Here is a 71,774-nt window from a genome sequence, read left to right on the forward strand (position 1 = left end):
TTAAGCTGAGAACGAAATTACTGGAAAACTACTGGGAGCTCATAGAATTGCTGATAAGACTGCAGAACCAGGCCTAGGAGAAGGTCAGGGTCAGGGATACAAGCCAAAATCATGCTACAGAACCCTTCCCGTGAAGATTCACTTGCTGTTACCACTCTCCTGCTGCCTATGCTGCCAGGGAGGGCTGAGATGAAACCCTTGGTATTGCTGCAGCTACAGTCCCTTCTCTGGTGTGCAGTAATCCCAGCTTCTCCTTTAAAGGAACATGGAGGGTGTGCCTGTTTGGCCACATACCCATGCTTGGCTGCGAATGAGGCTGGGAATTCAAGTAACTAGACTCATTAGCCTCTTTTAGTAGAACATGATTTCTGCCACCCCTTGACTCTCCAAAGGTGGAAAAGACCCCAGTCACTGAAAAGAGCTCAAATGCAGACAGTCTTAACTAAGCAAATGGAAAAATGCCTCATCCAGAGTCTTTGGAGCATTCTTGACTTGATAGCAAGTCATGATTTACAAGAGGGCGGGGCCACCCCTGAGTCATTTCCTAGGGGCTATTTGAAAGGGACACTCTACTCAATACCATCCGATGTTTTTTCTGGGTTGTCATTGTTGTTTTTGTTTAAAAAAATTTTTGTTGCTACCTTACTATTGAAAAAATTGTTCCTTTCAGAAATAGGTAAAATTGAGAACTGTCAAAAAAGTATCGATAATTATTGGATTTGAATTGGGTTACTGGGGAGTGAATCAACCATATTAGTTCTGAAAACTATGAGCTTCCCCCCTCCTCCAGCTTGAGGTCAGGCTGGCTGGATCCTATAAGGCTAAGGCCTTTGAAGGGGGTACCAGACCCAAATCACTGGGAATCCAGAAACACGGGGCACATAGACCTGAGAGGTGAGCAGAAAGAGGGTCCGAAGAAGGTCCTGGATGCCCTTTGTGAAAATCTAGGGGAACCTGGGTTCTTTAGCTATACCCAATAAAAATCTATATCAAATCTAGCCAACTTAGCAAGAAGAAATTTATTGGAAGACTGTCAGGGACTTCCAGACTTGACTGAAAGAACTGGGCTTAGAAAAGAGGGAAACTGAGGCAGTTTGAGATGGTAGGTAGCAGGGCAGGGCTAAGGTCAAGTAGCAGGAATGGCCTGCTCAGGACAACACTGCTAGGAAGAAGTAAAACCCCAACTATTTTTAAGCTAATGTCCCTCCAGCTGTGATTTAAATACCAGAAGGGAATCATGCTATTGGCCTCGCTTTCTTTGCTTGCCTACACCTTGGCAGAGTTACTGCAGGTCCCCTGATCACATTGGACTGAATGACAATAGACAAAAGGTAATATGGATGAAAGAAGTAGGGGGGCTCCAGAAAGGGAAAATTGGTGTGGACGGCTCCCACACCCATACTTGTCTACTCTGGCAATCCTGAGCAAGTACCTGGCACAGCTTCAGTAGTTCTGAGTGGCTGGAGGGATCTGAGAACTCATCTCTTCTCCACTTGCATCTGAGCTTAGCTCCAGGGGAATAGTCAAATGAGCACTGATTTCACCCCTCCTGACTTCAGCCTGTATACGTTACCCTGCCCCTGCTTCAGCTAATGTGGAGTCAAAGTGAAACAGAATTCTATTTAGTTATGTGAAGCTAACCAGTCACCGTGAGGCAGCAGTCACGTATCATCTGTCTACTCATCTGTTAGTCACCTCAAACAACAACTCACTGCTGCCTTTCTTCCCGAAGCTCTCCAGATGCTCTCTGAGATTGCAGATGAATGCCTCCTCACCCAGTGTTTACAGGCCACATGGCCATTCAGCCCTCCCAGTGCCAGATGTTTGCTGACAGGGGTGTCCAGAAATATGAGTCAGAAGGAGAAGAGAAACCTAAGCAAATGTTCCATCCCTGGGTATTCTTTCACAGGCTCCCACTTCCCCATGACTTTTTAGGTTCAGATCACTCCACTCATTCCTTGGGTCTCCCAGGAAGTCATATGACACTGACCAGCTAGTAAATGAACCCTGCTTCTACCCAAAGGCAATGTCCTTCTGAACCTAGACTTCCTGGGGACTGTGGGGCAAGGACAAGACTTGAGGGTGAAAAAAGGGGAAGATAGGCTCCCATCCTCCAGATTTATTGTGTGTAGGGCCTGTTACACAGCAAGAGATGTTATTAGGCTATTCTGGCCAATCTGAGTTACTTTTTTTTATTGTGGTAAAATATATATAACAAAATATTTATTTTAACATTTATAAGTATATGTAAGTTTTGGTATGTTATACTTTTGTTTACATTCACCTCTAGGTATTTTATAATTTCCCTTGTGATTTCTTGTTTGACCCATTGGTTGCTTAAGAATATGTTGTTTAATTTCCACATATTTGTGAATTTTCTGGTATTCTTTCTGTTACTGATTTCTAACTTCATCTCATTGGGGTTGGAAAAGATACTTTGTATGATATCTATCTTTTAAAATATGTTGGGACTTGTTTGTGGCTGAATATCCATGTATTCTAGAACATGTCCATGTGTACTTGGGAAGAATGTGTGTCCTACTGCTGTTGGATAGAGTTTCTACATATATCTTTTTTTTAAAGATTTATTTATTATTAATTTATTTATTTTATTTCTTTTTGGCTGAGTTGGGTCTTAGTTGCAGCACATGGGATCTTCGTTGAGGCATACGGGATCTTTCACTGCAGTGTGGACTCTTCATTGTGGTGCATAAGCTTCTCTCTAGCTGTGGCATGCAGGTTTTCTCTTCTCTAGTTGTGGCATGCAGGCTCCAGTGTACATGGGCTCTGTAGTTGTGACACGTGGGTTCCAGAGTGCATGGGCTCTTTAGTTTGTGGTACATGGGCTCTAGTTGAGGTGCACAAGCTCATTAGTTGTGGTACATGGGCTTAGTTGTCCCATGGCGTGTGGGTTCTTAGTTCCCTTCCCAGGGATCCAACCCACTTTCCCTGCATTGGAAGGTGGATTCTCTACCACTGGACCACCAGGGAAGTCCCTACATATGTCTTTTTGGTCTAATTGATATACTGTGTCGTCCAAGTCCTCTATTTCCTAACTTATCTTCCTTCTATCTGGTCATTCCATCATTGCTGAAAGCGGGGTTTTGAAGTCTCCAACTATTATTGTTGGATGATCTATTTCTCCCTTCAATTCTGTCCGTTTTTGCTTCATATATTTTGAGGGTCTGTTATTATGTCTGCAAGTGTATATTATATATATTCTTGCTGTATTGAACATTTTATTAATATATAATATCCTTCTCTGTCCCTTGTAATCTTTTTTAGACTTAAAGTCTATTTTGTCGATATTAGTATACTCACTTCACTTCTCTTCTGATTGCCATTTATAGGGAATAACTTTTGCCATCCTTTCACTTTCAATCTGTTTTTGTCTTTCAATCTAAAATGAGTCTCTCTTTTATTGTTTGTTTTGTTGTTATCTTTGGTTTTTATTTGCTGTTTGTTTTTCTGTTTGTTTTCATTTATTTTTGTTTTTATTATTTGTCCTGGGTTTTTCTTGTTTGTTTTCTTTTTCTTTTTTTGCCATGCTGCATGGTTTGTGGGGTCTTGGTTCCCTGGTCAGGGGTGAAGCCTGAGCGCCTGTGGTGGAAGCACTGCTGCCAGAGAACTCCCAGCCCCAGGGAATATCAATTAGCATGAGCTCTCCTGGAGGTCCCCATCTCAACATCAAGACTTGGCTCCACCCAATTGCCTGCGAGGTCCAGTGCTGGATGCCTAAGGTCAAACAACCAGCAAGACAGAAACACAGCCCCACCCATCAGGAGACAGGCTGTCTGTAGTCATACTAAGCTCACAGACACCACAAAACACACCCCCTGATGTGGCCCGGCCCATCAAAACAATAGCAAAGACTCGGCTCCACCCCCCAGAGCACAGGCACCAGTCCCTCCCAACAGGAAGCCTATTAAGCCCCTGGACCAACCTCACCCATCAGGGGACAGGCACCAGAAGAAAGAGGAACTACAACCCTGCAGCCTGTGGAAAGGAGACCAGAAACATAGTAAGTTAGACAAAATGAGACAACAGAGAAATATGTTGCAGATGAAGGAGCAAGGTAAGAACCCGCAAGACCAAATAAATAAAGGGGAAATAGACAATCTACCTGAAAAAGAATTCAGAGTAATGATAGTAAAGGTGATCCAAGATCTTGGAAATAGAATGGAGTCACAGATGGAGAAGATATAAGAAATGTTTAACAAGGAACTAGAAGAACTAAAGAAAAAACAGTGATGAACAACACAATAACTGAAATGAAAAATACACTAGAAGGAATCAATACCAGAATAAATGAAGCAGAAGAATGGATAAGGGAGCCTGGAAGATAGAATGGTGGAAATAACTGCCATGGAAGAGAATAAAGAAAAAAGGATGAAAAGAAATGAGGACAGTCTTAGAGACCTCTGGGACAACATTAAATGCACCAACATTTGAATTACAGGGGTCCCAGAAGAAGAAGAAAAAGAGAAAGCATCTGAGAAAATACTTGAAGAGATTATAGGCTAAAACTTCCTTAACATGGGAAAGGGAATGGTCACCCAAGTCCGGGAAGAGCAGAGAGTCCCATACAGGATAAACTGAAGGAGAAACACATTGAGACATTTATTAATCAAACTAACAAAAATTAAACACAAAGAAAAAATATTAAAAACAGCAAGGGGAAAGCAGCAAATAACATACAAGGGAATCCCCATAAGGTTATTAGCTAACTTTTCAGCAGAAATTCTGCAGGTCAGAAGGGAGTGGCATGATATATTTACAGTGATGAAAGGGAAAAACTTACAGCCATGATTACTCTACACAGCAAGGATCTCATTCAGACTCAACAGAGAAATCAAAAGCTTTACAGACAAGCAAAAGTAAAGAGAATTCAGCACCACCAAACCAGCTTTACAACAAATGCTAAAGGAACTTTTCTGGGCAGGAAACACAAGAGAAGAAAAAGACCTATAAAAACAAACCCCAAACAACTAAGAAAATGGCAATAGGAACATACATATCAATAATTACCTTAAATGTAAATGGATTAAATGTTCCAAACAAAAGACACAGGCTCACTGAATGGATACAAAAACAAGACCCATATATATGCTGTCTGCAAGATACCCACTTCAGACCTAGGGACACATACAGACTGAAAGTTAGGCGATGGAAAAAGATATTCCAGGCAAATGGAAATCAAAAGAACGCTGGAGTAGCAATACTCATATGAGACAAAATAGACTTTAAAATAAAGACTGTTACAAGAGACAAGGAAGGACACTACATAATGATCAAGGAATCAATCCAAGAATAAGACATAATAATTGTAAATATATATGCACCCAACATAGGTGCCCCTCAATATATAAAGCAAATGCTAACAGCCATAAAAGGGGAAATCGATAGTAACAGAATAATAGTGGGAACTTGAACACCCCACTTACACCAATGGTAGATCATCCAGACAGAAAATGAATAAGGAAACAAAAGCCTTAAACGACACATTAGAACAGATAGACTTAATTGATGTTTATAAGACATTCCATCCAAAAGCAGCAGAATACATGTTCTTCTCATATGCACATGGAATATTCTCCAGGATAGATCACATCTTTGGTCACAAATCAAGGCTCAGTAAATTTAAGAAAATTGAAATCATATCAAGCACACAATGCTCTGAGTTTAGAAATCAATTACAGAAAAATATAAAAGGTGAAAAACACATGGAGGATAAACAATATGTTACTAAACCATCAATGGATCACTGAAGAAATCAAAGGGGAAATCAAATAATACCTAGAGACAAATGAAAACCTATGGGACGCAGCAAAAGCAGTTCTAAGAGGGAAGTTTATAGAAATACAATCCTACCTCAAGAAACAAGAAAAATCTCAAATAAACAACCTATCCTTACACCTAAAGCAACTAGAGAAAGAAGAACAAAGGAAACCCAAAGTTAGTAGAAGGAAAGAAATCCTAAAGATCAGAGAAGAAATAAATGAAATAGAGGTGAAGAAAACAATAGCAAAGATCGATGAAACTAAAAACTGGTTCTTTGAGAAGATAAACAAAATTGATAAAGCTTTATCTAGGATCATCAAGAAAAAAATGGGAGAGGATTCAAATCAATAAAGTTAGAAATGAACAAAGAGTACTTACAATGGATACCACAGAAATACAAAGGATCATTAGTGATTACAACAAGCAACTATACACCAATAAAATGGACAACCTAGAAGAAATGGATAAATTCTTAGAAAGATACAATCTTCCAAGACTGAATCAGGAAGAAATAGAAAATATGAACAGACCAATCACAAGTATTGAAATTGAAACTGTGATTAAAGATCTTCCAACAAACAAAAGCCCAGGACCAGATGGCTTCACAGGCAAATTCTATCAAACATTTAGAGAAGAGTTAACACCTACTCTTCTGAAACTCTTCCAAAGAATTGCAGAGGAAAGAACACTCCCAAGCTCATTCTACAAAGTCACCATCACCCTGATACCAAAACCTGGCAAAGATAACACACAAAAAAGAAAATTACAGGCCAACATCACTGATGAACATTGATGCAAAAATCCTCAACAAAATACTAACAAACTGAATCCAACAACACATTAAAAGGATCATACACCCTGATGAAGTGGGATTTATCCCAGGGATGCAAGGATTCTTCAATATATGCAAATAAATCAATGTGATACACCACATTAACAAATTGAAGAAAAAAGCCGTATGATCATCTCAATAGATGCAGAAAAAGCTTATGACAAATTCAGCACCATTTATGATAAAGAAAAAGAAAACTCTCCAGAAAGTGGAGTTAGAGGGAACCTATCTCAACATAATAAAAGCCATATATGACAAACCTACAGCAAACATCATACTCAATGGTGAAAAGCTGAAAGCATTTCTTCTAAGATCAGGAACAAGACAAGGATGTCCACTCTCATCACTTTTATTCAATATAGTTTGGGAAGTCCTAGCCATGACTATCAGAGAAGAAAAAGAAATAAAAGGAATCCAAATTGGAAAAGAAGAAGTAAAACTGTCACTGTTTGCAGATGACATGATACTATACATAGAAAATCCTAAAGATGCTACCAGAAAACTACTAGAGCTCATGAATGAATTTGGTAAAGTTGCAGGATACAAAATTAATACACAGAAATCTCTCACATTCCTATACACTAACAATGAAATATCAGAAAGAGAGATTAAGGAAACAATCCCATTTACCACTGTATCAAAAAGAATAAAATACCTAGGAATAAACCTACCTAAGGAGGCCAAAGCACCTATACTCAGAAAACAATAGGATACTGATGAAAGAAATCAAAGATGACACAAACAGTTGGAGAGATATACCATATTCTTGGATTGGAAGAATTAATATTGTGAAAATGACTGTACCACAGAAAGCAATCTACAGATTCAATGCAATCCTTAGAGAAAATCCAGAGATAAACCCATGCACCTATGGCCACCTAAGCTATGATAAAGGAGGCAAGAATATATAATGGAGAAAAGACAGTGTCTTCAATAAGTGGTGCTTGGAAAACTGGATGACTACATGTAAAAGAATGAAATTAGAACACTCCCTAACATACACAAAAATAAACTTAAAATGGATTAAAGACCTAAATGTAAAGCTGGATACTATTAAACTCTTAGAGGAAACTATAGGCAGAACACTCTTTGACATAAATCGCAGCAAGATTTTTTTCAATCCACAACCTAGAGTAAAGAAAATAAAAACAAAGATAAACAAATGGGGCCTAATCAAACTTAAAAGCTTTTGCACAGCAAAGGAAACCATAAACAAAATGAAAAGACAACCCCCAGAATGGGAGAAAATATTTGCAGTCCAAGCAACTGACAAGGGATTAACCTCCAAAATATACAAACAGCGCATGCAGCTCAATATCAAAAAAATAAGCCAATCAAAAAATTGGTGGAAGACCTAAATAGACATTTCTCTGAAGAAGACATACAGATGGCCAATAAACACATGAAAGGTGCTCAACATCACTAATGATTAGAGAAATGCAAATCAAAACTACAATGGGATTTTGATTTGTACCTCACCCTGGTCAGAATGGCCATCATCAAAAAATCTATTGATACAAACAATAAATGCTGGAGAGGGTTTGGAGAAAAGGAACCCTCCTACATTGTTGGTGCTAATGTAATTTGGTACAGCCACTATGGAGAACAGTATGGAGGTTGCTTCAAAAATTAAAGGGCTTCCCTGGTGGCACAGTGGCTGAGAGTCTCCCTGCCGATGCAGGGGACACAGTTTCGTGCCCCGGTCTGGGAAGATCCCACATGCCGCGGAGCGGCTGGGCCTGTGAACCATGGCTGCTGTGAACCATGGCTGCTGTGAACCATGGCTGCTGAGCCTGCGTGTCCGGAGCCTGTGCTCCGCAACAGGAGAGGCCACAACAGTGAGAGGCCCACTTACCGCAAAAAAAAAAAAAAATTAAAAATAGCACTACCATATGACACAGCAATCCCACTCCTAGGCGTATATCCAGAGAAAACCATAATTCGAAAGGATGCATGCACCCCAATATTCATTGCAGCACTCTTACAATAGCCGGGATATGGAAGCAACCTAAATGCCCATTGACAGAGGAATGGATAAAGAAGATGTGGTACATATATACAATGGAATATTAGTTAGCCATAAAAAGGAACAAAATAGTGCCATTTGCAGAGATGTGGACGAACCTAGAGACTGTCATACAGAGTGAAGTAAGTCAGAAAGAGAGAAACAAATATCATATAATATTGCTTATATGTGGAATCTAGCAAAATGGTAGAGATGAATGTATTTGCAAAGCAGAAATAGAGTCACAGATGTAGAGAACAAACTTACGGTTACCAAGGGAGAAGGTGGGGTGGGATGAATTGGGAGATTGGGATTGACATATATACATTACTATGGATAAAATAGATAACTAATGAGAACCTACTGTATAGCACAGGGAACTCTACTCAATGCTCTGTGGTGATCTTAATGGGAAGGAAATCTTAAAAAGAGTAGATATACTTATATGTATGACTGATTCACTTTGCTGCACAGCAGACACTAAGACAACATTGTAAAACAACTATACTCCAATAAAAAAATTATTTGGGCATAGGGCATAAAAATTCATGAAATAAAACATCTCAAGGACAAAAGATAAATTAAAAAATAAAATAAGAGTCTCTTGTAGACAACATATAGTTGAATTATGTTTTTTTTAATCCATTCTTCCAAACTCTGCCTTTTTATTGGAGAGTTTAATCCATTTATATTTAAAATAATTACTGAAAGGAGGAATTTATTTCTGCCATTTTGCCATTTGTTTTCTACATGAACTATAGCTTTTTCCCCTCATTTCCTCCATTACTGCCTTCTTTGTGTTTAGTTGATTTTTTATAGTGAAACATTTTGATTTCTATTGTCATTTTCTTATGTGTAAATTCTATTTTCTTTTAGGTTACCATTACATTCAACATCCTAAAATTATAACATTCTAATTAGAATCTATCCCAACTTAATTTCAACAGCATACAAAAACTCTGCTGCTGTAGTGTTGTGTGCTGTCTCACAGAGATCCTTATTGAGGATTCCTTGAAGTCACTTCTGTCTTGCTGCTTTCAAGGTTCTTTTCACCTTTTGACAATGTGACTATAATGCGCATCACTATGGGTCTCTTTGAGTTTATCCTACATGTTTGTTGAGCTTTTTGGATTTGTAGGTATTAATATATTTCAGCACATTTGGAAAGCTGCCAGCCATTATTTCTTCATATATTCTTTCTGCCATTTCTCTTTTCCTTCTTCCCATAATGTGTATGTTGGTCAGCTTGATGGTGCCCCACAGATCCCTTAAACTCTGTTTACTTCTTCTTCATTCTTTTTTTTTTCTGTTTAGATCCAGTAATCTCAATGATCATATCTTCAAGTTTTCTGATTCTTTCTTCTGCTTGCTCAGATATGTTTTTGAAACCCTCTAGTGTACTTTTCATTTCACTTATTGTACCTTTCAGCTCCAGAATTTCTTTTTGGTCCATCTTTATATTTTCTACCCCTTTGTTGATATTCTCATTTTGTCCATGCATTGTTTTTCTGTCTTTGTCCATGTGTTCCTTTACCTCTTTGAGCATCTGTAAGAGAATTGCTTTAAAGTTTTTGTATAGTCAATCTGATACCTGGGCTTCCTCAAGTATGTTTCTGTCCATTTATTTTGTTCCTTTGAGTGGGCCATACTTTCCTATTTCTTTGTATACCTTGTGATTTTTTTTGGTTGAAAGCTGGGACATTTGAATCTTATAATGTGGTAAATCTGTAAATTAGCATCTTCCTCTGGATTGCTGGCTTTTTTTAATTAAAAATTTTTTTTTGTTGTTTTAGTTTTTCAAAAATTGTTCTAGGGTGTCTCTGTGCTGGGGATCAGCCTACAGTGAAAACCTAAGGTTTTCTCAGCTCTCTTTTGAATCTGCCTCCTTCCCCGGACTTGCTTTCTAAATTCCTCCATATATAGGGTTGTTTTTGAATGCCCAAAACAGCAGGTACTGCTCCTGTAAATCTCCTCGAAGCTGATTCAGCTGGTGAGAGTTGAAACAAGGGCATACAGCCTTCATGCCTTCCCGTTAGTAATCTGAAGGAGCAATCTGTAGTCAGAACACAGAACCCCAATATTTGGAGGACAAGGTCCTTATTGCACACTCTGGCTCTATCAAGTCATGCCAGAAATGTGTGTTGCTGTCCCTACAAATGCCTGCCATGGGGTGAGGGGCAGGTAGGAGATGATTAGCTGCCACCATGCTGATGGCTGAAATCAGTAGAAATGAACTGCAATTTATCAGCCAAGCTGTTTCATTGAAGCTGCAAATATTCAAATAAATTTCAGAGTTACAACATAGTCACTTCACACTGTTTCTGTCAGTATAATTGTTGTTCAGCTGGAGAGATAGATTCCTGCTAGTTTCTGCTCCATCATCTTCCCTGACATCATGTCTGACTTATTTATTATTTTTTTGTGTGTGTGTGGTACGCGGGCCTCTCACTGCTGTGGCCTCTCCTGCCATGGAGCACAGGCTCCGATGCACAAGCCCAGTGGCCATGGCTCACGGGCCCAGCTGCTCTGTGGCACGTGGGATCCTCCCAGACCGGGGCACGAACCTGCGTCCCCTGCATCGGCAGGCGGACTCTCAACCACTGAGCCACCAGGGAAGCCCAGTGTCAGGTCTTTTGATCAAAACAACTGGAGTGATAAATTTGCCATCAACTAAGATGGAGCAAAATCTGGAGCACATAGAGCTTGAGATATCTATGTAACATGTATGTAGATATAGGCATCTGAAGTTCAAGAGTGAAGTCTGATCTAGAAATATAAATTTGTGAATAATGACACATAGGTGGAATTTAAACATGAGACCAGATAACTTCACCAAAGAAGTGAGTATAAATGGAAAAGACGACAAAGGATCAAATCCTGGGGCACCCTAACATAAATAGGTGAAGAAAGAGAACAAATGAGCAAAATTAACCAAGAGTGACCAGTGAGGTAGGAAAACTATCAAGAAAGTGCTATGTCTTAACAACTTATTGACCAGAGACGTCTTAATATGTCTTTTGTTACCCAAACTTTACTGACTAGAGACATTTCACTATTCACTTACATAACAAATCTCTGGCCACAGGCACTAGTTTCTGCAAAAATCCGCCAGTCAATAACGTGTTAAAAGACAACATAAAAGATTATTTCAAGGAGGAGAGCGTGAGGAACCCTATGATGTACTTCTGATAAAAAAAAAGGAGGACTAAAATTTGACCATAGGAGGGCACCATGTAGAATCCATTAGTGATTTAATGAGAGTAGTTTTGGTTAAGCGATGGGGATAAAAGTTCCATTGGAGTGGATTTTAAAAGCATGGAAGGAGAGGAATTACTGACAATGGGTATCAACAACAATTTTGAGGAAGTTTTCCACAAAGGAGAGCAAAAATTTCGGTAGTAGGTTGCATGAAGTAGACCAAGAGTAAATGTTTCAGGATGGAAAACTAATAGTATGTATGTTCAGCAGTTGGGAACAATCCAATGGAGACTGTATCATTGATGTTGTAGAGGAGAGAGAAGGAAGGACTGCTGCTGGGAAAATACCCGAAAGTAGGTGAGAGGTGATGGGATTTAGTGCACAGGTTGAGAGAGTGCTTCTTGACAGGAGCTTGGACAGTTCATCTAAGTCATAAGAAGGCAGGAAGATGGCATCTTGGTAGAGATGCCGGCAGTGGTGGGAGTCTGGTGTTCCACTTCTGGTTGCTTGAATTTTCTTAAGAGGAGGGCAAGGTCATCAGCTGAGAGTGAAGACCAGAGAAGAAGTGAAGATGAAAGAGTTGTTTGGGAGAGTTACTTGAATAAAGAACTATAGCCTTATCGCCAGACGGGATTAAGGTTCGTTTGCAGTTTAGGTCACAAGATTAAAATGAGGCCACCACCATGATCACATCATTTACTCCAGTTACATTCCATTGCACAGAGGGTTGGATCTAACCTCTGCCATGTTTTTTGTCAACTGAGTACAATGAAGCAAAACAGGGGCAAGGGAGTTGAGGGTGTGTACCGGGGGTGATTAAAATGACTGACCATAAATTTAAATGGGAGAAAGGACATGAACTGGGGAATGGACAGTGGAAGAGTGGCAGAATAACAGATCAGAAGTCCTAGAGGCAAAGGACTGTTAGAAATAGCATACTGAAGGAAGAGCTGTAAAGATCTGTGCTGTGGCCAGAAAGTAGAACGGATGAGTGATTATGAAGGATTTACTATGAGTAAAAATGACAAGGTAGGGTATGACCCTGACAGCATGTGACTAATACAGGGGAAGAACCAGATCATCGGAGAGGGTATGAGTCTGTTTTCTTACCAGTGCAGAGCTTGGGACAGAGTAAAAACTCAGTGAACATCTGTTGAATGAATGGGGGATGACTGACAACCACCTCCAGGCAATTCTGACTGATTTCCTATCTTCTCTGTTCCATCCCAGTTGCTCTCAGTCCAGGATTTCTCAGGCAAAATTGTTTCAGATCAATGATAATTAGCACAGGTGACCCTTGGTACAACTTCTAATAGTGACTCTTTTTCTTTTAGTGCATATTTAACATTTTCTTGTGCAGAGGCTTCCAGAATCCAGGGTGGTTCCAACTCTCACCTGCCCCTACTTCTCCTCCAACTCCCAAAACCTTCTCTGGGAAAGGAATAATATTGCTTGTTTATGCGTCAGTATGAATAATCTCCAAGAAAGGGATACATTTAAATTGGGGTAATAAAATGTTTGGCCCCTGTGAAAACACTGTAGGTGTCCGGAAGACAGAGGGTGGCATCTTTGGTCAGGAGAACTTGTGTTTTTTAAATCAGGCCAGGGATGCACAGCTGCCTCGCTGGCCTTTATGCTGGGTGTTCCCTGGATGGGAGTGCTGGGTCAGTGGGAAAGTCCCACCATAGACCAGTCTGCTTCCCTTTTCTTCTCTCTATTCTAAGAACACAGGCTGCAGTCCTGATGCAGCAATCCCGAAACGTGTGTGAGCATCCCTACACAGGGAAGAGAAGGTGTGGTGGCTCAGCGAGGCCTCACACACACTTCACCCCATCTACACCCTCCAATGGCTCTCAAAGGACAAACTTCTGTGAGGTGGGCCAAGGTCCAACAATAATAATTTTGTCATCTTTTTTCTTTAATTTATGTTTTAATTAACTCTACTTAGGTGTAATTTACATACTGTATATATATATATATATATATATATATATATATATATTTCAAGAGTAAAATTTGATGAGTTTTGTAACTAACACCCTCATCAAGGCACAAAACACTGCCATCAACCCATAAATTTCCCCCGTGCTCCTCTGCAGTCAATTCCCCCCTACCTCCACCCCTGGAAACTGTGGCTCTGTTTTCTGACACTGTAGATGAGTGTGGCTTGTTCTGGAAACATATATGACTGAAGTCATACAATATGTTCTCTTGGGGTCTAGCTTATTTCATTCAACATAATGGCTTTTGAGATTCACCCATGTTCCCGCTTCTTTATCACGGATTAGTATCCCATTGAATGGGTATGCCTCAATTTATTTACCTGTTCACCAAATGATGATCATTTGTGTTGTTGATTTTTTTTAATTTTTAAAATGAACCTGCAGTAATTATGCTTCATTAAGTACCATTAATGAAATTATTAAGTAGGTGCTAGGCTAGGCCTGGAAGACACCGACCACTACTGTCACGCACGACTGGCAAGAAAAATAAAGTCAATAGATAGAAATGTTTAATATTTGTCTCCTTTACATTTTCTTCAGCCCAGGTCCCTCTTTCCATTGTCTCCACTGATGAGCTTAAGAAGACGACACAACAAATGGTCAAACTGCCCGTGAGGTGTGACAGGGACTCAAGGACCATTCCAGAGTCTTGGCTTGCCTGTTCGCTGTGAGGTTTTGTTTGCTTGTTTTGAATACTTTGGTTTGAATACTTTGGTTTGATTTTTACATCATGTGTTAACATGGTTGCCCCAGTTTTAAGCAGGAATGGGTTTACTCAGGAGTTCTTGGTGATCTGCCAGGTGGCCTATCGACTATGCTAGTTTACAGAGAGTCAAGCTCTGCAGAGGCTACCATGAGTTGGGTTGTTCTTGCCTAGGACTCCAGCCCCATTACCCCTGTCTAATGAAGCCAGTTTGGAGAACATCAGACCTTGATAGAAGTACACCAGAACCCCTCTGAAAATACATTTAAATTCTCCAATGCAATTATATGCACTCCGAAAGAAAAAGAAAGCCAAGCCCTGCATTTCTTGAACAGCATGGTCCCCAAATGCAAGTCGACCACTTCATCTGGTGCTCAAGGGAAGCAACAGCCAGATCTGTGTTCTGGAGATCAAAGTGTCTGAGTGGGACTTAGGAAGAAACTGTGCAATATTCTCCAAATTGTGTGTTTTGCACTTTATGGGAGACTTAAGGTATTTTTAAGGGTAGCATCGACAATGCAGGAGTTTTTACATTATGTGCCGGCTTGGTATAAGATGTTATTCCCCTGAAAGCCCTTTTGCTTACACTTAGACTTTTACTATTTCGTTTGATCCTCACACCCACCCTATGGACAAACAGGGAAACTGTTGGTATCCCATTTTGCAAATGAGGATGCTGAAACCCCGAGTAAGGAGCAGGGCTGGGGCCAGGTGAGCGGGTGACCAGAGTCATTGCAAAATGCAGCATGGGATCTTTGTGGTTTATTTAAAATGTTGATTTTGTTTTCATGATGGGCTTTTTGCATTCATTTTGATTTTTAAAAATTGTGTTAAAATATTACTTAGCTTGATTACTGAATCTTTCGCACCCCACGCTAGCGCCTCATGTGCCTAGTCTGGCCCTGCTGACTGGATGGATTAGCTTGAATCCTATGAAGTATGTATTTATCAACTATCAAAAGGGGTGAATATCAGTAATTTCCGATTGTTCAACTGCATGGATCCTCCCAGGATGGAGTCCCGAGGGCTCACACAGGTCTCCGTGCTGCCTGTGACTGCTCTACTATTCTGCACAGCAGTCCCCAGCCTGGCTGTGCATTAGAACCAACCATGAGGCTTCTTATTAAAACCAGAATCTCTGGCTGGGGTTAGGGGAATGGCATGTGTGTTTTCAGAAAGCTCATCTGGTATGAACTTCTGGATTATAGCCCTTAGATTAAACTAGATTTAAACCAAGCTGTAGAGGCAGGAAGTCCTGGGTTTTCATTGTAGTGTCATCACTTTCTAACCACAAGATCAGAGGCAAGTTACAAGTTGTTGGGAGTTTTGAGCAATGTATATGTGTTAATCCTTCTACGAGCTATTACTTTGTGCTGAGGTTCAGAGAAGCTAAGGCAATCACCCAAGGTCACACAGCAAGTTAATGAAAGAGTTGGGTTTGGGTCCCAAGTCTCTTTGATCCCAGAGCCAGAGCTAAATGACGAAACCTGACATCCACTAAATGCTCCCTCCGAAGAAGGCAACACTCGGTAATTAACACACAGCATTTTCCAAAGTGCCCCTTCTGCACCCCCATGAGTGAGGACCGCCCTTGGTCAGAGCTGAGCTCACCAGGCGGAGAGAGGAGGCACCCCTTTGTCAGGGGATTTCCTGCCCACAGGGGAGGCCCTTACAGCACCTGCCCTCTTGAGGGGTACCCCCCCCTAAACTTGTGGCTGGAGCTGCCAGCTGCCTTCATTTCCTCACTGCCAATTCTCTCCTTTAACTTTTTCTGTCCTGGCTTCTGCTCCTATAGCCCTCAGCCCGAACCGGTGACCTCCTGAATGTTGAAATGTGGGCACAATGGGGGCCCCTGCCTTGTGGGGCACTGCCAGTAATGCTCTTTCCTGACTTTCTTACCCCTTTACTTTCTGCCATGCCACAGGCCAAAGAAAGCGACTTGACCTAGCTCAACCTCGTCTCCTGCCACCTCACCTCTCATGTCCCAAATAGTCCAGTGGTCCATGGTCCACAAGCATCCGGCCACTGTGAGGCTACACTTGCCATCTTTCCCACTTGCAAGGCCCTCACCTTATTCTGCTCTACAGGTGACCTTCCAAGTCATCCCTTTAAACCCAGATCTGATGGAAAAGCTCCTTGTGGTGTTCCCAGCCCTGCCTTCTCTGCCTCCGGGCCACCTCTGTCCTCCTAGGTGGTCCAATCACCAACAGCGATTTTCTGGAATTCAGTTGTATCCACGATCATCCTGCATACTAGACTGAGCTCCTTTAAGGCAAAGCCTGTTTCCTTCATCTCCCTGGACACAGTGGGTTCACAATGTCTCTAGTGATAGCAGCACCATGGTGTCAGTACTCATCCTGGCCACCTTATACCACTTAAATCATTTAATGCACACAAAAATCATTACCACCTTCCTTATTTTACAAGCAAGGAAAGTGAGGTGTTCAAAGCTAACATGACTTGCCCGTGGTCACACAGCTGCTTGCAGGAGGTGGAATTGGAACTTAGGCATTCAAGATTTTAGAGTCTGTCTCTTAACTACTGTGCTATACAACCTCCCTGGTGGGGAGTGCCTGGTGTAGGGGGCAGAGCAAAGGGGTTTCTCTTAAGTAGCTCAGATCTTACTGGGGCCAGAGCAAGCACACATGTGCACGCACACAGAGAGAACACAGGAAAGCTATGAGAGGAAACATACTTAAACACTAAAATGTATGGGGTAGAGCCAGGCGCTTCCAACTTGAATGTGTACATACACCACCTGGGGACCTTTTTAAACTGTGGATTTGAATTCAGTCTTTGTGGGGTGAGACCTGAGACTCTGCCTTTATAAAAAGTTCCCAAGTGATGTTGACGTTGCTGGTCCGTGGCCCACACTTTGAGTAGCAAGGATGAACTCTAAGGGTTGAAGTAGAGGAGGCAGGTTTCACTGTGGGTTGGAGAGGTCCCACGACAATAAACTGGGTCTGGGATGATGGCAGGGCCTGGACAGATGGAGAAAGTGCGGGGGGTCATCGTCTCTGCTCTCAGGGGCCTGGGAGCAAGGAGTGGGTTCAAGGACCTGTGACTTGTGTCCCAACTCCCCACACCCCCTTTAACAAGCAGCTGCAATAAGCAGGAGCTCCACATGTGAATAGCCCGTGTTTGAGAAATACCTAAGCCTGATCATGTCAGGAAACATTTTGCAAATTCAGAAATCAGAGCCAAGGGAAGTGCTGTGTGCTCCACCAGTAGCAGCAGTAGTTAAAAGGGAACAATCTTTCCCCGAGTGGTTCCTCTTGTGGGGAGCATTTCTGCTGGCTCCAGGACTTTGGCCATCTATAAAACTTAGCAATGGAAAATGAGGAAATTCTCAAGGAGAAAGAGCTCTCAGCTAGCGCCAGAGAAAGAACGACTCTGGACCAAACCATGCTGTCTACAATGGAGACCTTTGAACTTAATGGTAAAGTACTAGTCCCCAGTAATGACATTGCCTGTGATGTAGTCTTTCTCTTGGCGGCATAAGAATAGACAAGTCCATTGAAAGTCTAGGTCTGCACCTTAGAGAATCAATAATACATTTCTGGAATACCTCCATGCTTCCATTGGAAATTTGTATAATGCTAGTAATAGATGCTGTGTCTTTAGCATACAGGGATTTTTTTAGCTTCGTGACTCCTTTAAACTGTATTTAAATATTTTCCCTTCAATTAATGCTAATGTTTATTATATGTCCCTCCTTTTTATTAGTGTCTCATTCTGACACACAGATTATGTTTGTGACGTGTGTGATGAAAGGACAATGCAAAACAAGAGGGATGAAAAAGTTCCACAAAACTGAAGCCAAGTGTCATATTTATTTAATGCAATTCTGTTAAAATTCTTTAAGATGTCTTCTGTGAAAACTCATGTGTTCCTCGGGGAGTGTGTTCTCCATTTGGTATGGGCTAGGGTATGTTACAGCTTCATAATTAGTCTGTCTTAGATTAAACTCAGATTTTAAAAATTCAGTCAACTGTTGTTTTATTTTCTCCTTCAGTGTTACACAGGTGATGCATTTTTTTAAATCTTCTAGAATTTGTAGCATTCAAAGTCACTGGTGAGTGCTTTCCACAGGAGATCTCTGATTTCCCATTTCAGAATATCCTCTTGGAATTTTCTTCCAAGTTGATCAGTCTTTCCCACTCCCACTCTCTTTTCTGGAGACTGTATGTGCAGGAATAACTGCAGCTCTGTCCCCTGACCTGACTGTCCCTCTCGCCCAGGGTCTGTTTGTTCAGGTCAGTGGCTGGAATTATGGGGGTACAAAGATTAAGGGTCCAGCGTTCTGCCTTTAGGTGTTCACAGTGGGGTAACAGAGAAGGCAGGAGTGCAAATGACTTTAATAATTGTTGGTTATTCAGAACTTTGGAGAAGGCAGTGTTCTGGACACATGCCTTCTTAAGATACTAAAAATGTTCAAGCAAAGTCAGGTGATCAAACAGATTTGGCACCTACTCCATGCTGGACACTGCACTCAGCACTGAGAAAATAGACATGGATCAACCCAGCCTCTGGCCCCAGGGAGCCCACAGTCATGTTGGATGGAAGGTGGCAGAGAGAGCCTATTCATAACCCATTTCTATACAGTTCATTACTGGCTGTCACTGAGATTTGCACAGGACTTTATGGACAGATCTAAGCTGATGTGGGACCCTGGAGGGCAGAGCTGAGACCTCTTCTAAAGTTTAATGGGATAGCAAGGATTCGTTAGAGAAAGGAGATGGAGGCTGGAGCCGGGGTAGGGCACAACCTGTTTATGACACCTTCCCAAGGAATATTCAGAAAAAATACAAATAGCTCCATATTGTTGGGTCAAAATCAGGTGGGGGAGCTCAGTGGGGATTGAGACTAGGACCAATTAATTTGGACTTTATCCTGAGAGTGTCTACTGAAGAAAAAAGAAAAAGCACAATGTGAGAGATGTGAGTTAATTTTTATTTGGGACAAAATGAGGACTCTAGCCCAGGAGACAACATTTCAGATAGCTCTGAGAAACTGCTCCAAAGAGGCAGGGGGGAAGGGCAGTGTTATATATGACTTTAGTGAAGGGAGGATGTGCAGTCAAGCACACATGTTGGCAGAGGCTCATTGCTAGTCAAAAGGAGCAGATGTCACTGCTAATGATTTTAGCACTTTTCTAAATACGAGGAGATGCAAGGATTGGGCTCATAAAATCTTCTCCTGGAAATATCTAACTCTCTGAAGACCTGCTCTGCCAGTTTTTCCCAGAGCGCAGAGAGCCTCATTCCTGATCTCCACCCTGAACTCCTTTCAGGGGTTGTTGAAGGTCAGCCGCTGCAGTGGCTCCTGATTTAATCCTTGTAGAGGTAGATGGCAGGTGCCAATTTGTAAGTGGCAAGGGCAGTGGGGAGCTTTGAAGAGACTGAAGTTGAGCTGAGAGGCAGTGATCTGCACTTGAGGTTACTCACCCTCATAGATGGGGGACGAGTTGGAAAGAGTAACCCTGAGGACAGAGACGAGCTTGGCAGCAAGAGATGATGTGAGGCAGTGGGTGTGTGGAAGGAAAATAGAATGCTCTGGAGAAATTTTAGAAGTCAAATCAGGGACCTCCCTGGTGGTCCAGTGGCTAAGATTCCATGCTTCCAATGCAGGGGGCCTGGGTTCAATCCCAGGCCAGGGAACTAGGTCCCACATGCCACAACCAAGATCCCACATGCAGCAACGAAGATCCCACGTGCTGCAACTAAGACCTGGTGCAGCCAAATAAATAAATACATATATTTTTTTAAAAAGTCAAATCAGTAGGACTATAGTGGGGGGACAAGATAAGTGAGGATGATACAAGGGTCAAGGGTGAATCCCAGATTTCTGACTGGGGTTATAGATACCACGAAGTAAAAATCTAACCCCAGACCAAAATCGCTCCAGTTTGGATGGGACACTTTCCTAAATGCATTCACAACTTCTACCTCCTCATACAAAGAACATATGGAACTTACTAGATGAGTGCCATCGTGGACAGCACTCACGGTGAGGCTCTGTAACACAGTTACCCCCTCAGGGCTTTACTGAGATGAAAAAACTACTTACTTTAGCACTAAATGGCTCCAGTCTCATTTACCTGTCTATCTATCTATTCATCTATCTGCCTATCTATCTATCTATCTACCTACCTAGCTCTCTGTAGGCTGAAGATTGCTTTAGTTTTCTGAAGAGGCGCCACAGACTGCTGGCTCTTGCTGCCCTGAAAGTCCAACAAAACCCCAGGTCTTCCCTTATGAACCAGTATCAGCCCCTCTCCCCTTCAACAATGGAGCCTTTGAGCCTGAACGAGAGAATTCACATTTGTCCCTGTGGACCGTATCTTTCTGGGATGCGCTCCTTTCACCTTCTTGAAAATATGAGCATTTGTCTGGCTCAGGTCTTCCTGTCAGTCTCCTGATGTGTCTGGTTTCTCAAGTTCTGTTACCACATTGGCAACCTCTTGCCCGTCTGTGGAATGTAATCTGGCCCTCTCACCCAAAGCCCTCAACTATTTCAGGTCTCACACATTTCTTCATGATATTTCTTCCCATCAATTTCTATCTGAAGAACATCCTTCCTGACAGAGAAGACCCCCAAAAATACAAATTATGAAAGAAAGTTATGGGTTTTTTTGTTGTTTGTTTTAATTAACGCTAAGCATTGGCCCCAACATTGGACCTAGCTGTCCCTTCTTCCTGCTCTGAAGTTAATTTTAAATATTCTCCTAACAAACCTTAACCCTGGAGTCTATGCAGGGTCAGCCTTGCTGATATGACTTCTTTCATTTCATGTCATTGTTCTGACTTTATTTTTTGTCATGTCACTTGTTCTTAGAATTTTTTAAAAATCTGACTTTACCCAGAGGTGTTTTTTCACTTTTTATTGTTAAATAATTGTAAATTGTAAAAATCTGACTTTACCCAGAGGTGTTTCTTCACTTTTTTTGTGTGAAATAATTGTAAAATTTTGCAATCGAAAGTTGCAAAAAACAAATGTACAGTGAAGTCTTTGTGACCTTGACCCATTTTCCCCCAGTGATAACATCTTGCATAGCTCTAGTACAATATGACAACCAGGAAACCGATATTGGTACAACCCCCAGAGCTTATTTAGATTTCTTTAGTTTTACACGCACTCATTCGTGTGTGTGAATGTAGTCCTCTACAATTTTATCAGATGTGTATACTTGTGTAACCACCCCCAAAATCAAGATATGGATCAGTTCCATCACCACAAAAATCTCCCACATGATACTTTTTCATAGACGCACATACCCTCTCTCCCCGCACAGCCATCACTATCCCCCAGCAACCACTAATCAGCTCCTCCTTTCTATAATTTTGCTATTTAAAGAAAGTTATATAAATAGAATTACCCAGCATGTAACTTTTTAAAGACTGGCTTTTTTTCACATAGCATAATTCCCTTGAGATCCATCCAAATTGCTGTATGTATCAGTAGTTGGTTCTTCATTATTAATGAGTATTATTCTATGATATGAATGTACACAGTTGGTTTAACCGTTCACCCATTGAAAGACATTTAGGTTGTTTTTCCAGTTTTGGGCTCTTACAAATAAAGCTGCTATGACCATTTACATAAAAGTTTTTGTGTAAGCACAAGTTTTCATTTCCCTGGGATAAATGCCCGAAAGTACAATGGCTGGACTCTAAATATATGTTTAGTATCACAGGAAGCAGCTGATCTGTTCTTCCAGTGTGGATGCACCGTTTTACATTCCCACCAGCAGTGGACAACTGTTTCACAATCCTTGCCAGCAACTGATATTATGACTATTTTTATTTTAGCCATTTGGATAGACACGTGATAGTGATACATCATTGTAATCTTAATTTGTATTTTCCTAATAGCTAATGACGTTCCTAATAGCTAATATCTTTTCATGTGTTCATTTGCTGTTTGTATACCCTCCTCAGTGAAATGTCTCTTCATGCCTTTTGCCAGCGTTTTAATTGGATTGTTTGTTTTTTGACTAATCTAAACTAAAACTAAACATTTTGAGAATTCTTTATATACTCAAGATACAAGTCCTTTGCCAGATACATAATTTGTAAATATTCTCTCTCAGTCTGTAATTTGTCATTTCATCCTCCTAACAAAGTCTTTTGCAAAGCGAAAGTATTTCATTCTATTGAGGTCCAATTCATTGATTTTTCCTTTTATGGATTGTGCTTTTGGTGTCGAGTCTGAGAACTTTTCACTTAGCACTGGGTCCCAAAGATTTCTCCTATGCTTAATTCTAAGAGTTTTACAGTTTTACATTACAATATCGTGGTTCATTTTGTGTTGATTTTTTAATAAGATGTAAAGTTTAGGTCAAGGTTTGTGTGTTTTGCTTATGGATGTCCAATTGCTTCAACACCATCTGCTGAACAGTCTCTTCTTCCTCCAGTAAATTACTTTTGCATCTTTGTCAAAAATCAGTTGGGCATACTTGTGTGCGTCTATTTCTCTGTTCTTTATTCTGTCCCATTAATCTGCATGTCTATCCCTGCACCAATACCACACTGTCTTGATCATGTAGATTTATTGTAACTCTGAACATCAGGTAACATTATTTCTCACAAGTTATTCTTTTTCAAGATGATTTTAGCTATTCTGGGGCTTGTGCCTTTCCATATAAATTTTGGTATAAATTTATACCATTGAAAACCTTGCTGGGATTTTGTAGGAATTATATTACACCTCTAGATCAGTTTGAAAATTGATATCTTTCCATCTTTATGTTCAGTCTTACAATCTGTGAACATGGTATATTTCTGCATTTATTTAGGTCTTTTTTTTTTTAATGAGGATTTTGTAACTTTCAGTATACAGATCCTGTATACATTTTGTTAAATTTAATATCTAAATATTTCATTTTCTTTGGAGCAATTGTAAATGCCATTTTTTAATATAAATTTATGTATTTGATTTATATATTTTTGGCTGCGTTGGGTCTTCATTGCTGCACGTAGGCTGTCTCTAGTTGCGGTGGGGGGGGCTACTCTTCATTGTGGAGCACGGGTTCTTGGCTCAAGGGCTTCAGCAGTTGTGGCACGCTGGCTCAGTAGTTTTGGCTCGCGGGCTCTAGAGTGCAGGCTCAGTAGTTGCGGTGCACAGGCTTAGTTGCTCCACGGCATGTGAGATCTTCCCAGACCAGGGTTCAAACTCATGTCCCCCTGCATTGGCAGGCAGATTCTTAATCACTGCGCCAATGTGTCCCACCATTGTGTTTTAAATTTCGATTTGCACTTGTTTTCCAGTTGTATACAGAAAAAGAGAGTGAGAACAGACATCCTTGCCTTGTTCCCAACCTAAGGAGGGAAGTTTTCTGTCTCGCCATTAAGACTAACTGTAAGCTTTAGATAGCTTGTTGATTCTCTTTTTTTTTTTTAACTTGAGGATGTTCTCTTCTTTTTTAGTTTGCTGACAGGTTTATTATAAATTTGTTATTATGAGAGTGATAATTATGACAATTTATTATGAATTAGATTTTATTAAGTGCTTTTCCTGCATCAACTATGTGATTATATGATTTTTCTTCTTTAGCCTATTGATATGTGGATTACATTTATTTTCTAATATTGAACCAGTCTTGTATACCTGGAAATCCCATTTAGTCATGGTATGTAAATCCTTTTTTTAAAAAAATAAATTTATTTATTTACGTATTTACTTTTGGCTGTGTTGGGTCTTCGTTTCTGTGTGAGAGCTTTCTCCAGTTGTGGCGAGCGGGGGCCACTCTTCATCGTGTTGCACGGGCCTCTCACTGTCGTGGCTTCTCATTGTGAAGCACGGCTCCAGACGTGCAGGCTCAGTATTTGTGGCTCACAGTTGCTCCGCAGCATGTGGGATCCTCCCAGACCAGGGCTCGAACCTGTGTCCCCTGCATCGGCAGGCAGACTCTCAACCACTGCGCCACCAGGGAAGCCCCTGTAAATCCTTTTGGTGCATTTCTTTATATGGTTTACTGCTATTTTGTTGAGAATTTTTGTATCAAATTTCATGAGAAATATTGATCTTTAGTTTTCTTTTTGTACTGCCTTTGTCTGGTTTCCATATTAGGGTAATACTTATCATATAAAATGAGTTAGGAAGTGTCCTCTACTCTTCTGTTATCCATAAGAGATTGTTTGAATTTGATGCTAATTCTTTTTTTAAAGGTTTGTTAGGATATTTCAATAAAATCATCTGGACGTGGATATTTCTTTTATAGGAGATTTTAAATTATGAATTAAATTTATTTAAGGGGCGTAGATATTTATATTATCTGTTTCATCTTGGTTGAGTGTTTGTAGTATGTGATTTTTGAGGAACTGTTTCGTTTCTTCTAAGTTGTGAGCATAGTTAGTGGTAGTATTTTCTTATTTTGTTTTTAATGGCTGCAGCATCTGTGGTGATATACCCTGTTTTATTATTGATATTGGTGATTTGTGTCTTCTTTCTTTTTATCTTTGTCTTGCTAGAGCTTTATAAATTTTAGTGATTTTATTCAAAGAACTGGATTCTTTTTTACATCTTTATTGGAGTATAATTACTTTACAATGGTGTGTTAGTTTCTGCTTTATAACAAAATAAATCAGTTATACATATACATATGTTCCCATATCTCTTCCCTCTTGCATCTCCCTCCCTCCCACCCTCCCTATCCCACCCCTCTAGGTGGTCACAAAGCACCGAGCTGATCTCCCTGTGCTATGCGGCTGCTTCCCACTAGCTATCTATTTTACGTTTGGTAGTGTATATATGTCCATGCCACTAAAGAACCAGATTTCTGTTTTTTATTTTCTCTTTTGTATCCTTATTTTAAGTCTCATTGATTTCTGCTCTGGTGTTTATTATTTCCTTTTCTTCCTGGTTGTTTAGGGTTATTTTACTCTTCTTTCCTGGTTTCTTGAGGTAAGAACTTAGTTTACTGATTTGAGATCTTTCCTCATTTGTAATGTAAGATTTTAGTGCTGTAAATTTCCCTTCCAGTGCTGCTTTAGATGTAGCCCATAATTTGGTATGTTGTATTTCCACTTTCATTCAGTTCTGTTTAAAATTTTTTTTTTCTTTGAGACTTTCTCTATGACCCATGCATTATTTAGAAGTTTAAAAAAAATTTCCAAGTGTTTGGACATTTTTCTGTCTGTATGTTATTAATTTCTATTTTTATTCCATTATTGTCAGAGAACATCTGTAAAATTTAATTTCTTTTACATTTTGTTGAGGTTTGTTTTATGACCCAGGATATGGTCTTAGTAAATATTCCATGTATGCATGGAAAGAATGTGTATTCTTCTTTTGTTGCATGGAGTATTCTATAAATGTTAATTAGATCCTGTTGGTTGGTGGTGATGTGCAGTTCTTCTATACCTTTGCTGAATTTCTATCAATTGCTGAGAATGGGGTATTAATGTCCCCAGTTATAATTGGGATTTGTCCATTTCTCCTTTCAGTTGTATCAATTCTGTTTCATGTGAATAGAAGCTCTACTGTTTGGTTTCTTATAGACAGCTTATAATTGGGTCATGCTTTTCCATTCACTTTGCCAATTTCTACCCTTTACTTGGTATATTTACACTATTTACATGAAAGTAATTATAGGTATGTTAGGCTTAAATCTGCCATCCTATTTTGTATTTTCTCTGTTTCTTCTGTTTCCCATTCATCTGTTTCTCTTTTCTTACCTTCCTATGGGTTACTTGAGCACATTTTTTGAATTCTATTTTTAATTATTTATAAGATTTTTGTGGTGCATCTCTTTGAATAGTTTATTTAGTGGTTTCTCTGGACATTACAATATACATACATAACATATCACAGTCTACTAGTATCAACATTTTATCACTTTGAGTAAAGTGTAGAAATCTTATTTCCATTTATGTCCTTTTATTATCTTCACTTTTTAAAATGAATTGCCTGAGGTATTTCCTCTGCAAACACTGAGAACCACATCAGACAGCATCATAATTTTTGTTTCAACCATCAAATGTGATTTTTTAAAATCATGAGGAAAAGTATGGTCGAATATATAGCCCTGTATTTTACCCATTCTTCTTTCCTTTTTCTTGTTCTTCCTTTCGGAAGTGCCAAGCCTTCTCTTACTATCATTAACATTCTATTTGAAGAACTTCCTTTAGCCATTCTTTAAATGTAGGTTTACTAGCAATAACTTCTATTAGTTTTCCTTCATCTGAGAATCTCTATTTCCCATACCTTGCTAAAGCATGCATTCATAGTTGACAATTCATTTCTTTCATCACACAAAAAATATTGTGCCACTCCTAGCTGATCTCCATGGTTTCAGATGAAAAATCTGCTGATATTCCAAATTAGTATCACTTTATAGGTAATGTGCCATTTTTCTCTGGCTGCTTTCAAAATTTTTTTCTTTTTCTTCAGATTTTAAATTTTCTTTATATCTAGATTTTTCAGATTTTTGCCTATGTGTCTTGGTATGGATTTCTTTGAATGTACCATGTTTGGGATTTGCCCAACTTCTTGGATCTGTAGGTTTATGTCTTTCCCCAAATTTGAGAAATTTTCAGCTACCATTATTTCTCTGATTATTTTTTCAGCTTCACACTTTTTCTGGGACTTCAATGATATAAGTATTATGTGGTTTTTTTTTCTTTTTTATTGATCCACCTGTCTCATAGGCTCTGTTTATTTGTTGTTGTTTTTGTTGATGATTTTCTCTGTTTTTCAGATTGGGCAATTTCTATTGCTCTATCATTTAGTTCTATCTATCTATCAGTCACTGAAAGAATTAGTGATTCTTTCCTTTATCGTATTTATTACACTATTGAGCCAATGTGGTGACGTTAAAAAATTTTTTTGTGTGTTTTGAAATTATACAATTTCCATTTGGTTCTTTTATATATCTTCTATTTTGTGACATTTTAAAAAAAGTTTTATTTGTAATTATTCATTAAAGCATTTTTGTGATGGCTGCTTTAAAATCCTTATTGAATAATTCCAATATTTGTGTCATCTCAATGATTTTAGGTTTAGGTTTCTTACATAAACTATTTAGATTTATTAGGTAGATTCTGGTTCATTTTGTGGTCTATGGTTCCAATCACAATTTAATTTTCAGAGCCCTGACCATACTACTCTAGTCTGTTTTGTTCCCTGTGCTATTGGTGTTCTTGCCCCTTGCTTGTGCTGCCTGCAGGGGCAGAAGACACTGCTCTACATTGCCCAGTGTTACTAAGGAGAGGGTGGGAGACCTCAAACCCACAGGGCAGAGACCACTTCCCTGGGCCTCACCAGTAGCTCAGTGCTGGGAATGTGGGGAGAGGGGCTCCCACTTGATTTCCACTAGTGTTACAGTAGGAGAGAAGTACACCTACCAAGCCATATTCTGCCACTTGGTGAGGGGTTGGGAGATAGAAGGCCTGGGAACCCTAAAATTTGTGTGCAGCCTTTTTTCTTCACTGAGCTCTTTTATGGAATTGAAATTTTATTTCTCTCTGGAGCCATATTTTCACTGTGAGTCAGACAATAGAGCTGTCAAATTTCTAAAACCTGTTTCCCTAAAATCTCTACCCAGAATAACCATAGTTTACTCCAGGTAAGCTCATTCTTATTCACCTGAAGCTTTTTTTTTTTTTTTTTTTTTTAATTTTCATTCTCTCATCTCAAGCGACTCTTGCTCATTGGTCAACCCCAAACGAGGGTAGGTATTTCCTTGACAGTTTATTCTAACCACTAAGAGATGAAATGATCAACATAAGGGTAAAGAATTTATCAGATCCTCTGCTTTGTATAGAGTGAGTTAGACACAGCTCACAGATTTGAAGTTCCCAGTTTCTAAAATACCTTGCCTCTAGGCCAGGCGATAGCTCTGAATTAAAAAGCATTCTGGGCTTGAACTACTCCCATCACACTACCATGTCTGTTTTTCCTCTCATCATCCTTACTCAAATGCCTTGCACCATGGTCCTACCATGTAATTCGAAAATATCTTTATCTTCCATGCTGGCCTTCACCTCCACCTCTGACCTCTATGGTACCTGTGTCTCTGAAGCATAATTTATCTTTCTATTCCCATCGCATGCTATGTTTCATCATGTTTGGTTGCTGTCTATGAGATAGTATTCACCATCTACCATCTTCTATTAAATGTGAGGCTTCCTCTGTATGTTATCCATCTTCACCATCATGACTATATGGACATCTGAGGTCCTAAGTTGCATCCTGATGCTCTCCCAACACTTCAAAATGTTCAACTCTGTACAAGTTCAGCACCCAAACCACTCATTCATCCATTCATCTAGCCCGTCACCATCTTTCCAGCACACCATGTTGGTGCTGGAACACAGCCTAAGAAACTTCCAGGCCATATGGAGGATACTGAAACATATATACAGTTCAGGTGCTCAGGGCCACAGTGGATAAAAATACAGTGATGTGGGGAAGCAGAGCGAGGTCCCACCCAGCCGAGGGGAGTCTGAGAATCTACCTTGGAGCAGGAAAAGGTCTACTGTGCTCCCAAAGGATGAGTATGAATTAGTTATGCAGAAAGAAGGAAGGGAGGTTGGGTATTCAGAGGAGATACTCTGCCTGAAGTCACAAGGGTGTAACCACAGTGGTCTGGCCTGACCATTGGTCGGTGTCAGCAGGGAGGTGAGGTATGGAGGTGTGGCCATAGGAGAGCTGGCTGGAGGCCAGGCTACGTGAACCAGCAGGGGGAGCTGTTTGTCCTGAGGGCAGTGAGCTGAAGGGCTGAGGGCAAGGGAGTGACTGGAGCAGGTTGTGTGTTGGAGAACTCACTCAGGCTGCTGTGTGGGCCTAGACTCCAGGGGTGCATGGGGGTGGGGGGACCACCCCGTGCTAGACTGAGCATAACCACGTGTCTTCAAGGAATACGAGGCAACTATTAAAGAGAACAGTTAAATCTCTCTCTACTGAGAAAACTAGAGGGAAGTCCATGGAAAACTCCTTCACTGCAGAAAGCGCATGTGCTATAATTGATATGTACTGTAATATGTAATTATAACATGATGTCATTAGAGTAAAATTAAAAGGAAAAAAAAAAACAAGTCTATCTAGGAGGATGTGAGTTTGTAAGTTTCTGAGAGGAAGGGGAGATGGAAGGAAGGCCACAACCCAGAATGCTAACAAAGCTTACCTCAGCGGGTTAGGACCTCAGGGGATTAATTATAAGATTATTAATCCTTGAAATGCTCTCCATATTGTTTGATGAATTATATTAAGCACGTTTTACCTTTGTAATTAAAAAGAAAACAAAGGCCTAGACGTGATTTCCAGCTCTTGTCTTATAACCTAACAGGTTTTCTCGACTGTTCCAAACCCCACTCATTGTTTGTAAAACAGGAACAATCATCCCCCTCCCAGAATTTTGAAATTGAAATATGCTAACTCATCAATTTCTCCGATGTACATCTATTGAGTGACCCCTGTGGCAGGTTCCGTGCTGGGCCTTCGACGGTGAGAAAGGCTGACAGGACTGCGCTCTTCCAGCTAAGGATGTGTGCACAGGGGTTTTTTGCCCGGCCACATAAATGAGGGGCTGACAATGGCACTTCTTGCCTTGTGGCAAGGAGAATCAAGGGGAAGATGATCTAGGGGTCGTGGGCCTTTGTGTCTTTCCCCTCGTGGGACCTCATGGGCAGTGCCCTGCTCATACAGAGGGGATTCGGGCACAGAACGGGGGCCCCTGCTCTCTGCCCTCTGCAGCAGCAGCCGTCTGCCCGGGGTGTGTTTCAGATCCAAAGCCCAAGAAGAGAAATGGGATAAACTGCTTCACCGTCTTGCTGTTCATCTACCTGATTCTGCTCACCGCAGGTGCTGGGCTGCTGGTGGTGCAAGGTAAAGCATCTGGGTCCTGTCTGGTCCCTCCTGGGGTGACAGTGTGGCCCGGCCCTACACAAGGCACAGGAGAGCCCTTGGGGCCACTGCTGCCTATCTGCTGGGAGAGAGTTCTCAGTCCCTGGGTGGTCTGCATGGTGGGGGGAGAAGAGGGGGAAGCAGAAAGGGGACTGTGTGTTGCATGTGTGTGTGTGTGTGTGTGTGTGTGAGAGAGAGAGAGAGAGAGCGCAAGAGGGAGGGAGGGAGGTAGAGAGAGAGGGACCACATGTGTGAGGCTCTTTGTGTCTGAAGCAGTGAAAGATGCAGTGATCTCACAAGGATGTGCCTCGTGCCTCTCACATCGAGGACTCCCTGCCTCTGAATGGGAAGTAGCTTTGTTGGTCAGAGTGTTTCGTTTTAACGTGATTGGACTTTCAGAGTGCTCCCAATCCAAATGCTGAGGTCGTGAAGCAATTCCATCAGCACATAGTGAAGTCCCTCAAGAATGCCGTGTGGCCAGTTGTCATGAACACACGTCACACGCATATGAAAGTTACACACGATTAGGCCAGGTCAGCATATTAGCGGCCACGCTTTCACGTCCAAACATGCACAAAGCTCCTAACTGCATGCAGGTTATTCGTGGGCGCAGTGGTTATACAGGGTGTACGTACGTTCTGTGGACGTGTAACGTCATATCTGAGTGTGGAGCGCACACATGCAAGATACAGACAAAGTTCTGTGTGCTCACTCCAGGTCCTCACGGTACACTAAACACGTGCTTACCTGTTCAGGACGCAGAGTTATGCACGTGTGACACAGAATGTCAGGGTTATGCTCAAGTGCCTAGGACTTTAATGAAGTCCCTAAAAGGATGCTGCAGGCATGGCGGTGGGGTGTCCAGTTCTGAATCTGCAGAAGCGGCTCCGGGCCCTGGAGGTGCCCTACAACAATCAAACACTGGTCCCCGAGCATCTCCTGCAGGCCCAGCTCATCCGCGTCCGCACCAGACAGGAGCACCTGCTACGACTGGTGGACAACTTTACTCGGATCCCAGGTGGGCCCCTCCCCCCTGGGCTGGGACTCCCCAGAGAGGACGGGAAAGGGGGAGCGTCTCGTGTGCAGACCAAGGAGCCTTTGGACCTGAATCCCGTTCTCTGGCCTCGTATGAGAGTGTGGAGGCCAAGACAGGGGGTGAAGGCCGTATGGGGAGGGCATGAAGTTACATGCACCCTGGGTGGCTGCAGACAGCTCTCCAGGAGACAGTGGGGTCAGGGACCTAGGAACCAAGGATGCTGTCCAGACGAGTGTGATCTCCAAGGACCAAGGTCTGCAGCAACCAGCCAAAGGCCGGGTCTGAGTCACGGAGCCCTCAGACTGATCCAGAGTGTGCAGGACAGAGCCCAGGGCGATTTCCAGGACCACTCCCAAGTAGCAAACTAATACTGGTCTGTGGCTGGAGAGAGTAACAGTGGGCACCAAGCCAGTCTGGCCAGTGCCTGGACCTTCGAGGGGAGAGGACAGCGGGCCTGTCCTTATAGAGGAGAGAGCCCTGGCTCCTCCCACCATGTGAGGACATAGCGAGAGGCTGCAGTCTGAAGCACAGAAGACCTTCCCCAGAACCCAGCCAGGCCGTCCCCTGATCTTGGGCTTCCAGCCTCCAGAAGTGGGAGAAGTGAATTTCTGATGTTTAAGGTCCTCCCACCCCGGTCTGTGGTGTGTTGTTATAGCAACCAGAATGGACCAAGGCAAGACAAGGAGCCCTGTCCCAGCCACCCGAGTCTTTGGGAGGCTCTGGTCCACAGAGCAGCCCTGGCAAGGGAGAGATCTGACGTAAGTGGCAGCGGTGATGGGTACCATTTATCAGAGCACGGGTGTGCTTTCCGTGCTGGTCTCCACGTGGCGGCCTCAGGACAGCCCTGCATAACTGGTATATGAACCCCATTTCACTGATGAGAAAGCTGATGCTCCAAACAATGAGAGGATGTGCCCAGGGTCACCCAGCTTAAGTGGCACTGCTGCCGCTCGAACTCAGGTCTGTCTGGCTCAGCCTCCCTCGGGAGTCGTCATCTGCACGGCTGTGTTTTGCTTGTTGGGCCAGGAGCTCCTTGGAGGAAGGAGCTCTGTCTTGTCTTGTGTTCCTTCCACACAGTTTGGCTGGTCCTCGGTGCTCAGTGACACTCGTTAAGTGAATGATGGTGTGAGTGGCATTGTCACGCCCCCTTGTTGGTTGGGGCATTGGTGCCTCTGCCCCTTCTCCTCAAGTCTTCCAGGTCCAAAGGGGCCCTGGCCTCCCCCAGCGGAGAAGGGGGCCCCGGACGAGATGGAGCTGCAGAAACCTGCTTCTGTCTATAGATCCCATAATCCTTTCTCTCCTCCTTTGTGCAGGCTACGTTCTGAATTCCTTCTCCTTTCCAGGCCCCCCAGGACCCCAAGGTCCACCAGGAATCAAGGGAGAGGCAGGTGAGCAGGGGCTGGGTGTGTGCTCCAGCGTGCACAGAAGGCTGTCTCGGAGCAGCTGCAGGGGACCGCAGGCACACATGCCATCCCCAGAGTCTGAACACCCGGTGGGGTCTGTATGTGAGGGAGGTCACCTGAAGTGAGACCCTAGATGGGCTGGGTTACTGGGAAGTACCTGCATCCCGGGGAAGACACCTAGGTGTGGCTGGAGGGGTGTGGACACTCCAAGCCCCTCCTTGGTGCTCAGAGTACAAGCCTGTGAGCCTCACCGGGAAGAGTTAAGCTCTTTGGTCCAGACTCCAGAGTCTGACGCATCTGCCTTCACCATAGGCTGGCTCTGTGACTTCGGAAGCATTCCCTTACCTTTCTGAGTCTCAGTTTCTTTGTCTGTAAAATGGGGACAAGAGTGCCTCAGAGGGTTACTAGGAGGTTAAAATAACGATTCAAAGCACATGATTGTCTCTCCCTTTTAGGTTGTGGCCTTAACCTGCCCAGCTGCCTTACAAATGGCCACGGCATAGCTGGGTCAGAGAATGTGATGGCTTGGCTGCCCCCGGGGGGAGGGGGCCTCCATCACTGTTGCAGTCCGCTCTGCTCTTCACTTAGACTCTCAAACCTCCAATCCCTGGAGGGGTTGAGGCTGCTGAGTTGTAAAGGTGCAAAGACAAACGTTACTGGAGGAAAAAGCAAAATGAGAGGATTTGCAAGAAAGGGGGAAATAAACAAACCAAGAGCCTCTCAGCCTCCAGGTCACTGAGACAGAATGAAAAACACCACCAGTTACAGAAGGGAAACTTGATAAAGGGAAACTCATTTTTGAGTAACTAATTTTTTGGAAGGACTTTAAGAGAAGGGGGAATCCCAAACAACCTAGTGTTCTAGGTCATCAGCAGGGTTTTTCCGGGGAGCTTTTCAGGGGGAGGACGAGTAGAAGGAGAGTTTAGGGACACACACAGGCACTCGAACACCCACGGGCTCACACACACGTGTGCACACACATTTATGCAACACAATCACACATGCACTAGCATACTCGTGCACGTGCTCACATGTGCACATACACTCACATGCATACATGCCCACACACGCACTCACCGCCCAGCCACAAACTCACTCACACACGCTCACTCAACCTTCAGAGCCAGAGTGGGGCAGGGTCACTCAGAGGGTGGTGGGTCACCAGGCATCCCAGGGTCACAGCTGTGGTCCCTTTTGTCCCGGTGAGCAAAGGACAGGAATGGGAAAACTAAGAGCAAAGTGAGAGGGGGAAGAATTTCCTGCCAGGTACAACGTGTGGCCAGTGGGGACGCAGGCAGTGCTGGGAGCTCAGAGGAGAAGGTGAGGGACCGAAATGGGGCCTGAGGTGGGCCTGGGGAAGGAGGGGAGACCACTGGCAGTGAGGGCTAAGGGGCTGATTCCAGAAGGAGGACTTTAAGCATCTAGAATCTTCCCTTGATGGCCAGCGCTCTCTCTAGAGTAGTGCTTCTCAAGCTACGGGTCATGGATAAGAACCATTTGAGGTGCTTGCTTAAAATGCAGGTCTGTGTTTTAGAGATCGTGGAGGGTTCTGACCCTGGACATGTAGGGGACAGGCTCTGAGAAGCACGGCCCGAGCGCTCTGGCTGTGACTGAGCACCTCGTGTGCTCCTGGTCTCTTGGCCTCCCAAGAGACCACCCTCAGGGTGGCTTTGGGCGCAGCAGGGGAATGAGGCTGTGGAACCAGTAGGCTTGGTCGCCATCCCTGCTCACCTGTGTAACTAGACACGTTACTCGGCCTGTTGAGGTCTAACCTCTTCCTTTCAGCAAAGAATGGCAATTACATTAAAATAATAATAATTAAATTATACATGCTTTGCAGGACAGCTATAAGGGTTGGAGATCATGTGTTCAAACTCTGCTATGTGGTAGGTAGTGTTAGTGATCCTGTAAAGTGGAAAGGGAAGGACTTCAGTTCTAAGATCAGACAGATCTGGGTTCTAATACAGCTCTAGCTGTGTAACCTCTCCGAGCCTCAATTTACTCACCTACAAAAGGGGGATAATAATAGCAACCTTCAATGAGGATTGATTACAACAGGAATATAAGACAGAAGATCGTGATGCTGTACCTGGCATGTAGGAAATATTTACATTAGAAGAAACGGAGGGTGCTTGCCATCGGGAAGAGAGAGCCCTTATAGGGATTTGTCAGCCATCCTCCAGTATTAGAGAGGTTCCTGTGGAAGAGAAAATAGACTTGCTCTCAGTGGTACCCCACAGAAGAATGGAAGCCAACGGGCAAAGGTTTCTGGAGAACCAATTATGCTGAGGTAAGGGAGGAACAAATAGTTAAGACTTGGGCTGCCGCACGATGAAACGGGCAGATGGGGGGTGTGGGGAACAGGGGCTGCAGAATTTTCCTTGGTGGGACTGAAGGGGGATCCTTGCACCAGGCAGGTGGTTGGACAGTTGACCTGTGAGGATGATTCCAAAGGTGGCCCTCCGCATTTCTCTATGGCCCAGACTTTCTCAAGGTGACCCTGCCACCCCCAGAGAGGGGATGACAGCCAGGCTTTTGCCTGTGGAGTCTGAGCCACACTGCTTCCCATCCCACTCTCACCCACTGCCACGCCCAGACTCAGGCCTGGAAGCAATGTGGCTGGCCAGGGGAAATGATCAGTTTCACTTCTTCAGAAATCAGGACTCTAACCTACCCCTCCTCTTCCCAAATTTCTTTTCCCAAGGTCACCAGATCTCTCTTACCCACTGCTTGCCCAATCCACTCTCAGCGGACGGGGCTAGCAGACCAAGTGGGACCCGCCCCAGCGGTATTGAGGTTTTCTGCTCTTTGCCCCAGCAGATGGGTAAAGCCACATTGATGAAGTTCCAGGGGACACATCTATTTCCCTCACTCCATCTTTAGCTGTGATGACGGGCAGGTTCTGAAGTCAGACGCAGCTGTGATTCCTCAGGCGCCTCCAGACTCTGGTCCTTTCACCGGTACTACTTTGCTTCCCAAGGTTGTAACTTTTGAGAGAGACACGGAAGTCATAGCAATACAGACTCAGGCCCAGACCAGTCTCAAGAAACCTCATACAGGGAATCCTCTGGCGGTCCAGTGGTTAGGACTCCGTGCTCTCACTGCAGAGGGCCTGCGTTCAGTCCCTGGTCAGGGAACTAAGATCTCGCAAGCCGCGTGGGGCAGCCAAAAAATAAGAAAAAGAAAGAAAGAAACCTCATAGAGCCACACAATTGCCTTAGCGTGATGGCCCTGGCTGGCCCAGAGCCATAGGGCACCAACAAATTCCTCCAGGGAAATAATTCCTAGCCTTGTTTAAGAAGTGCCATTTGTCATGAAAGACCTAGGGGTAAGACAGGAATAGACACAGACCTACTGGAGAACGGACTTGAGGATATGGGGAGGGGGAAGGGGGAGCTGTGACAAAGCGAGAGAGAGGCATGGACATATATACACTACCAAACGTAAAACAGATAGCTAGTGGGAAGCAGCCGCATAGCACAGGGAGATCGGCTCTGTGCTTTGTGACCGCCTGGAGGGGTGGGATAGGAGGGTGGGAGGGAGGGAGACGCAAGAGGGAAGAGATGTGGGAACATATGTATATGTATAACTGATTCACTTTGTTATGAAGCAGAAACTAACACACCATTGTAAAGGAATTATACCCCAATAAAGATGTTGAAAAAAAAAAAGGAGTGCCATTTGGCCCTTCCACTCACGTGGATGCTCTGAATGACCAAAAACTTGTTTGCTGTTTGCACCTGAGTCTGTTGTAAGGGACTTCAATTGTAAACATGTTCTTTATGGCTCTTTTGTCTTCCATCAAGGAATAATTATTCTTCAAGTATCCAAACCGCCTCAAAGAAGCTAATTCCCAAGACGTGCAACTAATGTCACTCAAACCTTAGACCCAGAGAGTTCTGTATGACAGTTGCTTCTTTCCCTCCACTCCAGACCACTTTGTCTACTTTTCCTAAATCACTAGAGAGGAGGCTGGCCCCCTTCTGAGTCCTCTCCAGCTCTGAAATCATGAAAATAATGGAATGGAGCCCTTTAACCAAATTCCATCCCAACAAGCTGGTCCCAGCACCTGAGGGAGGTGCTTGGGGTGGAACTCTGCTGATGGTGGGACCTGGCTGGCTTCCTAAGCCAGTGGATCCGGATGAGCAGGCCCCGTGCGGGGAGGCTGGCAGGTTTGGGCAGGGGTTGCCGAGCCCTGCCTAGGGAGGAGTCTCCCTCGATTGATATGCGCTGAGCAGTGGCAGAAAGGAGAGGGAGACACGGAGAACCAGGAGAGGAGAGACTGGGGCGAGCCCGGAATGCTGATGACAGGTGGGAACTCTGAAACCTTGGCCACCAGGAAAGCCAGGCTCTGAACCGCTAGGGGGATAAGTGCCGCTGCAATGTTTCCCTCTCCAGCAGTGCCTCAAAGCTTCTGTTCTCAGCACTTGGGATCTGCTTTATGGAATATTCAGATTTCAGTTTGGGAAGTTTGAAACAGTAATTCCCCAAATTCACACACTGAAATAAACCAGGCAGTGCTGGATGAGCCTGGGCTGTGGTCCCTCCTCCAGGGACCAGGTCACTAAACAGGGCCCTGAGAGCCCAGCTTCTGGGACCTTCCACTGCGTATCAGCCAGGCCAGGTCACCTCATCCATTTTTCATGAGTTTATGTCTGGCCTCTGGGCAAGGTGGTGTGCTCCTTGCGGGCAGCCATTGTACCTTCCACTTCTGGGCACCCAGTAGGAGTTCAAGGAGTCTGAGTTTGGAATTTGGGTGGGACAGGATGTGTCAGAGATGGACGTGGCAGCTGGGTTTGCCCTCCTCCCATGTCTGGCCACAATCCCTTGGTTTTTCAGGAAGAAAGGGAGACATAGGCATGAAAGGAGACATGGGGGTCATGGGACCCCCTGGAGCCCGGGGGCATAAAGGTGACTCAGGGATGCCCGGTTCCCCAGGTAGGAGTCTGCACAGTCAGGTCTGTTGTCCTGTGGGTATTCCCTTTTTGTCCGGCGGGCTGAGCTAGAGGGGAAAAAAATCCTTAAAAGTCCTTCTGTATTTTAGGCGTGGCTGGAATTCCTGGACTCAAAGGAGATCAAGGTAAGAGTTGTGGGAATCGGCATCATTCCAGCTACCGCCGTCCCTGGGCAAAGTCAAGTTCAGAACCTGACTCTACTATGTCTTATTTCATTGTAGTGTTAACCCAGAGCCTGTGGAGTTTTGTAAAACCTGGCCTGTCCTAAGAGGAACAGAGCAGCTTTGGAGGGCAGGCCTAACTGATATTCTTTTTTAGAGCTTCATTCCACCCTGCCACCCAGGGGTATGAAGCAGGATGCTCACACCCAGAGTTCCTAGTAAGTCCATAAACCTCAAATTCTGCAGCAGTGAATGGAAAAAATTAATAAATTGCTGAGACTGTAATTTTCCTCCCACTAATAGGGCTAGTTCAAGGCTCCTAGAGTTTAAGCTGCCCAGGGAACATATGAGGTGTTAAGAGATGCATGTGCCATGCAGAGAAGAGGTGTGTTGAAGGGGTAGTCAGCCAGGCCCTCTGCCAACCACTCCCAGCCTTTCATTCATGACTTAACTTTCAGGACAACCCGGAGCCAAGGGTCTTCCAGGCTTTCCAGGAGCTGCGGGATCCCCGGGTGCCAAGGGTGAGCCTGGCAGCGCTGGTCCCACTGGGCCAATAGGTGAGGTCCTGGGTCCCGTGGTGGGCGTGGGGAGTGATGTCTGAAGATCCACCCATCCCAGACCTTACACCCTCCATGGTATCTGTTGTCCAGGACCATCAGGGAGGCCCGGGAGTCCAGGAGCCGAAGGTGTGAAAGGAAGCAAGGGGGACACAGGTAACAGAGGGCGTGGGTAGACGGGCAGGTGGAGTTGCTGGGTGTCAAGGATGGACAGAGAGGAAGACTGCATCCCAGCAGGTCCACCCGAAGCAGGCAGAGGGTCTCCTGTGTTCTGGCCCCTGACGCACCTGGATTAAAAAGGGCATTTTCTTCTGCCGGAACCCTTTGAGTCCAAGGCCCTGGGGCTGTTTTTCTCTGCCCAGAGTCCCTGAGAGGCTTTGAATGCCATGACCAAACCTCCACCGTCAAAGAGGAGAGCAGGGGACGCCTCGGCCGCACTGTCTCCTGGCCTGCATTCCAGGGGTCCTCGTAATGCCCTCTCTCTCCCACTGACCTGTGGTGGGGTCCCAAGGGTCAGGGCTCTGGATTTGGACAACAGCTGTCGAGAAACCCTTCTTGCACATTCTCCCAGGGGGGCTCAGGCCGAGAGGAGTGACCCACAGTTACCCAACTCACAGAGACTAGCTCATAAACCATCCTGCCAACCTAGTCAAGGTTATAAACTGTTAAAGCCAATTTAGTCTAGGTTATAAACCATCATACCAGTGTGGTCTACTTTATAAAGAACTGTGTGTTTTCTAGTCACTAAGTAAGTCCAGGCACCTATGATGGTCTAGAAAGTCTGGTCCACTGTGTTAGGCGCTGGACCCCCAAGATGCATAAGACCTGGTTCCTGCCTTCAGATGTGCAGGCTGGTGCAGGAGATAGGTAGATGGACTGTTGCCAGATGGTGTCAGGCACACCGTGCTGTGGGTTTTGCATGGAGAAGTGCCACATGCCATTTAGAAAGCCAGGTGCAGGCCAGGAGGTATTGTGGCCAGTGCAGGGTTGTGAGAAAGGGCTGTGTATCTTCCAAGGATGTCTGTGGACAGTCACTGCCAGAGCAGAAGGTCATACTTGAGTTATACAAACCGGATGCCTTCACCCCAGAACCATGTTAGAGACCTACACCAGGGGCAAGCCCTCTCAGTTTTCATTGAACAAGTGGTCAACGGATTGATTTTTTAAAACAAATGCGACTTGACCCAAATCCTTCAAGTTCACAGTGACCCCTGGTGGGGTTAGCAAAAGGCAGGCAGTGCAGGAGTGATGGAAGAGCTCGAGCTGAGTCTTGGAGGATGAGTAGAGCTTAGCCACGTGGGGAGAGGAAGGCAAGTCCAGAGAGAGGGAACCGAGCAGGTGAAGTCTTGGAGGGCGAGGGAGGGCTCTGTAGGTGCGTGTCCCTGGAGTCCAGGTCTAGGATGTGGTAGAGGCTCAGGAGCTCTGGCCAGAGAGCTGGGCCATGCCACCTCCTGAGCCTTGGACTCTGGACCTTCGACCTTTGGAGTTTCCTTGATGCTTGTCAGCAGCCCTGGCACAAGCAACTCCTATATCCTTGCCCTTCCAATCCATCCAGCCTCGGAGCTGATTTCCTTTTCACAGATGGTGGGTCAGTGCAGGCAGGGGCTCTGCTACCTGATGCCATATAAATGCCACTTGAAGGCCACCAGCAAGTCTGGCCTTCCAGAAAGGTTCCATCTGGGTGTGGTGGTCAGGTGACCCCGATTAATTGGCTGCCTCTTTCTGATTTTATACTTCCATCTTCCCTGACTCCAGATCTTAGGGTGCCTGACTCTGAGGCTGTCTTACCACTGAGTTTTCTGCTTGGCTTCATGGAGATGTTGGCTCTTCTCCCTCAGTTATAAACTGGGAGCCCCGCCACCCGACCCCACCACTGCCAGGCTAGTGATTCTTGACTAAGCGAGAGTACGGGTGACAAAACATGATTTTACCCACAAGGGGCACTGCACCCACTCCCCAGGCCCCTGAGCCTGTGTCTCCCCCTGAAGGTGGAGAATCCTGCCTGCACTCTGCATCCTGGGAGGGTTTGCATAATAAGAGCAGCTCCTGACGTGATCACTTTAACTCCATTCTAGAGTCCCTGTATATCTGGTGAGCACCTTTATGGGAACCTCCATCAATCAGGCCTAGTGGGAAATACCAACCAGGCAGATTCTAAGGGTTATTCCTTAATTCCAGCTGCCCAGGTAAACATGGTGAATTACATTTTCAATTTGGGACGTGTGATGATTACCACAAATTCCAAATTGCATATGTTTCCCGCTCAAACCCAAACGTTTGTCTTGATCAAGTAGCTGATGGTCTACATAGACATCTCAGGAGGGAATTCCCTTAGGACCATAAACTGACTAGCTGTAGCCAGGGCTGTATTTCATCCTGAAGTCATTAATGAACTTTTGGAAAGGTCAGATTCTGCAGTGGGAGAAGGAAGGGTGGGTGGTGAGTGGGAGCCAGACCATCTCCTCCTGGAAGACAATGCATACTTGTCAATGTCAGGATGTTGGTATTCCCCAAACTAGAGGTACTGAGGTGTTGGTTCAATTTTGATCATATCAAGCCAGTTTTTCAAACTGATGTATTTCCCATTTTGTAAATAAAATCATTAATCTCACAGGAGACTATCTAGCAGTATGGGATGAAAACAGAGAAATTCTGGTGCCTTGGCTTAACCTAGGTAACAACTAGATCTCGTTATTGTGCATTAATTACCAAAAGTAAGAGGTCTGTTTAGTACTAATGATGCCTCCAAGCCAGGCACTGTGTTTGGGCCTTTCCTCCCATGACCTTAGTTCATCCACACAGCTGAGTTTCATCATCCCTACCTTACAACTGAGGAAGCAAAGGTAAAACCTTTCCTCAGGGTCTCACAGTTAATATACACTGAGTCCAGGAGTTAATCCCAAAGTCTGATTCCAAATTTGTGCTTTTCTAAATTTTGTTGTGTAGAATAACATAGAGTATAGGACTCAGAGAAATCAGAATTGCCCACACCTCTCACCCCATAGTAGATGGGTAAATCCTAGCTTAGTCACCAAATCTTCTCGCTGCTGTGAACGCTCTCTAATCACACTCCAACCCATTCTGGTGGAAGGTTTCCCCACGTTCACACCCCTTGAGAAAGATTAAAGATAAAGATGGCGAAGAGGAGACTCCTTCCATTCTGTTGGGAAGATAGACTGTATAGTTGATTTAAGCAGGACATTATCACCGAGAAGAACTTTCTGTAATGGTAGTTTCCTTCACTGTTCATAAAACAAGGTTTTATCAAACCCCGAAAACTTATTTTTTTCTAACCTTTGATCTTTCAAACGATTGCAGAATCATTTGACTTTGGGGAAAAAAATTGCAAAAAATCCACAGCAAAACAAATTTTAGCTCTAAATCCTTTGGCCATTTTGAAAAGGAAAATTTGTTTGGAAATAAGGAAGGGCTCACTTCAACTTGTGATCGTGGCATTTCTCTTTCTACCACCTCACCTCATGAAATGAAGTTAGACACAGCCAAAACACTGAAGCTCCAAAATACCAATCTGATCAAAATTTCTGCATCTCAAAAATCTTCATGTCTAAAATATAACAAGAATCTGAATTTTCTATGTCCTTTTATGTTTCTCTTGAGGCAAAGCCAAAGTGCAAATAACTTGAAATCTAGTTTCTCATCTGTATTTTAAGACGCGCTTTACTTTAAAGATAAGTAACAAAGAATAATCCATAATAGCAATTAAGCCCTGTATCATGAATATAATTTCTCAGTTGATTTCATTCCCCATGTCTGAGTATTGACTTAGTCCAAGAATTTATTAAATTCTACCAACTCATATTACTAAATTGTCACTTAGAGTTTTCCTCGTTTTCCTCTAAGTTTCTTAGAGACATCTGAAGAAGTCTACATGCGTCCCAAATTTGGGTCCCCTACCTACCATCTTACTGCTTGTTATACAGCTCAATGTGTTAGGTATTAAATTAACCCAAAATTTGCCAGGCTGCACTTAGCCTGTAAGCTGGGATGGTATTTAAGGAAGTTTCCTAACGTACTGGAAATTTCTACATTAAATCAGAGTGAGGAGGCCTGTGCATTAGTTTGGACTTGCCAACTAGCTAGGTGATGATGGGTTGGTACATGACTTCCAGAGCCTTGGCTTCCTCCTCTGTGGAGTGTGGGGAGAGTTCTAGAATAATACCCAGGTCCCTGCCAATCTGCCAGCACTCTGGGTTTGAAACAAGCAATTTTCCCTTCAAGCAGGGACCTTCTAAGATTTTAGGCAGAGCACCAGCTGAACACAAAACAATAGGAAGGCATGTGCTTTCTAGCTAAACTATTTTCTTGGGGGAAAATTGTTTCTATAAATAAGCACCTTGCAAATAAATATTTTGAGCCCTTTCAGCGTGATGAGTCTGTGACACCCAGGGAATCCCAGTTTGCTTGTGGTTGAGAGGACAAACCCAGCATTCATTCCCTTCCAGTGAAGGTTTACAACATGAACTTCTAAATTCTATTTTTCAACCATTTCTCCTTCTCCCTGATCCAATCAGGATGCCGCCTTGATTTATAGTGAAGTCATTACTGGTCCCTGGATCCATGCATAGCCACTCAGCGAGCACCTCTCAAGAGTCCAGTCCTGGAGAGAAATCACACCCCCAAAAAATCACACAAAACTCAATTCCAGTTTCCTTGCCTTGAAGAGGGGAGTTTTGAAGACATACACCTACACCTATTATACACATCTCAGAGGGCATTTTATCAAGGGCCAGTGGGTTACGAGAGAGCTCAGACAGGGGAGGGGCCGTGAGTTCCTCAGAGATAGGAAGGCTGCTTGGAGGACGCGGGCTGTCAGCTGGTCCCTGAAGACTGAGTGAGATGTGTTTAGGGCAGTGGTTACTCAAACCATGGTCCCTGACCAGGAGCATCAGAAAGACCCAGAAACCTGTTAAAAGTGCAGCGTCTCAGATTCCCAGCCCAGATGCAGTGAATCAGGAACCCCGGGGTGGGGGGGGGGGGCTTAGCACGTTGGTTTTTTTTTTTTTGGCCGCACTGTGCGGCATGTGGGATCTTAGTTCCCCGCCAGGGACTGAACCCGTGCCCCCTGCATTGGGAGTGTGGAGTCTTTACCACTGGACCACCAGGGAAGTCCCAGCACGTTGTTTTTAACAAACCCTGTGCTGGCGATTCTGACGCTCACTCTAGTTTGATGACTCATTTAGGAGTAAGAGATGGCCTAAGGCCACTGGGAGTCTTTGGAACGAGGTGGAGAGCCCACGTGAAACTCCAGGAAGTAGTGAGCTGGCATGCTGGTGGCACACAGGCAGCCACAGTGCCCAGTGGGAGGCCAACCCTGGGTCCTAACCCCAACGTCACCACTCCCTCCCTGTGTGACGTGGGATAAATCACCTAGCGTCTCTAAGTGTGGACTCCCTGCTCTGTAAAGAGGGAAATGGCACGACCTCGCTGGGAAGCTGAGAGATGTACGTGAACCTCCTGGCGTGGTGCCTAGTGCAGGTGCAGGCAGCAGCAGAGGTTGAGTCCCCAAGAGGTGGGGGGCTGGGAAGGAGGGTGTGAGAAACGAGGTGGAAGGGTCAGGCCTTGGGGACCATGGCCCTAGTGAACAGGGGCTCCCCTGGGGCTCCTGTCTGTATAGGACATTTGTTGTTCTGGTGCTCTGGAGACTTCTTCGGTGGCAGAGAGGCAATAAGGGGAGATCACAGTGCCAGGTGTCCCTCAACCTTGGGTCTAGGGACAGGCTCTTAAGGTAGAGATCTGTGCAATATGGGACCCTTTAGGATGTGACAGAGAGGGTCAAGAGTCTAGATATGAACCATTTTTCTATTTAATAACCAAAGACATGTTTCTGAATGTGGTTTCTCCTCCCTCATCTTGACACCTGCAATTCAGGTGCAGGTAAACAGAGAGGACACATCTACTGCCCGTGCTGGGCCACCTGAGGTCAATAGCAAACATCTGGGGGCGGGGGCTTGCTGGGCAGCAAGCCTGGAGCTCCTGCAGGGGCTTCAGCCCCAGTGTCCCAGGCGCTGTCCGCTGGAGGAGAGACAGACACATGCCGACAGGGCCCCGGGGTCCTCGTGGCACCGCTTGTCAGACACGAGGTTTAGTACGTGACACAGACAACTTCATTTCAGTCTGACAACCAGCCAGAGGATCAGAGGAGAAAGGTGAGGCTAAGGGAGAGGGAGCCTGGCTCAAGGTCACAGGGGCAGACGCAAGCCCAGGCTCTCTGACTCTGGCCCCTGTGCTGCCTTGGAAGGAAGTGCGTCAGCCACGGGCGAGGCCAGAGAAGGCTTCAGAGGCAGCAACATCTAGCATCTTAGCAGCTTTCACAGCCTTGATCCCATTCCCCAGGGGACCAAGGCGGTGAGGCTTTCCAAACCGAGGGACTGGAGTGGGCACAGCTGGCGTGGGGTGAGCTGGGGCCTGTCTGCCAGGACCAACCTCGGAGGTCCCTCCAGCTTTTAGAAGATGCTCTCTGAGCCTCATTCTGGTCCTCAACTCAAACATGAGGGGCAGAACTAGTTGCCCTCTCAGACCTTTCCAGGGCTTCCCGCCTCCCTTGGTGCCCAGTCTTGCAGCAGCAGCTCCTAGCTTCTCGGCCCTTGGGCTCTCCTCCCCAGGCAGCACCCAGCCTCAGACGAACCCTCTGAAAGGCTGCCAGGAGCCAAGACTCCTTGCTCATTATTCCAAGAAGGGATCCTAAAGAGGCCCACCAGGCCCCTCGCCTGCCCTCCACTGACCAGCACACAGTAGGTGCTCAGGAAAGCCAGGAACTGAAGTGGAAGGCAGGAACTTCCTCCAGACAATTGGCAATGAGGGTAACCGAGTTCCTTGTGGTCTCTAGTGATCATCAAATGGGTGGGTTCTTGGTTAAGATTGAGCTGGCGTGGTGGGAGGGATACCAGTCAAGAGCATGGTGGGAGTGCATTCCCACTGTTACCCTCTAGTAACTGTTACTTCATGGTCAATAATGAGCTTTAGTTTCCCCAAGTTTGTGTAACTGTCTTGGAGAGTCCTGCTTCTCTGAGAGACCATGGAGTTGCTAAACCAATAAATTATTATCCCACAATAAATTATGACCCAGCATGGTGCTGGGGATAGTGGGTCTTCCATGTAAGTTAATGAATAAAGAGATGAATGGGAGGAAGGAAGAAGGATGTTTAGCTACACTGGGGGCCACAATGAAATAAACCAATAAACGCAATGGAATATCTACTGAGGGTGAGGGCCCCCCCAAAGCTCCTAGTGGCCACTGAGTCTCCTCCACAGTCTTTTAGAAATAAAAATAACTTTATTTTCAAAATATCTCTCAACTCTTTTTCAATAAAATGCAACAGAAAGGAATGGGATTGAATTTAGACACCAAGTCAGGTTATTTCTGGACAAGGAGGGCCAGCCACTGAGTCCGGGGTCTGTCCATCTAACCTAGACTTTCATCCAATACATTTCTATTTCACCCCAACACACGTCCCCATTTATCTGCAGTCTGTCTACATTTATGCTCTGCTAAAGAGGCTTTAAACAATCGTGGAGAACCAATGTACCTTTCCTTCTGCATTAATCAGACAGAAGGTAGAGGTTGTCTAAGATTAAAAGCGTCTAATATCTACATTTTATTATCTTCTCCCATTTTTTGTATTTTGATCTTAGGACTTCAAGGACAGAAAGGAACAAAAGGAGAATCAGGAGTTCCAGGTAAAGTGCCGGCTTCATTTTCATTTCTCACAGCAATGACTGGAAGGGCTTGTGCTCCAAGGGTGGGTCTTGTCGACCCTGAAATCACGGCGGTAACCTCAGTAACCTTTCCCCAGAGTGTCTCCGCCTGCAGGGCTCTATCGCTCCAGCCTCAGACTCTTTGGGTGAGAAACCTGGGGAAGGGGTGTAGAGAGAGGGATGGGGGCAGAGGGGGTGGAGGGTAAAGAAAGCCAGGACAACTGCCCCTGGTGGTGGCTTCAGGCCACGCAGCCGCCGAGGAGCTGGGCGACCTTCCTCTCCAGTTGCCAGGTTGGTTGCATGGCCTCTATCTGCCTGTCCACATCTGCTTCGGTCCATCTCCCTCTACCCTTTGGCCCTCAAGGCACCCCCCTCTTCCTGTTGCTTCTCACGGGGCTGTCATCAAGGTCCTCGTGGGCCCCCGCCTCAGCTAGTGGTTGGTTACTGCGTCCTGCCCACGGCATTTCTAGTCTTCTCGCCAGCCCTACCCTGAGAAGCCAAAGCGACACTCCTCAGACACATTTCCTGAGCAGTCTTTCTTCCACCTGAGCTGGATATTCTATCCCTATTCTAACTTACTGAAGGAGAAATTGAATCCTAGAAATGTTCTAGCAAATTCTCCCAGAATGGCTAGAACGTCCACACAATCATGCCATCCAATGAGGAACAACAGCCTTGGAATACTGTCAGCGATTTTCACCCACTCGTCCTCAACCAGAGTTTACACGGGAGTCGGGGGATCAGGGCAGTGCCCTGCCCACCCGGGCTGAACATTCGAACAGCCCATTGATGGGGGCAGGGCGGGAACCTGGTGGTTTAGGACAACTCATGCACTAAACACCAAGGCCCTTGGTCCCCCTTGGAAAGCAGAGCAGAGCATCTGATGGAGGTGGTCTCTCTCCTCCGCAGGCCCTGCAGGCATGAAGGGAGAGATGGGAAGCCCAGGCCTGGTCGGCCTCAAGGGGGCACCTGGACCAGACGGCCAAAAGGGAGAGCCCGGAGCGAAAGGTAAGGCCTCGGTTTCTGATGTGAGGGTTCTAAGGAGAGGCCTGTCATAAGGTGCTGGGAGTTTTCAGAACCAGAAGGTTAGAGGTTTAGTGGCTCTGTGGCCAAGTCCTGTGCTGGGATCGCCCTCAGCGCTGAGCTTACAGAGGAGAATAAGGCCCGGCCGGGCACTCCGAGTGGCAGGCCGGTGACCATGCACTGGCACCACGCCCAGTCAGGCCCTGGACCACACAGTCTCCATGACTGATGGCAGGAGAGACTTCTAACTCCATGTCTCTTGAATGTTCCTCTCTAATAGAGCTTAAATCCTTCCTGCTGTGGCTCAGGCCCATTTCTTCTTCCTTTTTTTTTTTTTTCCTTGCGGTACACGGGCCTCTCACTGTTGTGGCCTCTCCCGTTGTGGAGCACAGGCTCCGGACACGCAGGCTCAGTGGCCATGGCTCACAGGCCCAGCCACTCCGCGGCATGTGGGATCTTCCCGGACTGGGGCACGAACCCATATCCCCTGCATCGGCAGGCGGACTCTCAACCACTGCGCCACCAGGGAAGCCCCAGGCCCATTTCTTCTTGCTCACCCATGGGATCCCACGGCACATCCAGTCCCCATGATGCCAGGTGGCTGGCAAAGCTGAAGGAGGGAGTCTGACCCTCACCCCTCCACCCTCCTGCCCGCCCCTCCTCCCCACTGCTGGCAAAGGAGGGCAAGGGGGTCCTGGCTTGGTTTCCTTCGAACTGTGTGGTTTTTCTCCTCATGATAGGATCTTCTGGGCCGAAAGGAGCAAAGGGAGAAAAAGGTCAAAAAGGTAATTGCTATTTCTGTTCTCTTTAATGTGTGTTTCAGAGGTTACTCTGTACTTGAAAACTGTAGGTGTGCTAGGGGGAGAGGCCTTGGTTGTCAGAGAGATTCCTCATTTGGGGGGAAAGCTAAGGGCTTGTCCCTTGAATAAGCCTGCCCGTGGCACAGAGCCACAGATAACACCTTCCTCCCTCCCTCCCTCCTTTCCTCCCCCTTTTTCATCGACAACACAAGGCTAAATATGGTGGGCTGGATTTGCAAGGCCAGCTGCAGAGGGACCTGCCCCCATGGCCTCGCACCTGCAGGCCCAGGTGCACAGAGCCGCTGGTTGTGCTGGTGCCAGCATGTGGGATCTTCCCAGCTGTGGTGGCAGCCAAGCAGGAGGCTTCTTTTCCCTAACTATAAGACTTCCAGAAATGAAATGGTAGAGCCTACATTCACACAAAGCCCTGGGCTGCTTCCCTCACCTCTCCCATGTGTGTTTTGTCATCCAGGCGAATCCACGGTATCCGTCCGGATTGCTGGCTCTAGGAACCGAGGCCGGGCTGAAATTTACTATAATGGTGCCTGGGGGACAATTTGCGATGATGACTGGGACAATTCAGATGCCACCGTCTTCTGCCGCATGCTGGGTTTCTCTTCGGGAACTGCCGTTTTCAACGTGGGAGCTGGTAAGTGAATCGATCCTCAACCAGGAGCCTCTTTCCTTGAGGTGCTGATGTGGGCTTTCTCTCCCTGGTAGGGTGTTGGCAACCATTGGTTGCAAGTGACTCAGCTTGGTTGCGTTAAAAGAAAAGGATTGGTTCAAGCAACTGAAAAGTTCTGCAGCCCAGGGCCCCAGCTTACATCCTTCAGACTTGGCAGCCCCAGGAGAAAGAAGGCTCTCTTCCCCAAAGGGACAGCAAAGGCTTGTTTGAGTTGCTGTCTGTCCAGCCCTAAAGCCAGAATGCCATGTGTCGGAGGGTGTTTGTGAGGGACACTCTCTGGACAGCTGAGGAGCTGGAGCTGGGAGAACAGAGAAGGATGCAGGGCAGGCAGCACAGCGGTCATCCCAGCTCTCTGGAACCTGACAGTCTAGGTGGCCCAAGCTTGATCATCTTCAAGGAGAAGGTGGAAGGGAAGAGAAAACGAATCAGAGCAGGGACCTCCTAAAATCAGTTTTGGAAAGATGTCCTGGGGTGCTAGAGACTCAGCTATGTCTTGCAGCAAAAGGTTTAGACTTTCAACAAACGAGTTAAGCCCCAGGCCTGAGACCATTTCTGAGCTGATCTGGCAGGGACACTAGGCCCGTTTCTCCTGCCCCCACCCCAAAATGTTCTCTGCCCTTACCCCTCCCCACAACCCCACCAAAATGCATACCTACTTTTCAATTTGAGTCCAGTTGGATTACAAAACTCCTTTAAAATACACATTCTCCTCAAACAGATTAAGCCTCTATAGATGGTCACACTGTAGTGTAAATTACGGAAATCAAATAATCCGGTAATTCCTCTGAGCTCCTGATCTGAAATCAATTATATCAGAAGGAAGGGGGTTTGAGGAAGGTGTGAGTGCTTTAGAACACGTGAATGGCCTGTTTACAAAGGCATTTAAGGAAGAGACAAACCCTAGAGATCCCTAGGAGGAGATTTCAAATCATGCTTGGGTTACATATTAAATACTCGGATGAGACTTTTGTCAAAGGGTAGAAAGAAGAACAGAGGCAGAGCCATCGTAAGAGAGCCGACCAGCCATCAACACGGTGGGCCTGTGCACATGTGGGAGAAATTGGCAGTCTAGCTCCCCGTGGAAGACCCTGAGGACAGACAGGCTATGCTGCTTGGACCCTAATCCCACGCTCCTCTCCCTCCTTGCTTTTGCTGTGTCCAGGCACTGGGACCATCTGGCTGGACAACGTTGCGTGTCAAGGGTCGGAATCGACCCTGTGGAGCTGCAGCAAGAACAACTGGGGCTCTCACAACTGCAACCACAGTGAGGATGCGGGTGTGGACTGCAGATGACCCCACAGGCCATTCACTGCTCTGCCCCCAAGGCATCCACAGCCAAGACACTCAGCCCACGAAGGGAGGCCGTGCTCTCTGAGGGGTTTCCTGGGGTGGCTGACAGCCTCTGAAGTGGGCTTGCTAATAAAGCTCAAAGCTACCTGGCACCGCCCTGCACCGTGGCTGGAATCACTAGCTCGTCCCTCCTGACCGCTCCCTGCACACAGCCTTTCACTGATTCCTAACGTTTCCTGCACCCCCATTCCCACGTACGGGGACAGTGGAGTCTCAGCTCAGAGCCGGGGAGGCTGAGGGTATGGGAGGGCTGAAATGCAATGCCGAAAGCGAGGCTCACCTGTAGACAGAAATAGTCATGACCAGCCTTTCAATCAATCCGATGTAGCATCTCTGCACAGCAGCGGGCACTCCCTCCAGCACTGGAGCTGCTCGGCAGCAAATGAAGAGACCGCGTGTAGCTGGCACCAGGTTGCATGGAAAATAGGAAATGTACCATTAAGCATGAAAATTTGTTCTCATTAGGATGTGAGCTCCATAAATGAAGGAACTTTTTTCTGTTTTATTCACCCCTATAGGGGCTCAGTAAATATTTATGGAATGAACAACTGAATTAAACCAAGAAGGTAGAGCAGCTCACCCTCTCTGAGAAATTTGGCCTCCCTCTCCCTTTGCAGTCTTCCCCTGGGATACATATTCTCTGAGCGCAATCACATGCTCTCGCCCTCTCCCTCCAGGTGTTGTAAATGGCTCAGGTAAATGTGAAATCTGGGAGAGTGGGGTGCATGGGATACAGCTCTGAGGCATCACCGTTCACACTTGACCTGTAAGGAGCTCAGCCTCAGGGCGTTAGGAGACTTGCCCAGGGACACTTGTAAATGGTGGGACCAAGGAGGAGCGGTGGAAGGGCTAGGAGATGGAGTGGACACCTCAGGGATTTCTGCCTCAAGAGCTCAACCAGCCACCCAGGACCCAATATGCAATTTCAGAGGCTGCACTCAGCACCAAGGGCAGAGCTGCAGGGGGACGTGAGGGGCTCTCTGGCCCTCGGCAGGGAGAGGGGCATGGGACGGGGGGTTGAAAGCTGCCTGTTTTCATTTGTCAGAAACCTCTATAATGATGCAGGTTTTCCTGGCACTTCGCGATAGGGGAGTGGTAGGTCAGTCAGGGAGGAAAGAGGACATTTTAAGCCCTATCAGGGGGTGCTGGGATATAATATTTTGCAAATGGTAACTAATGTGTCTTATCAGCTTCCTTATCTCTCCAATCTTATTGCCTGTTCCTTGTTTCCCACCCCACCCCCATTCCCCCACCCCCGTAAAGGAAGGAAAGGGCAGGTACAGCCTGAAACAAAGATGTCATCTCTCCCGTCTGAACCTCAGAGCTGACTTCCTGAACCTCTTTAGAAAGAGGAGAGCCGTGAAAATAGAGTTGAAAGCAGAAATCGTTTTCTAGTTTTTTCCATTTAGCTTATCAAAAGCCAAGCCTGGCTGACTTGATTATAGTGTTTTAAGTGCAGGAGGTCTGAACAGAGCAATCAGGAAGGGAGGGTACCGTGAAAGCTCCCTGCCCCTCACAGGGGAAGGTGGGAAAGGAGACAAGGAGACAAAAATAGAGGAGGGTCCTCCCTGGAGTCTCAGGCCCAACTCTCCCACCTTCATCTCCTCTCCCAGGATCTGCCTCCTCCAAGAATGATGCACTGTGGGACTGGTTCCTGCCTGGGGGGCCCCTTCCATCATCCTTAGGGATGTGTCAGTAGGCATGCTCTCTCTCTCTCTCTCTCTCTCTCTCACACACACACACACACACACACACACACACACACACACATATTTCCACAGGAACAAATGACAGTTTACAGGCACAGAAGAGACAAAATCCTTGTAGAGAATGGACCATCCCCCCCCACCACCACCACCATCACAGCAAGGAAACTGAGAGACACGGCTCAGCACACCCAACATTTCCCTTCCATGGCTTTGGTTTTCATCTCTTAGCTGTTGATTCCCCAACCTATACTTCCAGTGAAGACCTCTCTCCTGAGCTCTGGCCACCTGTATGTCCACCAACTGCCTCCACACGGGTATCTCGAAGGCCAGGCAGCTAAATCCTGCCCCCATCTCAGCCGATGGCTCCCTCCATCCAGGGTCCAAGAGAGAAACTGAGTGTCAAATGCCATGCCTCCACCAGGCACCAAGTCTCACTCATTCTACCTCCCAAACCTCTCCATCTCTGCCACCAAGATGATCCAGGCCCCAGCCCCAGTGGCCTGGGTGCTTGGAACTTCTCCTAATTAATCTCTTGCATCCACCGTGCTCTACCAACCACCTATTCGTTCTGCAGGCAGCAGCCTGAGAGATCTTTAGAAATGATACAGCTCACCATGCCACTCCCTGCCTATAGCCTTCAGTGGCTTCCCATTCCCTTAGGCAGTGGGTCAAACTCACCATCATGGCTTACAAGGATGTGCCCCTGACAATCTCACCTGGTCCTCCAGCAACCTTAATGTTTTGTTTCCCCTCTATCACATCCAGTCCTTTGTTCATGCAGTTTCTCTTATGCAATGCCTCTTACATAACAGACTCATGATAAATATTTTCTGACTGGCTCCCTGAATAAATGAATGACTGCCTGAACAAATGAAGGAATGCTAAACAGAGCGCTTAGCTTCTCGTATTGGGATTGCTTCATAGTCTTTCCTCAGATGGGAGGCACACCCTTGTTGCACACTGTACTCTAATTTTTGTGACTAAAGACCCCTGCATCCCCACCCACTAAATAGGTTCCCCCATACAAAGGAATGGTTTTCTCCAGGGGCAAATCTAATCCGAGGCCTTTTACAAGATTAGCTTTCGAAACAAAATCGTGGAGCCCAACTATTACAAGGTGTATTGTAAATTTTAAAAGTTCTTATCGGGCTTCCCTGGTGGCGCAGTGGTTGAGAGTCTGCCTGCCGATGCAGGGGACACGGGCTCCTGCCCCGGTCCGGGAAGATCCCACGTGCCGCGGAGCGTCTGGGCCCGTGAGCCATGGCCGCTGAGCCTGCGCGTCCGGAGCCTGTGCTCCGCAACGGGAGAGGCCACAGCAGTGAGAGGCCCGCGTACCGCAAAAAAAAAAAAAAAAAAGTTCTTACCTTCCTGCTGCCTCAGCATCGCCACAAACAGGCTATGAGCACCAGCCCAGGTGACCAGGTGCACCAGTGTGATAAGCTGGGCCCTGCCACAAATTCCCCTTCCTCCCTTCCTGTCGCTGTGACCTAATGACATTCAAACGCACCAATGAAATCCCCTCACACTGTTTGATTGTGTACCGCACCCACCCCCTCCCCGACAAAGGCCCTCACCCCCGGGTTCTCACCCTTTCCCAGCTCCCTGCCTGCGTGGCTGACCCACCCCCTTGGTGCTCTCTGTGGGTGGCTCCCTCTCAGCCTGCAGCGACTCTGTCTCACTAGGACCTGTGAGTGTAATAGACTTTGTTTTCCCCTCCTGGGTCCCCTCTTGAGGCTGCACCTGACCGACCAACCCCTAAAAGGACACAGCACACCAGAGCATCATATGATACAAGCGGTATCATTTGCATCTCATACATAAGCAAATTGAGTCACTGAGAGGTTCAGTACCGGGGTATGCTGGTCCCAATTCACCACCTTTCTATTCACGTTGCCTTTGCGACGTGACCGCAGCTCTTCTAACAGGAACCAAAGCTGTTACTGCTCCACTCCCTCGCTTGGAATTCCTGCCACGATATGAAACCAAGCCCAGGCTAAGCTGCTGGGGGAGGAGTGAGCATGTGAAGAAGGACCCAGTTACCCCAGCAGAGGCCATCCTCCGCGAGCCGGCCAACAGCTGGCCCCAGTCACGTTAGCGAACCCAGCAGAGACTGGTCAAGCCCATATCAGAAGGACTCACTGCCCAAGCGACCCATAAACTCATGAGTAATCATAGATGGTTGCAACTGAAAGCCACTAGGCTTGGGGGTGGTTTGTTAGGTAGCAATAACGGCCAAATAAAACTAAACACAGCCAGTGAGAAGTAGAGGGGGATTCACACAGCCCGGAGAGTTGCTGCCTGCACCTCCTCCTGGTGGGTCCTCTGCTAAGCTCTCAGGCCGAGGTAAGCTGAGGAAGTCCCTTTAGAACCACAGAGACCACAGAAAGTAGCCGCAGCGTGTGGCACGCTGGTGCTGTGGCTGATAGGCGGCTGACGGTGGGACTGAAGAGGAGCTGGGTAAAACTAGCAGGAGCGCATCCTCAATGGTCAGAGAACAGGCTGGGCGGCTGGGGCCGCCATATGTTGGGCATGACCTCTGTGTGACACTACTGTCCGCTTGAAATAACTCTCCTCCCTCCTGCTTCCCTCTTCTGGGGACTCTGTGCCCTGTCTGAGGCCGGCAGCACAGACACCAGCACTGAGCATACTGGCTGGGCGCGATGGAGGTGGCAGGGTCCTCTGTGTGCAAGACTCCCATCATTTCCCCGCCTGGAAGGGCAAGCACAGAGAGTTTCCCAGCATCCAGCTGGACAGGTGCAGCTTGGAACTGAGGTTCTGGAGCCTGACTGCCTGGGTTAGGATCCGGCACTGCCACGTAGTAGGCCTTTACCTGGACAATCAAGTTACTGAAACTCTCTGGGCTTTCCTCATCTGTAAAATAAAGACAGTAACAGTTCCTCCCTGTCAGAGTTCTTGTGAGGATTAATTGAAAAGGTAAGTTAAAAGAAAGCATCTTAAATGGTGCCTGGCACGTGGTAAATGCTTGGTCTCGGTTATTATGATCCTTCAAGACCCTTCACAGCCATCCCTCGCCCCCAACACTGCCCCACTGAGCCCCCTGCACCAGGCAGTGGGTCTCCTCAGGGCCCACCCATCTGCATCAGGCTTGTGGAGAGGATGGACCAGGATGGTATGTCTGTGGGTCCTCCAGAAGCCCACACATATGGAGCTGGGAGTGGGAGAGGTTTATTGCAAGGAAGGCCTGTGAAAGATGCAAGGTGGAGGCAGAGTCTCAGACCGACATGTAGCCATGACAGAGTCTCAGCCAGCTCTACAGGGAGACAGGAGCAAAGAAGGCCCCTCAGAGGAGTGCCGTGTTGGGCAAGAATAGCCAGGCCCTAGTCCCTCCTCCCAACTCAGTCCCCTGGCTGGGGTCTGCCCCAGAAGTGCAGGGCCTTGGCCCAGATGTGGGGGTGGATTTGGTATGATGCTGCCCTGAAGCTGGGCACTCCTACAGCTGAACAGCAGGTTCTCTCTTGAAGCCAGAGACCCAGAAGCACCGCTATGGCTGCTACAGATGGTTTGCTTAAAAGCGGGTAGGACTTAGGATCAGATTCAAAGCCAGCACCAATGACCAGTTGTGTGGCTTTGGGGACGTCACATAACCTCTCTCAGTTTCTGCTTCACATCCATGAAATGGGAATATGATGACGATGATGATAAAAACAAAAATAAAATATTACCTTATGTGGATTAGCTTGTGTGCTCTTGACATACACTGGGTACTGACTAACAGCAACATTTATTAGAACAGCTCCTGGCTCCAAGCCTGTTCTTACCATGTCTCCACACCCACAATATCTTCCCTTCTTCCATCCACTACTCCAGAATCCTCCCCACCCTTTAACACCCAGCTCAAATTGTACTTCCTTCAGGAAACCTTCCCTGATGGCTCTCACTCCAGAGACATCTTTCTTTTCTCTTAATCCCTTTGGCCCATCCATGAAAGGAAGGAAAACTCAGTGCAGAATCTGATATTTTAAGGGCCTACTGCGGGGTATGCATCATGCTAGCTGCATTATATTTTTGTGTTGGTGACCCATGACCTTACTTACTCTTCACAGCAACACTGAGTGGGATGTTCTATCATTATCTCCATTTTACAGATGGAAAAACTGAGGCTGAGAGAAATAAAATGACTTTCCTTTGGTCATTAGAACTCATCTCCAGTTCTTCTAGTTCTGAAGACTATTTCATTTGCACCATGCTGGACTCAGGAGGCTTTCAGAAAATTTATATTTTTGCAACATAGGAAACTGCATTATTAAAATTATACACAAATAGCACTCACCTGATAGGGTTGTTCTAAGCCTATGAGACTGAGGAGGGGCTCAGAACTCAAGGAATTCATTCATTCAAACACTCTTCAGTTTTCTTCAGTGACAGGGTAATCAGAGGTGAATTATTTCAAGTCCCAGGAATACAAACCATCAAGTCACAAAAGAGAGTCAATACAGTAGTAAACATATATTTTAAAAATGTTCATCCTCACTTATAATAAAAGAAATGCAAAAAGAGGGAGATCATTTATTTGTGCATCAAATTGGCAATTTAAAAAATCCTTGGTGTTGGTCAGAGAGGAGAGAAACTATGAATAGAAATGAAAATAGATTTCCTAGGGTGGGGTGGGAGGGTGTTGAAATTTGGCAAGATGTGACCTGAACTTTCTGAAATAGAAAAAGGGGCTGATGAGAAATGCCCACTGTATCAGTTAGTTATTGCTGCATAACAACTTACACCAAGATTTGGTAGGTTACATTATTTATACTAACTCCTGCATCTGCAGGTCAGCTGGACATTGGCTGACCTGGGCTGGGCTCAACCTGGCAGCTCTGCTGCAAGCTGTGGTCCAGCTGAGCTTGGCTCCTCTCTGTGGGTCAGGCTTAGGGCTGCTCCACCTGTATCCTTCTAGAACTTGCCTTATTGTGAAGGCAGCGGCATGAAAGAGCAAGAAGGAGCATATGATGCCTCTTAAGCCCTAGGATCAGTGGTGGCACACTGTCACCCACATTTCACTGGCCAAAGGAAGTCACATGGCCGAGCACAAAGTCACTGGGCAGTTGAAGCTCCCTCCACCTCTGGCGGGAGGACAGCAAAGGGGCAAAGGGCATGTATTGGGGGTGGGGTGGGCAGGATGCAGAACCGGGGCTAGTGAGGCACCTGCCAACCCACTGGAGTGGATCAAAGTTCTTTGGAGCATTGTGTATACCGCTGTGGAGTCACACAGTTGCTCTGGTACTGTCACCTTATGTAAATTCAACTACCTGACTTCAGAAAAATTAAAAGAAAAATGGCAATTTAAATAGTGGCCCAAAGTTCTATTTTGCACATATCTTTCTAAATAGATGCTATACATTATATACTGACACATGCACATTACTATACGTGTCTGTGCATATGGAAGACTATACTTCATGAGCGACTTAAGTGGTTTTCAAAGATATTTGAATATGGTGGTGGACCTCGGAGATATTGTGGGTTCAGTTCCAGACCACTGTAATAAAGCAAAGATCGCAATAGAGTAAGTCACATGAATATTTTCGTTTTCCAGTTCATATAAAAGTTATGTCTACATTCTACTCTAGTGTATCAAGTGTGCAATAGCATTATGTTTAAAAAACAATGTACATACTTACTTTTTTTTTGTATTTGGTGTGTATTTTTTAATTAATTTTTATTGGAGTATAGTTGCTTTACAATGTTGTGTTAGCATCTTGCTGGGCAGCAAAGTGAATAACTCATACGTATACATATATACACTCTTTTTTAGATTTCCTTCCCATTTAGTTCACCACAGAGGACTGAGTAGAGTTCCCTGTGCTATACAGTAGGTTCTCATTAGTTATCTATTTTATACATAGCTATGTATATATGTCAATCCCAATCTCCCAATACATGCCATCCCCCCTTCCCCCCTTGGTAACCATAAGTTTGTTCTCTACATCTGTGACTCTATTTCTGCTTTGCAAATAAGTTCACCTCTAGCATTTTTCTAGATTCTACGTAAAAGAGATATTATACGATATTTGTTTTTCTTTTTCTGCCTTACTTCATTCTGTATGACAGTCTCTAGATCCATCCACATCTCTGCAAGTGGCACTAATTTGTTCTTTTTTTATGGCTGACTAATATTCCATTGTATATATGTACCACCTCTTCTTTATCTATTCCTCTGTCGATGGACATTTAGGTTGCTTCCACGTCCCGGCTATTGTAATAGAGCTGCAATGAACATCAGGGTGCACACATCCTTTCAAATTATAGTTTTCTCTGGATATATGCCTAGGAGTGGTATTGCTGGGTCATATAGTAGCTCTATTTTTAGTTTTTTAAGGAACCTCCATATTGTTCTTCACAGTGGCTCTACCAATTTACATTCCCACAAGAGTGTAGGAGGATTCTCTTTTCTCCATGCCCTCTCCAGCGTTTATTGTTTGTATCAATAGAATTTTGTTGATGGCCATTCTGACCAGTGTGAGGTGATACCCCACTGTAGTTTTGATTTGCATTTTTCTAATCATTAGTGATGTTGAGCAGCTTTTCATGTGCTTCTTGGCCATCTGTATGTCTTCTTCAGAGAAAATGTCTATTTAGGTCTTCCGCCCATTTTTGGATTGGGTGGTTTGGTTTTTTGATATTGAGCCGCATGAGCTATTTGTATATTTTGGAGATTAATCCTTTGGCAGTTGCTTTGTTTGCAAATATTTTCTCCCATTCTGAGGGTTGTCTTTTCATTTTGTTTATAGTTTCCTTTGCTGTGCAAAAGCTTTTAAGTTTAATTAGGTCCCATTTGTTTATTTTTGTTTTTATTTTCATTACTCTAGGTGGTGGATTGAAATAACTCTTGCTGTGATTTATGTCAAAGAGTGTTCTGCCTATGTTTTCCTCTAAGAGTTTTATAGTGTCCGGTCTTACATTTAGGTCTTTAATCCATTTTGAGTTTATTTTTGTGTATGGTGTTAGGGAGTGTTCTAATTTCATTCTTTTACATGTAGTTGTCCAGTTTTCCCAGCACCACTTATTGAAGACACTGTCTTTTCTCCATATTCTTGCCTCCTTTGTCATGCTTAGCTTGACATATGTGTGTGGGTTTATCTCTGGACTTTCTATTCTGTTCCATTGATCTATATTTCTGTTTTTGTGCCAGTACCATCCTATTTTGATTACTGTGGCTTTGTAGTATAGTCTGAAATCAAGGAACCTGATTCCTTCAGCTCCATTCTTCTTTCCCAAGATTACTTTCACTATTCAGTGCCTTTTGTGTTTCCATACAAAGTGTAAAAGGTTTTGTTCTAACTCTGTGAAAAATGCCCTTGGTAATTTGATAGGGATTGCATTGAATCTGTAGATTGCTCAGGGTGATATAGTCATTTTCACAGTACTGATTCTTCCAATCCAAGAATATGGTATATCTCTCCATTTGTTTGTGTCATCTTTGATTTCTTTCATCAGTAGCTTATTGTTTTCTGAGTATAGGTGCTTTGGTCTCCTTGGGTAGGTTTATTCCTAGGTATTTTATTCCTTTTGATGCAATGGTAAATGGGATTGTTTCCTTAATCTCTCTTTCTGATCTTTCATTGATAGTGTATAGGAATGTGAGAGATTTCTGTGTATTAATTTTGTATTCTGCAACTTTACCAAATTCATTCATGAGCTCTAGTAGTTTTCTCATGGCATCTTTAGGATTTTCTTTGTATAGTATCATGTCATCTGCAAACAGTGACAGTTTCACTTCTTCTTTTCCAATTTGGATTCCTTTTATTTCTTTTTCTTCTCCAATAGCCATGGCTAGGACTTCCAAAACTATGTTGAATAACAATGGCGAGGGTGAATATCCTTGTCTTGTTCCTGATCTTAGAGGAAATGCTTTCAGCTTTTCACCATTGAGTATGATGTTAGCTGTAGGTTTGCTGTATATGGACTTTATTATGTTGAGGTAGGTTCCCTCTAAGTGCACTCTCAGGAGAGTTTTTATCATAAATGGGTGTTGAATGTTGTTAGAAGTTTGTTCTGCATCTATTGAGATGATCATATGGTTTTTATTCTTCAATTGGTTAATGTGGTGTATCACATTGATTGACATGTATATTGAAGAATCCTTGCATCTCTGGGATAAATCCCACTTGATCAGGGTGTATGATCCTTTTAATGTGTTGTTGGATTCGGTTTGCTAGTATTCTGTTGAGGATTTTTGTGTCTATATTCATCAGTGATATTGGCCTGTTATTTTCTCTTTTTTTTTTTTTTGATATCTTTGTCTGGTTTTGGTATCAGGGTGATGGTGGCCTCATAGAATGAGCTTGGGAGTGTTCCTTCCTCTGCAATTTTTGGAAGAGTTTGAGAAGGATAGGTGTTAACTCTTCTCTAAATGTTTGACAGAATTTGCCTTTGAAGCCATCTGGCCCTGGGCTTTCTTTGGTGGAAGATTTTTAATCACAGTTTCAATTTCAGTACTTGTGATTGGTCTGTTCATATTTTCTATTTCTTCCTGGTTCAGTCTTGGAAGGTTGTATCTTTCTAAGAACTTATCCATTTCTTCTGGGTTGTCCATTTTATTGGCATATAGTTGCTTGTCGCAATCCCTTATGATCCTTTGTATTTCTGTGGTGTCTGTTGTAACTTCTTGTTTTTCAATTCTAATTTTATTGATTTGAATCCTCTCCCTTTTTTTTTCTTGATGAGTTTGTCTTAAGGTTTATCAATTTTGTTAATCTTCTCAAAGAACCAGCTTTTATTTCATTGATCTTTGCTATTGTTTTCTTCATCTCTATTTCATTTATTTCTCCTTTGATCTGTATGATTTCATTCCTTCTACTAACTTTGGGTTTTGTTTGTTCTTCTTTTTCTAGTTGCTTTAGGTGTAAGGATAGGTTGTTTATTTGAGAGTTTTCTCGTTTCCTGAGGTAGGATTGTATTGCTATAGAATTCCCTCTTAGAACTGCGTTTTTTGCATCCCATAGTTTTTGGATTGTTGTGTTTCGCTGTCATTTTTCTCTATGTATTTTTTGATTTCCTCTTTGATTTCTTCAGTGATTCATTGATTATTTAGTAACATACTGTTTAGCCTCCATGTGTTTGTGTTTTCTACAGTTTTTTTCCTGTAATTGATTTCTAATCTCATAGTGTTGTGGTCGGAAAAGATGCTTGATATGATTTCAATTTTTTTAAACTTACCGAGGCTTGATTTGTGATCCATGATGTGATCTAACCTGGAGAATGTTCTGTGTGTACTTGAGAAGAAAGTGTATTCTGCTGCTTTCGGATGGAATGTCTTATAAACAGCAATTAAGTCTATCTGGTCTAATGTGTCATTTAAGGTTTGTGTTTCCTTATTAATTTTCTGTCTGGATGATCTATCCATTGTAGGTGGGGTGTAAGTGGGGTGTTAAAGTCTCCCAATATTATTATATTACTGTCAATTTCCCTTTTAATGGCTGTTAACATTTGCTTTATATATTGAGGTGCACCTATGACAGGTGCGTAAATATTTACAACTGTTATGTCTTCTTCTTGGATTGATCCCTTGATCATTATGTAATGTCCTTCCTTGTCTCTTGTAACAGTCTTTATTTTAGAGTCTATTTTGTCTCATTTGAGTATTGCTACTCGAACTTTCTTTTGATTTCCACTTGCACAGAATATCTTTTTCCATCCCCTCACTTTCAGTCTGTATGTGTCCCTAGGTCTGAAGTGGGTCTCCTGTAGACAGCATATATATGGGTCTTGTTTTTGTATCCATTCAGCCAGTCTGTGTCTTTTGGTTGGAGCATTTAATCCATTTACATTTAAGGTAATTATCAATATGTCTGTTCCTATTGCCATTTTCTTAATTGCTTTTGTAGGTCTTTTTCTTCTTTTGTGTTTCTTGCCTTGAGTGCTGTTTAGCTGGTTTGGTGGTGCTGAATTCTCTTAGCTTTTGCTTGTCTGTAAAGCTTTTGATTTCTCTGTCAAATCTGAATGAGATCCTTGCTGGGTACAGTAATCTTGGTTGTAGGTTTTTCCCTTTCATCACTTTAAATATAACCTGCCACTCCCTTCTGGCCTGCAGAGTTTCTGCTGAAAAAATCAGCTGATAAACTTATTGAGTTTCCCTTGTATATTATTTGTTGCTTTTCCCTTGATGCTTTTAATATTTTTTCTTTGTATTTAATTTTTGTTAGTTTGATTAATATGTCTCAGCATGTTTCTCCTTGGGTTTATCCTGTATGGGACTCTCTGTGATCCCTGAACATGTGTGGTTATTTCATTTCCCATGTTAGGGAAGTTTTCAACTACAATCTTTTCAAATATTTTCTCAGACCCTTTCTCTTTCTCTTCTTCTTCTGCGACCCTCTGTTATTTGAATGTTGGTGTGTTTAATGTTATCCCAGAGGTCTCTGAGACTGTCCTCATCTCTTTTCATTCTTTTTTCTTTATTCTGTTCCATGTACTTCCACCATTCTATCTTCCAGCTCACTTATCCATTCTTCTGCCTCAGTTATTCTGCTATTGCTTCCTTCTAGTGTATTTTTCATTTCAGTTATTCTGCTGTTCATCACTGTTTTTTTGTTCTTTAGTTCTTCTAGGTCCACATTAAACATTTCTTGTATCTTCTCCATCCATGACTCTATTCTATTTCTGAGATCTTGGATCATCTTTACTGTCATTACTCTGAACTCTTCTTCATGTAGATTGCCTATCTCCTCTTCATTTAGTTGTTCTTGTAGGTTTTTACCTTGCTCCTTCATCTGCAACATATTTCTCTTCATCTCATTTTGCCTAACTTACTGTGTTTATGGTCTCCTTTCCACAGGCTGCAGGGTCATAGTTCCTCTTGCTTCTGGTGTCTGCTCCCTGATGGGTGAGGTTGGTCCAGGGGCTTGTGCCAGCTTCCTGGTGGGAGTAACATGTGCCTGCGCTCTGGTGGAGGTAGCTGAGTCCTGTCCCTCTCATGAGCAGGGCCACATCAGGAGGTGTGTTTGGGGTGTCTGTGGGCTTAGTATGACTTTAGACAGCCTGTCTACTGATGGGTGGGGTTGTGCTTCTGTCTTGCTGGTTATTTGACCTGAGGCACTCAGCACTGGAGCTTGCAGGCAGTTGGGCGGAGCCAGATCTTGGTGCTGCCATGGGGACCTCTAAGAGAGCTCACAGTGATTAATATTCCCTGGGGCCAGGACTCGGTTCACCTACCCCAGAGCCTCAGGCTTGACCCCTGGCTAGAGAAAGAAGACCCAGCAAGCCGCATGGCATGGCCAACAACAACAAAAAAAGGAAAACAAACAGGCAAACAAAACCCAAGACAAATAACAAATCCAAACAAAATCAAACAAAAAACACACAAACAAGAAAAAACAAACCATAAAATCAAAGAAAACAACAAAGAACCCAAAACCAAAACAAACAATAAAAACAAAATCAAAAAAAAACAAATAGAAAGCAAACTAAAAAGAAAAGCAAACAAGAGCAAACACACCAAAACAACCAAAAAAACAAAAAGGGGCTTGCACGTGGGGAGAGAGTCCGTGATGGTGGTCCCACCCCCTGCACACCCCTCAACAATGGCACCTCATTTCCAAGGCAGACCACGCTTCCTCCAGGAGCATTCCTGGCCGCAGAGATCCTTACTCCCATCCCTTCAGTCAGTGTCCGCGCAGCCAACAGCAGTCCTCTCCCTGGGTCCGCTCTCCTAACCCATCGCTTTAGCACCCAGCCCTCACCAGCATTGTTGGACACCCAGCTCAGGCTGGAGTGCCCAGGGCTAACTCCCCAGGAGGCCCTGGCAGGGGTGGGGTGTGGGTCCACTGGGGCCTGTGCAGGTGAAGGAGGCCTTGGCTTGAAGGAGGGGCAAGCCTGCTCAGATGGGCACCCATCCCAGGGTCCATGGAGGCAGTGCCCTCTCTGTCCCAGCTGATCCCCCTTCTCTGAGTGCAGAAACCTCTCTCCTTCTTCAGCTCCCCCCGCCCAGGGGTGCTGGTCCCTTCACATTTCCTCTTTTCTTTTCTCCTTCTTTCATCCTACACAGGTGCGTGGGGATTTTTCTGGTCCTTTTAGGTGTCCAAGTTGCTCTGCTAGTGTTTAGCAGGTACCCTCTGAGAACTGTTCCCTTTGTAAATGTATTCTTTTTTTTTTTTTTTTTTTTTTTTGCAATACATGGGCCTCTCACTGCTGTGGCTTCTCCCGTTGCGAAGCACAGGCTCCGGACGCGCAGGCTCAGCGGCCATGGCTCATGGGCCCAGCCGCTCTGTGGCATGTGGGATCCTCCCAGACTGGGGCACGAACCCGTGTCCCCTGCATTGGCAGGCGGACTCTCAACCAACTGAGCCACCAGGGAAGCCCTGTAGATGTATTCTTGATGTACCTGGGAGGAGATGCATACTCCACGTCCTCCTGTTCTGCCATCTTGACTCCTCCCCACAATGTACGTACCTTAATTAAAAATACTTTATTGTTAAATATGCTAACCATCATCCGACAATGCAGGGCTGCCACAAACTTCAGTTTGTAAAAAATGCGGTATCTGCCAAGTTCAATAAAGCAAAGTGCAGTGTGCTTCCCACTATGAGCTGAGATTTCTTCTCTTGTAAAGAGAAATTGGAACTAGCCAATGGCCAGTAGGAGGGTATTGGTTAACTAAATGATATACATAATTTGCAATTACAGATTATTCAACTATTATAAACCACATTGCAGAGGATATTAGGAATATGAGGAAGTATTCATAATATTTTAGAATAAATAAGTATGTACGGAAGTTATAAAAGTATGTACAGAAATTATAAAACAGTGTGTACAGAAGGGCCACAATTTAATAAAAAGCTTCCTCCAGGCTTCCCTGGCGGTGCAGTGGTTGAGAGTCCACCTGCCAATGCAGGGGACACGGGTTCGTGCCCCAGTCAGGGAAGATCCCACATGCCGCGGAGCGGCTGGGCCCGTGAGCCACGGCCACTGAGCCTGCGCGTCCGGAGCCTGTGCTCCGCAACAGGAGAGGCCACAGCAGTGAGAGGCCCGTGCACCGCAAAAAAAAAAAAAAAGAAAGAAAAAATCTTCCTCCTTCTTCCTCACCATGCCTACCCCAGATTCAATTAAGCACCAAAGACCACTGAGTTCTCCGTCAGATGCTTCTGGGGTGTGTTCACTTATCCTTCCCTCCCCAGCATGGCCTGAGCCATAGCGACAGTGGCCTAGATGATGGCTCTGGCCTCTCGCTGCTCTCTCTCCCTTCAATCTTGCCTCTTCCTTGCCATGCACCCAGAACAGCCAGAGTGGCCTTAGCTCTTGTCCCTTTCCTTGTTTCAAACACTTCAAAGGTCACCCACTGCCATTACAAGGAAGTCCCCTCTCCCAGCCAAGACATAAGGAGCGCTGGTCATCCAGCCTTTGAATCACTACTTGCCACAAAGCCCAAATTTACTCTCCAACCTGAGGCATTTCGTTCAGTCCCTCAGGGCAGCTGTGGTCATTCATGCCCATTTCCTCTGAGTCCCACACGCCTGGATTCAGCCAGCATGATGCCACTCAGCACAGTTTAGCACATGGCCTCTCTCTGCTCTGACAGCAGGAGCTATGTCTTGCCCTATTCCTATTGTTGAGCACAGGGCATGGCACACAGTATATATATTTCTATACATTTTTAAATGTGTATGCTTAGGGAAAAAAATTGGAAGGAAACACACCAAAATGTCTCTGCTTGGCAGTAGAATTGTGATGCCTTTTTCTTTTCTTTTTTATATTTTTCCATGATTTGGTGGTTGTCTGCCATGAGTATATATTTATAAGCAGAAAAGAAATTGTCACTTAAAGTAAACAATAAAAGTGCAATATGCATCATCAAAGAGTCCAGAATCTTCGCCCTCCTGAGGTCAGACTTTCCGTCCCAAGTTCTCTGTGTGTCACTGTGTGTCGCTGGTGCACAAGCACTTGGGAGGACAGGGGTACAGAGTCCAGAGAATACCTTTGCTGTGTGGCTGTGAACAGAAATGGGGCTGCAGCTGGAGCGAGACAGGTGGGGTGCAGGGGAGGACTTTATTTTTTATAAAAAGATAAAGTCCTGTTTGTAAGCTGATGGGACCGACCCAGTAGAAAGGGAGAAATTAATAATTCAGGAGGGAGGGCACAATTTCAGGAGCCAGGTCCTTACGAGGACTAGAGGGTTCTGAGCAACTGTTGGGGGTGGGAATCCCCAACAGGAAAGAAGGGGAAAATCTGAATAAAGATGCAGAAGCTGGTGGGTTTGGTGGTGGCAAGATAAGGGACAAGGGAGTTCTCATCTGATTGTTTCTGTTCTTTCATAGGGCACGAGCCAAGGTCAGCAGCTGAGCGGGCTCAGGGGAAGAATGGGTGCTGGGGGCATCAAGGGAGAAAGATCTGAAGCTGGGGTGGGGTGGACTGCACTGCCGCCTTTACTGGAAATGCTAGGAGTCATCGGGTGACTGTCATTGAGGGTTCCCTCTGTGCCAGGCACACATTCTCACTTATCTTCAGAATATCTGCAAGGTAAGAATTCCTGGGACCGCTGTACATATGAGGAGCTGTGGCTTCAAGCTCACACAGCTAGCAAGAGGCAGAGGCCGGACTTGAACCACGTACGTCTGATGCCAGAGACGAGTGGCCCTCCGCACGCACCCCCTGCTGGACGCGCTCTCGCTGAGCCTTGGTGTCCTGCCTCCCCTTCTAACCCTCTGGGCACCTCTTCATCCCAGCGCTCACTTCCTGATCAAGTCCGTTCCCTGCAGGACCAGCAAATTTGGGGGCTCTAATACGTGAATGAGTGCCGAAGGTTTAACGTCCTACCAGAAGAGTTTGCGGGGGGGGGGTTCTTCACGAGGGCCCCCTCTGTGCTTAATCCAGTGCGGCTTCTCCTTCCACCTGCCACAATGCTGCTCCCAGCCTCACCGCCTCACACTTGCATTTGCCCCTGTAATCTGGCCTCTACCCGTCCCTTCTGTGTGTGAGGCGCTGTGCTGGGAGCCGCTGACACAAAGATTTAAGACCCAGTTCCTGACCCCTGAGGCCAGGGCTCACGGAGGAAACCATGAGCGAACACATCAGCACAGAGTGATGGGCTGGCCCGGCCCAGGAATGCGGGGGCCAGAGGGGTCTCTGCTCTGAACGCCCCCAGGCCAAGGGCCAGGCTGGGATCCCTTCCCTACCACCTCCCCAAATCTCTATGGTAACATCTTAAAGAACACACACCAAACAGCTGCATGGTATCTCCCCTCTAAATATGCTCAAAATCATACCAAATAGCAAATGAAATTTGCATGTGTGTTAAAATGAATGTTAAAATGGCATTTTCCTGGATTTTCTGATTGGAGTCCTCTCATAAGCTGATGGGAGCTCTTCTCTGGCCCTTGACCCCTTTTTGTCTGGGTCTGGGAAGAAAACAGCGGGTGCACTGTGGAGCACAGTAGGTGCTTGGTACCACAGGCTTGGCGACGCTCCAGGAACTCGGTAAACACTGGGCGATGACTGACCTTTGCAGGCGGTGGCAGGGCTGCGACCGGAGAACCGTCTGGGGAAGCGTGGGTTTCAAGCCTCCTGCCGCACAAACATAACCTGGCCGCCTGCCCCTCCGCGTGATCTGCTGGACCCCGCTTCTGCTCAGGGCACAAGGCCTGGGGGGCATTTACCTGCAAACCCGCGGCGGCTGGGGAGGCCGCCTTCTCGCTGAGGACACGAGGGGGCGCTGCAGGCCGTGCTCAGCCCGCCAGGAGCCGGCCTCGGTCTCTGCCCGGCGCCGCCGGGGGCCGGACCTAGAAAGACTGGTCCAGGCTCCAGGGCCGGATCCAGCGCGCCGCTCAGAAGAACTCTACCCCCCTTCATCTGTACCCAGTCCGGGCCTCCGCGAAACTCTCTCCTCGTTCTCTCCCCCTGATGCGCAGTAACAACCAATCTACCGCTGACCCTGGACAGAAGCCGTTCAGGGGGTCCTTAGGATGTTGGGAAACTCCCATTCACGAAGCACTCACTGTGAACTGGTACTGGGTGAGGCTCTTTAAATACGTTAATTCTTCAGAACAGTCTCATGAAATGCTATAGCTCCCATTTTACTGAGACGCTCAGAGAGGTTAGGTTATTTGCCCAGGGTCACCAGCAAGCTGGTATGCAGCAGGGCTAATGGTCCAAACCCAAGGCTGACCCGAAGTCCATGTCCTTCCCCATCCCTGCCAGTGCCTTCCCATACCCACACTCCAGGGTAAAGAACCTGGGCAGGAGGAGGGGCTACCACAGCAGGTTTGATGGAAGGATTTCTGAAGAGCTTGGGGGAGACAGAGCTCTACAGCGGAAAAAGCACCAAACTAGTCAGGGGACCTGAGTCCTAGTCTCTACTCAGTCAAATATTAGCTGGTGACCTCCAGCCAGGTCCTTCCCCTCCAGCGCCCATTTCCTTGTTTGGAAAATGTGGCGTGGAGCTAAGTCATTCCCAAGGCCCCCGGCATCTCCAACAGTTTGTGCACGGAGGACTCCCCGACTTTGGGCTTCCTCCAAGGGCCGGCCAGAGAGGTCAGAAAAAAGCCAAGAGGGAGCCCTTATGCAAACAGTCCGGGGTTATGCCATCTGTGAAGTGAAGTCTGGGTACCAGAGGACCAGAGCCCCTGAAAAGTTGCCCCACCCCAGGCCTGCCTGAGGGTGGCCAGTGGTCTGAGAAGACAGGGGACCACATACCCACACCAGCAGGTGCTCACCCAGGGTCTCAGTGAGCCCCACGGCCGCTGGCATCAGGCGGTGCCCCCAGCACTCGACAGCCCACCTTTTCCTTGCCGGGAGCTGTCTCTCTCCTCCGGCTCTTTCTGCTATGAACGTGTTGGGTTTAATTCTGTTCCAACATACCCCGAGCAGGCATATTGTACGTGTCACACCCTGCGGCAGTTGTGGGACATGGGGACCGAGGCGACCTGCCGCCAGGCCCTCAAGAGTTCTCAGTCCAGCTGGGGAGTCAGAACCATCAACAGACAGCTAGGCCATCCAATACGGGGTCCAGGGAGACCCAGAGGAGGACGGTGAACTGCTGGGGGTGCTAGAGATCCTGGGCGGCTTCCTGAAAGAGTTCCCCCGGTGCTGGGAGGATAAGGAAAGTCAGCTAGGGGAGTGAGGGCAGAGGGAAGATGCTCTAGAGAGAGGGAGCTGGACATTTAGGGGACAAGAGCGGTGAGGAGACTGGCACAGCAGCCCAGCTGAGAGAGGACGAGGCCTGGAACAGGGGCGAGGGGCACGGGATGCGCCCTCAAGAGCCTGGAAAGGAGGGTGGACTCCAGCCTGATTCCTGGGTTCCTGGCTCAGGTACCCATGAGTGTAGTTGTGCTACTCATCCAAAGGGAGGGCAGTTTCAGGGAGAGAGAAGCTTGGGTTTGACCTCTGGGAACCCCTGAGGAGCTGTGCAATTGGAGTAAACAGGAGGGCCCACTGGGGCTTCCTGGGCCTGCTGAGGGGTATGTCACAGGGCACCCGAAGTGTGGAGAGTTCTCAGAGGCAATTAAAGCGATTCTGTGATGCTGATTGTGGTCCCTGCTGTTATTGATAAAAGAGGCTGCAATTAATTAAAAATGAGCCTCCTTCCCTGGTGAGTGGCATTTACAGATGCTCCCCGGAGCACCTGAGGGCTCTTTATCTCCTGGATGAATGGACATGCCTCTCCCTGAGGTTCCTGGCTGACGGCTGAATCCCCACCAGGCACGGGGCCGAGGGGTCACTGCTTACGTCAGTTTGCCCAGAGAGCCCTTTCCGCCCCCATCCATACAGGAACCCTCCTAGGTTAGCTCAATCGCAGCTGAAACATGCGGGCCAAGGATAGCTTGGGCCTGAGGCAAAACCACCGCCAAAGCCTGCAGGCCTCTCAGGCTTACCTGTGGCAGGTAACCAGGTGGGTACGCTCACTTGACAAAGGTACATCTGTGCCAGGCACTGTGCCAGGTACTGGGGATCATGATTCACGACCCCAAGGATTTCACAGTCTAGTAGATGAGACAGAGACATCAGCAGACAACTTCAATAGGACACGACACACAAGGTCAGAGGGGTTGGGACATGAACGCCCAGAGGAAGGGCATTTGACAAGACTTGAAGGAGGCAAGGAAGTAGGCACCCTGTGTCCTCCTATCATTACTTTCTGATGACATTATAAGCATTTCCCTTTTTATTGAGCACCTATTATATGCCAGGCCCCTGAGATGGAGATGGTACATCTCTAATCTCTACCACCACCTTGAAAGTACTGTATAGAGGGAGAAACCAAGGCTCAGAGAAGGTAATTGACTTATTCCAGGACACACAGCTGGTGAAGAGCAGAAATGGGATTCAAATCCAAGGGTATCTGCCTCCAAGGCTCAAACTCTCCACCCCAGGAAGCTATGGACTCCAGCCCTTTGCAGGCTCAGTACTACAGGAGGCTCTACAGGTAAAGTAGAGAAATGGAAGAATATATAACCAAGCCCTGAGTTGAGGCCTAGAAAGAAATGTAGAAAAAGCAGAAAGTCTGACCTGCAAGGATCATTAAAGACCATGACTCAGTTGGATTCCTTCATTTTAGAGGCAGGTGATGGAGATCGAGAGGCACTGTGGTGGCCACAGGACACAGCTGGTCGACTGCTGAGCTGGATTAGAACCCAAGGCCTCTGGTCCCTAAGTCAGGGTTCCTCCCATTCATCAAGCTGTACTGCTTACCGTGGGACACACACACACACACACACACACACACACACACACACACAATTATCCAAATTAGTGAATCATTCTAACTTTGGCCAAGACCCTACTGTTGTTTTGGCATTTCAAAGAAATAGAAACTACTCAGAACAAACTCCTGTCCTGGCTGTATCTTGAGGCAAGGTGGTGGGGCTAGCTGTGGGTGGGAACATCTCAGGCATCTTGCAGGGGGTCTTCCTAAGGGCTTCCATGAACAATATGCAGTGAGAAAAGGATTTCACAAAATAGAGGAACAACGTGATACAGAGGGATGATCAGAGAGGCTTCCCGTCCTGGCCATTTTTTGGGGAAAAATTCAATGATGTTTCTCACATGTGGCCTTGGGCCAACTGCTCAAGTATTGTCTTAATATGTAATTTTATTTAAAATCTATTCTAAAATATTTTATATATTATAAAATATAATACATGAACTTAATAGAAAAGTTCATAAAGTACTTGAAAACATAAACTAGATAATAGCAGCCTTCCTTTCTATATTGAACCCCACTCAGTCTTCCTCCCAAGTGTACTTGAAACTCAACAGTCAACAGAGTCATGATTTTCACCCAAAGACCTGCTCCTGCATTTCTTATCTCACTTGGTGGAACAATCAATCACATAGTGTCTCAAGACAGAAATGGTTACTAGTTTCACATGTCTACTTCCAAAATAAAATTTAGTATAATCCATATACAGTATATATGCTTTTTATCAGTGTAATGTCCTAATGAGAGACACCCTGTTCTCTACTGAGCTGGTTTCACTTCTAGCTCATCCTTCCTAATGGCTATGCGATATGCCACAGTCTGGACATAGCCTAACTTATTTATCCAGTCCCCAGTTGATGAATATTAGGTCGTGTGCAATCTTTGCCACTTGTGAGCATCCTTCCTGGTCCACCTTGGTGTCTATGCAAGACACCTATAGAGCTCATTCCTAAGGATGGAATTTCTAGGTCAAATGGGATATGTATTTTAAATGTTGACATGGTCCTAAATTACCTTCCAAAAAGGCTGTACCAGTTAACTGGTACCAGTAGTAAGTAGCTGTCTATTTTCCCCACACTCCTCATGGCACTGGGTAGTAATGAGCCTTTTAATATTTACCAACCTGAGATGTGGTTAATGAAGTTTTGAATTACATTTCTTTCATTATGAGTTAGGTTGAGAATACTTCCATATCAGCTTTCATTTTTAAGAACTTCCTGTTCACATCTGCTCATTCGGGATCTGTCTCTCAGTGATTCTTGCAATGTCAATGAAGGAAAATAGTCTTTTGTCTGTCAAATACCTTTACAGTTTGTCCTGAAGATTTTTTTCCCTTGTACTAAAGCTTTTAATTTTTTGTGG

At 45.4% G+C, this 71,774-nt stretch overlaps 1 protein-coding gene across 2 annotated transcripts; it reads left to right on the forward strand.

Moving 5' to 3' along the window:
- The first annotated feature begins 17,834 nt into the window (after window positions 1–17,834).
- MARCO (macrophage receptor with collagenous structure) lies at window positions 17,835–50,625 on the forward strand. 2 transcript variants are annotated; one of them, XM_029225868.1, is made up of 13 exons: window positions 17,835–17,961; window positions 30,249–30,350; window positions 31,234–31,386; window positions 32,718–32,792; window positions 37,647–37,745; window positions 37,852–37,887; window positions 38,382–38,480; window positions 38,574–38,636; window positions 46,134–46,178; window positions 47,106–47,204; window positions 47,960–48,004; window positions 48,492–48,668; window positions 49,867–50,625. In XM_029225868.1, exons 1-13 carry the CDS (start codon window positions 17,853–17,855, stop codon window positions 49,995–49,997), a joined length of 1,233 nt encoding a protein of 410 aa, XP_029081701.1. In that variant the 5' UTR covers window positions 17,835–17,852; the 3' UTR covers window positions 49,998–50,625. The 2 variants fall into 2 exon arrangements, with proteins under 2 accessions (XP_029081701.1, XP_029081702.1); XM_029225869.1 differs by having other exon boundaries at window positions 32,748–32,792.
- The last annotated feature ends 21,149 nt before the right edge of the window (window positions 50,626–71,774 follow it).

This window comes from Monodon monoceros, unplaced genomic scaffold, assembly GCF_005190385.1.
Source record: "Monodon monoceros isolate NGI ecotype Baffin Bay Population unplaced genomic scaffold, NGI_Narwhal_1 Super_Scaffold_16, whole genome shotgun sequence".
Lineage (NCBI taxonomy): Eukaryota > Metazoa > Chordata > Mammalia > Artiodactyla > Monodontidae > Monodon > Monodon monoceros.

Bases quoted from the DNA above. Each gene is read 5' to 3' on its own strand.
- MARCO (XM_029225868.1), top strand. From the start codon at position 17,853: ATGGAAAATGAGGAAATTCTCAAGGAGAAAGAGCTCTCAGCTAGCGCC. The intron at 31,387-32,717 runs GTGGGCCCCTCC...TCCTTTGTGCAG, and splicing joins CAACTTTACTCGGATCCCAG to GCTACGTTCTGAATTCCTTC. The intron at 38,481-38,573 runs GTGAGGTCCTGG...TCTGTTGTCCAG, and splicing joins TGGTCCCACTGGGCCAATAG to GACCATCAGGGAGGCCCGGG.